Below are 72,089 nucleotides of genomic sequence, written 5' to 3'. Positions count from 1 at the left end.
CCTCTGGCTTTACCAGGCTCCTGTTTGCTTCCCCTGGGTGCCTTGGAGAAAAGGCTGGCTCCCTAAGTGATGAAAGCAAGAGCATCTTCCTCTGGTTCTTTACCTGTAAAATAAATTCAGAGCACTGCTTGCAGAGTAGCACTGAACTGGTAAGGTAATGAGAAGACTGTGACTGTTTGCTTGAGGGTGGGATTTGCTTTTGTATTTCTCTTGCTATCATTTAGCTATAAAACACAGGAAGAATTTTATCCTATGTCACAAGGATACAGGCAGATCAATTATAGTTTATGAAGCGTGATGTGAGATCCTTGCAGCCAGAGCATTATGGATATGCAAAGCAAGACTTTAAGTTCTTCATTACTGTTTATGATACTTTGCATCTTTTTTTTTCAAGCAGAACAGTAGGTTGATCAATGAACATGATTTTGAGGAGAGAAATGTGTTAATTATTAATTATATAAATGTAGCTTCCTTAGCACACTGTTTCATCCACATACCTGGAATATATGATGTGGACTGGATGGTAGGACTTTACGCAAGGATTTATCTGTTTTGAAAAACGTGATGTTCATGTACACTTGTCTGTTGAAATATGTTTGAAAGTATTTTGTGATGTAACATCTAATTTTTCTGTTGACAGTGATCTGCTTGTGGTCACATAAAATACCTCCTGTCTTAGATCTGACAATGAACACTGAAGATTTGTTTGTGAATGATTTAGAAAAGGAGATTTACTTTGCTTTACGGGCAGCTGGGAAGACTCATTTGATTGGATTACAGAAAGTGAGAGCACTAAATAAAACCTGATCCCTAATATTTAATATGTCAGTATCATGAAAGAAGAAAAAAATTAACTGTCATGTCAGGATGCTGTAAAGTCTACTGGGTTGTCTATTTAATTGGTAGAATTAAAGCAGAAGCAAAGAGAACACATCTGCCCACCCTTTGTATTTCAGAAAACCCTGAACTGGAAGCTTTGAATTTTGATATGCGAAATGTTTTGTAATTATTTGCCAGCTCCTTCTCATCTCACTGATTTGAGTGGTCCTGCCAAGTTTCATGAAAACAGTATCTTTAAACTGTCTCCACACTCCACTAGTTCATTGTAGCTCCATTATTTCAACAGAGCAGTGTAATTTTGCATCATCAGAGCACTGGTCCTCTTTATTTATGCTCACCATTAAACCAGGAAATTCTTATCTAACGTGTCTCCAGCCTACTCTCAACCTCCAAATTGAATCTGAGTTTTCTGGTTTGTACTTTGTACAGTTTGTAATGCTAATGCTCTTTTTCTAACTTGATTTGAGCTTCTATCAGAGCCCTGAATCAGTTGTGGAGCCCCTGTAGCAATGAATAAGGTAAATCATATACATGAGCTAAAAATAACACGGTAATACACTATGACCTGTAACAGATTCTTTCTGCGTTTATAAGAACTGACATACATTAGTAGTGAATGACCTCCTGCCACAGGACTCTTAGAAGTGTTATAAAACAAGTTTTGTTAGCCTGTCACAGGAAGAACTGGGATCGCGACAACCTATTTGATAGCATAGCAGATACGGTGGAAAAGTTCAACGTTCTGCTTCAGAAACTGCTGTGGTTTTCCTGAGACCTCCTAGCATCTGTGGCTTGAAAAAAACCAACAATTCAATCTGCTTTTGGCTTGCATCAGTAAGTCCTGGTAATGAATTAATATTTGTTAATTTGATTATTCATCAGGCATTTACAGAAATGTAGGATCATGGTCATAATTACATTATAATGACATTTTTCTATCATCTTTTCTTCTGTGTCAACAGACTCCATACAAAAGAACTCCTAAAGGCACTTTGGTTGTAGGCTCAGAACTGCCACTTCAGCTTTCTGGCTTTTGAGCTAAGATTTAATGCACTAGTTGAACTTCCTGCCTGTGTATTTAAAAGATGATCAGGCACCTTTAAATCAGTTCAGCCCACTTGCCCACAAGAGAGACAAGTCAGCTCCAGAGTGCACAGAGATGCACTGAAGCTTTTTCATCCACATGTGGATAAGCTTCTATGCTGAAGCTATATTAAATTGCTAAAGGCAAACAAAGCTACTTTGTGAGGTAGTCTTTCAGGTAGTCTTAAAGTTTATTTTTACCTGATGATGACATTTGCATTGGGAGTGAGGTACAGCAGTAGAAAGCCCACAAGGGCAGAATCAATGGAACAGATATTGAAAAGAACAAAAAAACTCCTGCTCTTCTTAAGTCCTTTATACTCGTAAATGTGAGACCTATTGCTGCAATAAAGGAAAGGGTCGTGAACAACTGCACTGGAGGATGCTGAAACAGCATAGGGGAATGAAATACAAGCATGACTTGCTAATGTTTGTTAAAAATGGTGCAGTCTGCCCAGCCTAGCCTGACTTCACCCAAATTTTACCTGGGGAAAGGGTGCCTAGCACACTGCCCTGAGTGCCCTACCCTGGGGCCTGCAGCCTCAGGGTCTGCAACCCTGGCTCCTCACCCCTTCCCATCCTTTCCTACTCCTTCCCATTGCCATGGGAAGTGCAGCAGGTTCTCCTTCCCTCTCTCCAGCCCAGATGGCCTGTTCACAAGCAACTGTAAGACACAAGTGTGGATTCCACCCTGTGGGCTGCGGGGAACGTGCAGGGGCGCTGCTGCAGGAGAGGTGCTGGAAAAGCCGTGAGCAACAAAGGAAGCTGCACATACAGGGCTGCTGCCAAAGTACCTGAAAAGCTTGTTTATAAAACATAATCTTGATTGCATGGAGGAGTAATTTCAGTGGCCTGCACTTCTTAGCTCTTATTTTGTGCATTGCAGCATGTGTCAGTAAGCAGAAGTAATACTTCACCTGTTTGAACCTCGGTGATTGCACACAGTTTCAGCAGAATAACGAAGTTAATTCTCTTATGACTTCACAGTAGTTTTTTGGGCATAATAAGGTGAACTTCTGCATGTATTTAGTACATGGAAAACAGCACTAATTCATTAAGCCAGGGATCTGTATATTAACATTCTAAGTGCTGTTGCAAACAACAAATTTTGTTATTTATAAAGATTTAAAATGTTACCTACTTGAACCTGTTGGTGCACAAAATTGAAAACACAAGGATAAAAATGTCATATAAGATTCACATATTATAGGCTTCTAAAATTTACATGCTATGAAGAGCAACTACAAATATCAGTGAAGAATACAGATGATGTGAATTGTTATTGGTTTCTATTCTGATGATAAATCATTCATTAATCACTGTTAGTTTATTGCCTCATTTAAAAATCAGTTACACAGATGAGACGTGCTCAATTTTAGGTCATTCTTTTAATGAATAATTTTGTTTGCATATCAGCACATAATGTCACAATATAGAAATCAATAAAAATAATAAAACAGTAACTTATTTAGCAGCTAAATATAACAAATAGAATTCGAAGTAGATAAAAACTTCATTTCTACCAGAGCTACAGAAAAGCCTTATCCTAAGATTCAATATTGTCTGTCATTTTCACTACTAAAGGATTGGTATAGCTTTAGAGAGGAGTTTCTAGGGATGCAAGTTACATCACTTGTCAAAATCAACTGCACATGCTCATCATTGCCTGCTCTGGGATATTTTGGTCCTCAGAGGGGCATTATGGCCAGTGCATGTAGTATTATCTCAATTGCTTGAATTCTCTGGTATGGTCTTTCTTTCATAAAAATATCCAAGTATGCAAAAGAATAGTGTATTTGTAACTAAAGACAGAAACTAGTTGGGAGGTTTGCTAACAGCAAATTACATTCAGCTAGTTTTACTATAAGCAACTCACTCTATGTCTGTATTTTGCATTCAAATTGTTCTTTATTAGGATCCTTCCCTAATAACATGAAAATGTGTTTATAAAGCCTGTAAGTGCTTTCTATAATAAGATTTTTAATGAGCTGGAATATTAAATTAAGTTTTGTATAAATGCTTGAGGTGTTGTTATAACTAACTTATAAACTGTACACCATTAACTTTATCATAAAGAGTAATTTTATCTTCTCTTCATGCTACAATATACAGCTCAGAAGTAGTATCTATCAGCTACTTTGCACTGCAAATTGTGTTTTGTTGATTATTTAGCAGTAATGTCTGTGGTTGTGATATCTTAGCCCCGCTGCAACCCAGGCAGGTCTTACTGTTGGCAGCCCTGGGCTGGTTTTCCAGGCCCTCTGCTCTGTGCTGATGACACCAGGGAGAGCAGCCCAGTGGCACCACAGCCCACTTGGCTGGGATCAGCTGCCCAGTGCAAGCTTGGGGATTCATGCTCTCTCTCCTCTGCTTGTAGCTAAGATTCGTTGAAAGTAAGAAACTGTGGATGTTTCAGAATGTTTGCTGTCTGAGTGGTCAGTGCACAGCAGCTGAAGTGTGTCTTGACCTTACACAGCTCATGTGTAAATCAAAATGACTAATGTGCTTGCATAGCAAGCAGCAAGTCAAAATTTTACAGAAGTGTTCTTGCATTCTGTAGTTAATATTGAAGTGTCTGACTTTGGATGTATAACTTAGATTGCCCTTTAATTACCCTGTACTAGCAGTATAGGAAACTTATGCTCCTAACTTTTAGAAAGCGGGGAAAATCCTACCTCAGAGTCTGCCAGACCAACTAGTCTCACCTGTGAGTTGCTGCCCTTTTTGCACCTGGAAAAAATGCCCTCTGTTGTTGCATGATGCCTGCGTGCCTGGTCACGTAACTGGGACTCCATGCATGTCCTGTCACATGACCAATGTGTCTTTCCCATAACAGGGAGTATTTTTTGGATAAGAGGCCAACAGTAGATGAGGGGTTAAACAATGTGCCTCACACCTAATTTGGATGTCAGAAGTTGTCTAAAACTGATTTAACTTTCTTAGAAGTCTTCAAATTAATTTGTAAATCTACAGATGCTTTATGTTTCTTATTCAGATTTCACTTTGTGTACTATTCATTTGCTGCCTTCTTCTTCTCTCTGAAGCAAGGTTTGTCATACCTCTGAGTGACAGGCCACTGAAAAACCTCACACCAAATTGGGAAAATAACATACATTTTGCCTTGATTTTGATTTTTACTCCAAGAAGCTTCAGATGTTGTGGGGAAAGCTCTGTTCTTCCAAATCACTGTGCTGTGACAATGGGCCCGTCTCAATAACTTACCCTGTCTCAACTTCTGCAGCTACTGAATGATTGTAATGATATGTAGCTCTGTTAAGTGCTAGGAGAGGGGCAGAATTATAAATAAAACCAAAGCATCACAATGATCTATTACACAGATTTAGCATCTGGCATTAGTTGAAGATTCTACCCCTGGGGAAGCAAGGAGTTGTGAGCTATGCAAGCTTGGAGGTGTAATGCTATGAGTAACTCTGGCAAGGTCCACATCCTAACCAGAAAAAACAATAGATAGAAAAGATGCCTTATGCCACAGGGATGGCAAAGGCTTTCTCATTCCAAATGGAAAAGAAGGCAAAGCATTTTTTTAATTCATAATGTGTAGTTAAGGTATATTGTTAATACTGCTCACTTTTAATTAAAAGATATTAAATGCTGCCAGTAAATTGAGATCTGGCAGTGCTGAGGATTACAAAGCTGCTGCTAAATATTCAGCAATGCTAACTGCAGCTATTGAGGCACCTACCATTGCAGCAAATGGGCTGCATCATCAGATTTTAATATGTATGGGCAATGCTCTTAAACTGTGGCGTAGCTCAGCTGTACTGCCTCTCTTCATGAGATTGATGGGGATTCTGCTGTGCTTGCCACACTCCAGTGCAGAGCACTGGAGGGCATTCAGCATGTTGAGAAAGGTCAAAACAAGACTACATCAGCTTCTGAACCTAAAAACTCTGTACTCTTTGCTACCTATTAGGATGAGTGAAGAAAAGCTGTGTTTTGATGTGTGACATACCAAAGAATTGTTTGAGGCAGATGAGAAACTTACTGCTACTTAAAGGAAGGAGAGCTTGTCTGCAAGCTAGATCTCTCAAAGCAAGTACCACAGCACAGCTCCAGCAAGCTGCTCTTTCAAACAAAAACTATGTCCTCAGTGAACTGGCTGGAAGTTCAGTAATGAAGTGCTCAACAGTCATTAAAATTTTGCCATAATTTAATTTGGTTAAAGGAAAAACGCTCAGTTTATTTTCACATATTATGGAAGCAGAAATAAATAATACGTAAAGAAATACACTGTGGCCTGGCATATGCAACCAGTAAATCACACCTTCTACATTTTAAACGCTTATAATATGCATTGTTCCAGCTTGTTGAGAAATATGAGAATCTCTCTTGGCAGAACATTGAAATAAACCTAACATAAAGACAGCCTGATGTGCAAAAAACCTCAGCCATAGAGCAGAGCCAGCAGCAGTAGAGAAGGCAGCGTATCCTAGACCTGAGCTGGATCCTGCACCAACTGCAGGTTCTCCACTGTTTGGGGAGCATTCAGATACTAATGAAGAAGTTTGTTTACTCCTAGCCAGGGAACCTCTCTTCTCCTGAGAGCTTTGGACACTGTCACCACAGCTGAGCTTTAGTCTCCCTTGTGCTAACACTTGCTGGATAAGTTGCTTCAGCTCTCCAAGCCTGACTGGTTCTCTCTTGTGCCAAAGGCTTTGAAGGGACCCTCTCCTTGACTGTCAGCCTGGACTGTGCCCAGTACTGCCTCTGCAGCTTCAGCTGCTGTCTCTAATTCAATAATGGGTAATACACACTGTTGACCTATGCGTATTGGTAACTATTTTAAGTTTTGCAGGTCACTAACTGCCCTCTTTGACTTTGAAAAAATATTTTTCATGCCTTTGTTCTTTTTTTCCTCCCATAAAAATGGTATTCTAGACCCTGGTTTCTAATAACCTGGCTATTATGTTATCAACACTGATGTGTTTAAAAGTAAGTAGAAAAAAGGTAAAATAAATGTTTATCTATTTGGTGATGTCCTCATCCACGCACACAGTTATGATTCTGATAACTCTGATACAGGATTTATATGGGGTATTTTCTTCTTTTTGTATCATGTTAAATGAAGGGTGCTCAGAGAAAAAGACAGACATTTGCTGGTCTGGAAGGAAGGTGCTGCACAACAAGCCTGGGACTGATCCCCTTAATGTCCTGCTGCTATTGATGATATACCTAAGTACTGCTTCTTTCTTTATAAGGATGTAGACTGGGGCAAGGCAGCAATGTGAAAGACTGCCACAGGGTGTGAGTCAGGGGATAAGTATGTAACTAAAAGCTTGCTGCATGGCAGCTATGGTCAGCAGTACACCCGCCAGGAATTTCTGCTGGCAGCTCTACCAGGTTGTGAAAGGAAAACATTGTGGAAAGTTTCTGTTCCCCAGTTTTCTTTCTCATCTGACCAGAAATCCCATGGCATAAATATCAGAGGTTCACAGCGGAGTTTCTGTAGTCACTTTCCTTCTTAGTCTTTTCAGGAGTGCCATTTTCTAGTTTTTGTTAAAATTTTGATGAAGGGCAAATTAATACATTGTATAATGTTTTTCAGTTACAAGCCATGTTAGAATTTCTAGTAGTCCAATTACATTTAAATTAAATTAATATCTGGACATAAAAGCAACTCTCCCCATCTTCAAACTACATTTACTCTAGTGACATTTAATGAAGGTCCTATGTATCCAGAATTAAGAACAACTTGAACTCTGCAGCCAGATCTGTGGAGCTCTGCTGAAAATTCTCTACCACTTTCAGCTTAATGAAAATCTGCATTCTTTTATTAACAAGGTATAACAATTGCAAATGTAGAGGATAAACCAGAACATAGTTCTCTTTCAGCACTCCTCTCTCTGCATGTTCTGTTGTCTGCATGGCTAATGCAGGTAATCCAAAGGTACTTCTTCCATCCAAACTGTGCAGCTCACCTTACAATACCTAGGGAAATGGAGAGTGGGCACAGCAAAAGGGCTCCAGTAACCTGGATTTATGGATCACTGCAGCTAGTGAGATGGAATGGTGTGATTTTAGCCACTAACCTTGAAATCTTACTCTTAACTGAAGCCATGCTAAAGTAAAAATGAAGTATTTCTTTACAAAATCCAAAATAGACCCAGTTACAAGGACAAATACAGAAAGAAATGTAAACTTATCTGAAAATCAAATACAATAGCTTGTTCTTATTGTCTCTTCCCTATATGCAGCTGATAGGCTGTGAGTGGCTAATGAGGCCATGCTGTTAGGAAATGTCCTCTTTTAGTCTCCAGGCTGCATGATGGTGAGAGCCACAAGCTGAGACACCTGCCAGCTGGCTTCCTTTACTTCCCTCTTCCCTGTCTTGTGGACTGCTTACCGGGTCATTCAAAATCAAATCTTCTCTTCCCTCTGCTTTACCTCATGTATTATTCATTCTTTGCTAATTTAGGAGGCAATTTCAAATTTCTCCTTCTGGATGATTAAGGGCCTCTACTTTTTTGGAGGTGCTTATTTCCCTTTGGAAATCCCCTGTACTTAATGAGAGTACTTAAAAATCATTGACCATTGAGAAGTGATATACTTTCTTAGTAAGACAATGTCGAAATCTGCACTGAATCTATAATGGAGATTAATGCTTGTGGCTTATTATTTGCTCTTGATAGACAATACACATGATAGCAATCAACCATTTTGATAATAGATGTAGGGTGTTTGACTTCATGTTCTACCTGAAGAGATACTCTGATAGTCTCTCAAACAGTTAAAAATCTTGATATGTGTATCATTAAGCTGATGTTTCAGCTTCAGTTTGGTAAGGCATCTCATACACCTCAGACAGCTAGTATGTCAGGCTGCTGTACCTCCAGGAGTGAAATGGTTTAAAAATTACCTTTCTGACCATAACAGCTGGGATCATTATATTTTTCACTGAAAGCTGAGAATGTAGATTGTAATACCACCATAGAGGAGGGAGTCTCGAGCTGATCAGAATCTAGGCATTCTTGGATACTTGGGAATTCAAAATACAATTTCTCTAAGTCCCATAAAATACGCATTTTAATTTGTTTCTTTATGGAGTATTTTATTGTTGCAGATAAGAATTTCAAAGGTACGACTGTACTGTTATGAAAGAATCCTACTGTGAGTATTGCAGTTTTCAAGGTACTGTTGGGGTGCAGTGGAAGGCTTGGGACTCAACCCTGAACCCTTTTTCTTCCTCTGCTACCATGCTCCTGCTCTGTGACTTAAATAGAATCAGTTTGTCCAACAATAAAAACATAGAATAATTATTATATGTCTTACAGAGGACTTGTGGGACTTAATTTATACTGGTACAGCATTTGTGATCTTTGGATGAAAGGGGCTTATGACAGGTAAGCGCACTGTGTTATTAAATCTTCACATCTTGTTGCAAACCTCTCTAGAACAGAGTGCTCCAGTGAAGCTTTCACTGTGTGCGCCTTAGCACCTTTGCTTTAGCTAATACTCAGACTAGTTTGCTTCAAGAATAAGCCATAACACATGAATGCTAATAACTTGTTATTTCTGGGGAACCTAAGCCTGCTTTGTTTTACTTGTGTTCTTAGGAGAAAAACAGAGCAAAACCAACTGAAAGTGAAGAAGGCAAGAGTGTGAAAATTAGTCCTTAAGTTGTTGGCTTTGTATTTTTGTTACTCTCAACCTGCACTGTTAGTGCATTGTCCAATTAAATATGGATTTAACGGAGCACTGCATAGGGTGTCGCATCTAATTCCAAAGTGACAGGCTGAGGAAGTACACTGCAAGGAAGTAGTAGCAAGCTGAGAAGCAGACATACCTTGGATACTATAATGATAGCCTGGTGGTTTATTCTACTGCGTACCAGTAACAAAAATATGTGGTGTCTGAATAAGAATATGTTGTATACTAAAACTTTTCCTTTATGAGCATGTATGAGCTGTTTCTCTATTGCTAAGAACATGCCTTTAGCACTCTTAGACAACCAAAAGCTAGAGTTTTTAGGGTTTAGGTTTGGTGGTCCCTAAGCTTTAAGTCTGGGATGATCTCAGCAACATTTTGAAACATAAATACAACTGAGAATGAAAATCAGTGCAGAGCAATTTGTGTCTGAACTAAAATAATAATACAGAGCTGAAAAAGGAATCTAGAGATACGTAAACAGTCTGTACATCTTTTAAGACTATCTTTGTGCAGAGCCGTATTTTGTTCAGCAGTGCACATCTTTATAGGAGTGAGCTGTGAGATATTTTGTGCTTCCAAACATACAGTTCCTCCAGAGGAGTACTTGTATGTGTCAGTGTCCTTGCCCCCTTCTCACTCACACCAGCAAGTTCCCATGCCCTGAGGCCAAGGCTTAACTCTGCCTGCCCTTGTGCAGAAAGCAAGAGAAACAGGACTTCTTTGACACTCCAATCCCTTTGAAACCCTGCCCCAGGACCATGCAATCCAGTATTTTGGTGACTTCTATTTGGTGATTTCTATTTTAGATGCTCTGTGCCTATAATGGTTGCAAATTATTAGTTTTGCCCTTTTAAAATATTTTGCATCTGCTAAGTCACCACATTAGACAGCAAGCACAATATTGGATTGATAGCTGTACTAAAAATAAGTAAAGAACTATAGACATGTAAATTTGACATAAAGGTGACTGCTACAGTCCAAGTCTTGAAAAGTCAACATATCACTAGACTGTGTCTCACACTGCTGATGATATTTGTAAGAAGTTGCTGCTGTTCATGGGGAGAGTAGAGATGACAGTTGATGTCTATTCTCAAAATGCAGATAGGTTTGTTGGGTTCAGATATTGCAAAAGGTTAATGAGATATTATGTCACACGTGGCCAGAAATTCTCTGAAGTTTGCAAGCAGATGGTTAGCAATGCAGTGTGACAAGCTCCTCTTGCTCTTCAGCTACATCAGCACTCCTAAAGGACAGCAGCTATACAGAAGATTACTCTCAAAATTATAAAGTACATTAGTTTTGGGGATGGCAAACTGAAGTTCAAAAAAACCCAATTAATATCCATTCTGAAAACATAATTACTTTAAGAACAGTATTATTTCTGACTTCTACCTCTAATCTGCTGGTCTTCTATCCAGCACCCATTTTCAGATTTCCAGAGTAAGCTGATGTGCCTTTTACCACATTATATTTCTGAAACTGTTTCTGCTACATAAGAAAAAAACACTATCTGCTTTGTATGGTTGATAGAGCAAATTAAAATTTTCAAATGGAAAATACAATTTAGTCTAGAGAGGAACAATTGTGACTTCAGAAATATTTGGATTTTTCTATTGTTTCCAAGTTGCAAAGACAAAAAGAGTTAGGTTTGACAAGAAAAATTACTGAGGTGCCCCTGATCTGTTGTTCCTACTTTGCCATAAGTGAGATTTCTGTTTGCTGTAGCAGGTCAGCTTTAAATTGCAGCTAACCTAGCATGAAATTCCCATGGAGCACGAGGAATAGAAAAATACCCCAAAACTTCAGTTTATGGATTGCTTTCTGGTGCTTTGTTGCCTAGGGCACAGCAGAGGTTACTAGTTCTACCTGTGATAGAGAAGTCTCGAGCCTGGGAAGGGGCTTTGGTATTTTCTCATGGATTGATGGAAAGCTCTGGGTACAAAGCTGGGAGAGTTTTACATGCAGAAAAGCTTGATAGTGGCTGCAGTAAAGGACCCAGACTGAGGCAGCTCCCGGACTGTGTGTTGGCTGCAGGGGGTGGGAAGAGGCTGCCGGAGCCCACAGCTGCTCTCAGCTTCAGTGCCACGGAGGCAGGGCACTGGGTCTGCACCGGCTTCCTGGGAGGCAGAGGAAGCCTGCAGCCAGGTTCAGGACTTCGGGTGTTCTGAGACGCAGTGCTACAGAAAGGTTTTTATATGCAGTTATTTTGGGCAGATTGGCTGCAATTGGTCTCACAAGTATTTGTAGGTTTTCCTCAAATTCTCTGTGCGTTGCCAGCTGCATTGACTGTGTTTATTCAAGTGCCTGAAAAGACACTAATAGCAACTGAACACCCAAATTGGTCCTCGCAATCTGGATTTTCTTTCTGCTATTAGCAAAAGCTCTACTCACGTCGACCTTCTAGCATGCTAGCTATTTCTACTTTTTGTGGTTGTCTGTTTTTCTAAAGCTCAAAACCAGATCCCAGTTATAAGTAATTATTAAATAACTCTGTCATATAGGGTATGCCATTTGGATCAAAATTGCCTCCTGTGTTTATGTATTGAATCTCCCACTACTGCATGCTATAGGAATCACAGTTCTGTGGACCCAATATGCTGAAAAGTCTTTCAGCTGAGCAGATGTGAAATAATAATTTTATGTAGAACATTTAATACAGAAAGATGTTTGACTGATCCCAGTAAAACTGCTGCTAGACAGACAAGTGGGAGGAGTATGTACAGTAATTAAAAGCCAGAATGCCACAATGCATCACCTTACCAGCATTTTCCTAAGGATGTTTAAATTATCCAAATCCTGAAGTGAGGGGCATGTGAGGACAGCATGAGAAGACAGTAAGGAAGAGTGGGGGAGACTCTGTTGTTTGATATCCACCATAATTTTGAGTGTAGGAACTGTGTGAAGGTGGCTGGCACTTTTGTAGGTTCACAGGGTTAGGAGCAGAAGCTGACTAGAATGCTGCTTCCATGAGCCTCACAGGTAAGAGAGAAAGTGGCCACTCAGGGAGGCAAATATGCATTTTATCTTCCAATTTCTGAGTTTCCCAAATCAAATGAGATTGGCTCTCTCCAGGCTGCTTTAAATTCCACTGTCTTAGCCCAAAATTTGTTTTGGCTTTCCCTTGGCTTTGGGTCAGCTGCAGTCACTCACACACTAATCTAGTGCCCCAGCAGTCAGCCTCTTCAAATGATACTATAGCTTCATCTTGCTTTGCCCAAAGCAGTGCCTCAGCAGCACTCATCATAAAGGCCATGAGGTTTCAGTGCAGCACAATGAACAATTTGTCTTTTCATTGTTTCCCTTCTAACCTATATATAGGCTATTTAATTTGTTGTCACATCCATGCTTGTACATCACTTCCCTGTAAAGCTTTTAACCAGAAATGACTCCATGGAATGTGCTAGTTGGAAAAATTTTGGAAAGGGATTCACATCCCATAAAAATAGTCCAGATTGCAAAATATTCTTCTGAACTGGAAAATACACAGTCAAGTTGCCTTCTTCTGTGAAAAGTCTTATTTTTACAAACATGTATTATTCCACAGGAATGTAATTCACACAGATATTTCCCAAGCTCCATTCCATGAATTTTCTTACTTACGTCTTTAAAATTAAGAAGCTGTTTTCAAGTTAGCAGTGTGCATAACACTGCCTGCCCAGTGATGAAAGAGTAAACTGCCAACAATACTTTTTATTGTTAAAAATACAATAATAATGTCACAAGTTTGTATTATGAGAAAAGGTTTAAAAAAATCATTATTCCTTCTTGTAAGAGAAGTAGGTGTTGGTCACCTCTACAGCTAACAATAGTGCAGCCTTTTCTCCCTTTAAGAACATCCCATAGTCCAACAAGGAAATATGGCCTTCAGTTTTAGGAATGGTTTATTGCTTTCAAAGTTTTCATATCAGTTAAGATATTTCATTTCAAAGATTCTCGCTCTGAAGGAATGTCCCTTTGAGGATTTCCTCACAGAACGAGGTGACTGCTTTGAAGATTCTCATTTTAAAAACCAGCCACATTTCTGGGGTGTCCTCTTTGAAGACATTTTTTCTGTAGTACTTAAAAGGTTTCCCTTTTTAATATCTTCCACTACTATGGACAGCATCCATTTGAAAAATATTCTTCCTTTTTAATATTATTTTTGATAATTTATACAGTCTTGTAGGAATCCATAAAATAATCCCTATTAAAAAGACAAGAAACATAATGCTGTTCCTACCTAAGGTGCAAAAGGATTTGGAAGAACTTCTGTAGGATGGGATATTATGAGAGCACAGTTTTGGGAAAATTGTACAAAAAAGAATTCAGTTTTTTAACACCGAAGAGTAAAGTGGAAAGGTGAGCTCATCTGTCACTTACATAACCTTTTAAAGATTACTGTGAGACACTTTTTACTCCTTTTAAATTATTTGAGTTCAGAGTTCAAGTTCTGGTATTCCTGAAATCAATAGCAGAAGTCCCATTTCAGTCCAGCTGTGAAAAGAACATTCTTAGACACTGCTGTGTGTTTTCTTTCTCTGAGAACATATTGCTTTAATTTACTATGTTATTGGGGATTTGGAGTATTTTCCTTCCTGGTGTTGAGTTTTTTTAAAAAGTGTATTTTCTTAATTTCTTTTTTATCACATTTTTTGTAAGTGTAATCATCATGTCTGTAAAACTAGGCAAACTCAGAAATTGTTCAAGACTAGGCTCACTGTGTATGTCACATAAAGTCTTCTCTCTGATGTTCGTCTGCAAGTTAAACAGAGGGCAAGTCAAAATACATCCAAGCAGCCCCTTAAGCTTACATCTAGGCCTCGTTTTGGGATACTTACTCAGGCTGTGGCTTAAACCTCTGGCCTGAGCTTGCTTAGGTCTGCAGGGTGCAGAGCATGGGGGGGGCTCTCAGACAGCAAATGAGTAGTTGGAGGCAGAAGGATTGGGGTCTTGGGCCCCTCCTTTGATAAAAATGACTGTGAGCCTGTCTAGATAGCTCAGTGCAAAGTCAAACCAGATGAGTTTAGAACACCTGCCATGGTGGATTTTTTTATTTTTTTTTCACTAGAGCAGAAAAAAAGTCATGCCCCCCACCCCTGCCAAAGGAGGCATATCGGATGAGAGGTTAACCATTGCCACCTCTCAGCTACTGGTCATGATCTAGCTGCTGAGATATGATGCCAGACTGGGCACTAACTGCACAAATCAACCGCTTGCCAGGGAGTCACTGGGCTAAACCATAGACTCATAGAATGGTTTGTTTTGGAAGGGAACTTACAGATAATCTAGTTCCAACCCCCTGCATTGGCAGGGACACCTCCCACTAGATCAGGTTGCTCAGGGCCCCATCCAACCCAGTCTTAAACACTTCCGGGGATCGGGCATCCACAACTTCCCTAGGCAACCTGTTCCAGTGTCTCACCACCTTAACACTAAAGACTTTCTTCCTAATGTCTAACCGAAATGTCCTCTCTTCCAGTTTTGAACCATTACCCCTCATCCTCTCACTACAAATGTTTATGGAAGTACAGTATGAGCTATGTCATGTGCTTTGGTGTTTGAGATGGTAGAGAGCAGTAACACTCCCAGCCTGTCCAAGATAATCTGTCTTTCTAGCAAGGATGCTAGAAATAAAACGCTGGAGAACATCCTGTGGGATTCAGACCAGCAAGACAATTTCTGACCTGAACTTGAAAGAGAGACATTTATTGAGGGCACTGTGCTTGTAAGAGCTACTCAATAGCTTCAAAACTTAGTTCAATAAAGCAAAGTAAATCAACACAGACTGCTGGGAAGAAATGTTGATTAAGGATATTGTTTACAGGAGTACAAAAAGATGAATAGCTACTAATAAACATTGGGACTTTGCTCAAAGGCATCTGGGGAATTTATGAAGTTGATAAGAACTGGCTTAAGATAAAATAATGTGGTTTAATATAACAAAGACAGTTAAACTAAGTGATCACCTTTACCTATAATATATAAATATATTAAAAATATATATATAACGACAGAGGATCTGTCATACTAAGCAACACCATTCATTGACACTACTGTTAATAATATAATGAAACAAAAAAGACAGGGCTATATAGTTTGTTGATAGGGACAAATGAAGAGTTGTTACTGTGTTAGTGCGTCTCATAGCAAAATGTATTGTATTCTTGGAAGGAGCCACTAAGTTTGAGTTTCAGCACAGTCGGATCAAAGCAACGTGATGTAATTTCAAAATAAGAATTTGTTGAAATTCCCTGTCCAAAACCCTTGAGAAGAACTAAGCTGGTACAGGATTAACAGGTATATTCCTTGATAAGTCAGAAATTTATTACTATTTTATTGATAATAATTATCAGTGTATTAATGATTACTAATACTAGACAATGAAAAGATTAAAAATGAAGGGGAAGAAAAAATTGTCTATGTTTTGCAGTAGAGGGAGGTCACCGGTGATGTACCACAGGGACCTGGGCTGTTCAGCATATTCTTAAATGATCTGGAAAAAAGAGTGATTATCGAGGCAACCAAGTTTGCTGATGATGCTGAATTATTCATGGTAATAAAAACAAAAGCTGACCGTGAAGAATTGTGGAAAGCTCTCATGATACTGTGTGACTGAATGATAAAACGGTAACTTAAATTCTGTGCTGAAAAATGGAAGTAATATGCAATGAAGAAACAAGTCAATCTATACATGCAAAATCCTGGAATCTAAATGAATTACTTCCAAACAGCAGTGAGTGGTTGAGTTGTGGAGGGTTCTGTGAAAACACCAGCTCCTGGCTTAGCAGCATTCAACTTGCAAATGAGACTGGTTTTATCAGGGAAAAAGGCCAATATAAACCTAGAAACAAACCAGAAAGCATTTATTATGCACCTAAATAAAGCCATTGGATTTGTAACTTGAATAATGAGAACTTAAATTGCATAACTTGTTGCCCTAGAATGCTGTGACATCAAAAAGTGCTCAGGAAAATTCCTGGACAAGATATTCTCTAAGAGTATGAATGCTATTTTTTTCTCCAGCAACTCCAGGGATTCAATTTGGGACAATGTAGTGCAGAAATTATCTTTGTGTGCTTCCTAATTCCTTCAGTCTTTCAATAAGCATACACCACCAACTACTCATGCTGCTGCTGAACTACACAGGCTAATATTTATTAGCTGTTCTTGAATGAAAAGGAAACAAAAAATGAAACTGAAACATCCAAATATATCAATGATCAAAGGAAATTATTTTGGAAACAAAATATTATTGCAGCAATTAGATTACTAAGATTTAAAACATTTTTTCTGATCTTCTAAAACATGAGAAAGACAAAACAAAAAAAATACTCTAGCAACAGAGAAAGCAGATGACAAAATCATTGTTTATATTATCACAATGTCCAAAATATGGCAGACATTTTACAGGCTATCCAAAGGCATACCAAAGGTAATCTAATAGTATAAGAAGGCAAAGCTACATGAAGAGGAAAGTGCAATACCATGCTGAACAAACAAATGAGCAAGAGGATGCTCTGGCATTTTATGAGTAACACCCTGATTGTTGGTATGTTTTGGGTTTTTTTCCCTTTTAAAATGAAATGCTCCTGATTGACTACTTATCACTTTTACTGAGGGCTTCAGGTTGACAGTTTTGCTCTATAAAGTCAGATCCATTATGTCACTCAGTTCCAGCATCTTTTCTGCTATAAACACTCAATATGCGCTCCTCTGTCTCCCTTATATGGAAGAGCATCTAATTCGGAGGTTAAACTGAATGAGTATTAGCTCACTTAAGCAGATGGATTCTGGTAGGTGTCACAGAAAGAGAAAACATGAATATTACAAAAGAGATGAGAAACACAGGTTCAAAGACAGCATTACTAGAAAGGCAAGGGGGATAAGCAAGACAGGCAGTGAGGTACAGTAATTCAGATGGAAAGATAGATTTTCTACAAAATGCTAAAAAGTGTAGAAGGATCAGTACTTCAACCAATACAAAGGCAGACAAGTTGTATCATAAGGTGGGGGAAAAGACAAAAAATCCTCAATACAGTGTGGCATCAAGAGGCAGTTTCAATGAGAGAAACCAACTATAACCCTAACCTCCAATGGTGCAAAGCCTACCAAACATGCCAGAATCTACAGAACTGACATATATATATATATATATGGAGTAAATATATAAAAACACACTGGATTTATAGAGATGGTTATACACCATTCTAAATCTCTCAAGTCCTTGATGTTACTTTCAAGTATAGTACTTCTTTAACATAGGCAATCAGTACAGAATGCTACAACCAGCAAAAAAAGTAAATAATAGCATTTGGCCTGATGAACATTATATGCAACTCAAGCAAATGAAAGGCGTAAGAGGGATTTCATAAGAATGAGAAAAATAAATCATTTAGTCTAGTGGTCAGTGATGGGTGCAGAAGAGAGCTGCTGAAAGAGAAGGCAGTTGCAGATATGCAAATGATACTGGCATTTAAGAGAAGCAGTATTAGTTATTTTCCATGTAGTAAATTGATTGCTGCAGATAACCAGAGCAACTTTTCCAGAACGGAACAATGAAAAGTCACAGAGTAGAATGAGAATTAGCATGTGCTCCTAATTGTTAAGTTAGTTACTGGGCTACTCATGGGGTCAGCTAGAGAAGAGGGAGACACGGGTAGTAAAGCACAGTGAACATTTTGTAGTTATGGAAATATGAATAGTTTTTTGGCTCTCAGATTCTTTATCAGACTTCACTGCAATAGTTTCAGTGACAGACTCCAAAGGACATAAACTAATCTGAAAAAATTAAAGTGCAGTCAAGTACCAGGCTTCCTTCTCAAAATGTATTTTTTAAAAGCTGTTGAACCATAGAATCGTTTTGGTTGGAAAAGACCTCTAAGATCATCAAGTCCAACCGTTAACCCAGCACTCCCAAGTTCATGAATACACCATGTCCCTAAGCACCAGTGCTGCCAGATCACAATACAGAAAATCCAGATGATGTTTTGCATAGTTTTTAGTATCTTTCTGGGTTTGGAATCCTTTGGGAACATTTGGATCACATTTTCAAATATTCCTTCATAGGCATAAAATCTTTAGTTTGACTTTTTTGTTTGAATGCAATCCAGGTTTGTCCCATGGACTGCTCTTTCTGACTCTCTGACAAACATTGTTAAGGTTTGTGATGAAATATTGAGACTGGGGGAAAATATTGGTGGGAAAAAAGTGTATTTCCTGATGGCCATGTAACGTAAGTAGTTTGTGCTTAGGAGTTTGAAGAGAAATACGACTACATCGATTTATGTGAAGAAACAGCCTAACTCACTGCAACAGTTAATCTGTAAATTCATCTGAATTATTTTTTTAATAGTGGTCAGCTAAGCAGTCAACAGGTTGTCTCCTTGTAACTGATTGCGTAGTCGAAGGCACAAAGCAATTGTCAGGTATTAACTTTCGGGACAAGACTTAGGAGGACAGGGCCCGGCCCTCCGAGGGGACGCGGTGCCCCGACCTGGCGCTGCCTCTCCGGACGTTTTCCACGCCGAGCAGAGACAGGCTCCCGGCGCTGAGAAGTGCTGGCGCCAGGTGCGGAAAGTGTCCCCGCGCAACAAGTACGGCCCGGCGGGTCGGTCGAGACCCCTGGCGAGGCGGCAGGGCCCACCGCTGGACTACGGAGCCCCCGGAGCGGGCCAGCCCCCGGAGCGGGCCTGCCCCCGGGCGCTCTCCCCTGGCAGGACCGTGACCCGACCTCCCGTGGTGAGCTCTTTCCCTGGCACACACGCGGCCGCTCCTGGAGCGCTACGCGCCGGGAGCAGAACCCAGACCCCTCCCGCCCGGCGGCTCCCGGGGCTGTGAGGGACCCGCTTCCCGCTTCCCGCCCCGGGCGGGGCAGGCTCGCGCCGCCCCACGAGCCGGCGCGGCGCGGGAGGCAACGGCTTCAGTGGGACCGACAGCGCGTGCCCGGCGGCTGGCGCATGCGCTGTGGCGCCAGGGACGCGGAGCGGAATCCGGCACTCGGCAGCGCTCGGCGGTTTTCGTGCAGGCCGGGCCGCCATTTTCTCAAAGCCTCCCCGTACGCGTTGCCAGCGCGGCTGTCTGTCCCGCTTGTCCGCGCTTTGTCCTGCTCGGCGATGGACGGGTGAGCAATGACCGGGGCGGTGGGGGCGAAGGCACTGCTGCGGTTGTGCTGCCGGTCGGTGGTGGGACCTGCCCCAGGGCTGGGGGCTCGCTCGCCGCCGGGGCTGGCGTCTCCGAGGGTCTGGGGAGCGGCCGCTGCACCGTGGCGGTGGGAACAGGCGGGCTTCCCGCCGAGGGACGGGTGGAGTTAGGCCCAGTACGGGGTGAAGAGGGAGGAGGGGGCTCAGCCTATTCGTAACGCGGGCGCCTCGGTAGGGTCTTCCGTTTAAACTGGCGAGAGTTTGGGGCCGCCCCATACTTAGTGTAGTGCTCGAGTCGTAGGATTTCGCTGTAAAGAGGGAGCGCGATCTACTGCCATCCCTCCCCTCCGGAGCCTCCCGCTCTCCTCCCGCACCTTGCCTTCACCCCTCCCCCCGCCCTCCCGCCGGTGGGTGAGCAGGAGCTCGCTGTAGGGCCAGGGTGTGTTTTGGGGCTGTCTGGAGAGGAGGAGCAATACCAGCAGGCGCCAGAAGTCGAGCTCTTTTGTTTTCAGAAACTGCCTAATAAGCCCTGTGGCTTCCCCCACTCCCTAGGTAGAAAGATGCCGCTGTGTATGTTGCAGACTGGCTGTAACAGCCAAAGAAGGGAAGGTTTTGAAGAATTCAGCCATATGGGACAACAAGGGCCCGCCCTCGGTCCTGGCCGGGATCTGGGGTGGGCAGGCACTATACACAAGGCCGTCTTTTCCTTGGAAAATGAGGCTGGTGGTTGTAAATACAGCATCTTCCAGCTTCTATATTTCCTCTCAAGTTGTTTACTCCAAACACAGAAACAAGCTCTTTGGTATGCTATAAGCATATAACCTTTCAACTGTGAGAGTTTTAAAGGCTTTTTATGGTTAGTTGTGATTATAATGTTGGCAGTTAAAAATCCCCTATGAGAAGTGTTGTCATTAACGAGTATTACATTATGGAATACTTTAGCATATTCATGTTTTGTTTTCATTTTTTAAATTCTGGACTTCAGTTTCTTTTGGGACTTAAATGAAAAGTAAAATTACTTAAACATAATTGGTTCTCTCCTGACTCAAACCAGGACAGCTACACACTGAGTTATGATTTCACAGCCCCTAAGAAGAAGATTTACCTTGACATATCTGCTGCAGTTTCTTATAGATGTACCTGATAAAAATTCATATAGGTATACTTGCAAATGCATTATTTTTTTCAAGCTACTTACAAAAAATCTTCATTGTTTTCTCCTCTAAGAAGATCTGTAGGGTAATCTATGTTGCTCAACTAGCTGTCTAGTTAATAAGAGTGTGTGAGAAAAGTCCTCTCTTTACCTTTAAATTCTTTTATTTTCAACCTCTGATTTCCTGCAGTCCAGAAATCTAAGTTTCCTAAGTAAATTTCCTGGCAGTGCGGCTTTGGAGTAATGTTTACTTGAAACTTTGGACTCTTCTGGAGAAGCCTGTAAGCTGCGGGAGCTCAGTGGCTTTGTACTTCCCCTCGGTTCTGCTGTGTTCTTTGAACATACCTTCTTGATTGGGGAAGTTGTTGGTTATTTCAAGTCCTCATTATTTTTTACATTATGATACATTGAAAAGTTGGTTTTATGAGGATAAATTGGTTGACTTGTGTTCTTGTTTTTTTCTTTTTTTACAGCATTGTCACTGATGTTGCAGTTGGTGTGAAGGTAGGATGTACACTTAGCAAATAAGGGGGCAAATTGTTGATACAAAATTAACTACTTTGCTCATCAGTACTTGCAAGTTGTATGATTTTTAACTAGTCATTGTCAGCTGATATTTAGTCAGCAGTATATGCTTTATTAACCAAAAATCCTTAGAGGTAAATTGGAGGCTCCACACAAAAGACTTTTTTAGGCACTCAACCATAAACAGTGGTTCTACGTTAATGTAGTGGTGTCAGCTTCTTATTTTAAAGCTTAATTTTCCAGATTTTTTTGTAAAACACTTTCTCATTGTTGCATGGTGACTGTGAAGGACATGTTTTCTTCCCCTCTCCCCATTCCTCTTCCAGAATAGTTACCACTGAAGTTTGAAAAGAATTGATTGTAGTATGATACAAAAATATGGGAGGTAGAACTTCTTACGTAGGCAGAGAAGTGGGCATTTGCTTTGCTTCACATTTTATTGCCTAAGTCTAGTTAGGAGTTTATCATATTTGTTATAACAAGAAAACAGATCCAAATGGTTGATTTATTTCACTTTTGGATTCAAGTCTGTTGCAAGAATTAGATCATTACTTCATAGAAGCAGACTGAGATATAATGAGACTGTATCAGAGAGGGGAACTTCAGGTTATGTTAATGAATGTGTGTAAGCGAGTGTTTCAGTGGTAGAAACGTAGTTTTCTGGTATATATGGTTAAGTCTCCACCTTTGTCCATGGACCTTGTGGCTATACTACATAGCTGCCTTTTCACCTGAAGCTTATCTGTCTTAACTACTTGGTAAGCCAGGTTTTGTCTAGCAAAGCTCTTTGGCTCATATTCAGTATTGGTCCTACTAGTTCTTACGTAATACAGCTAGCCTGTTGGTACAGCAGCTATTATGTCAGATGTACCTGTGTTATGTTTCTGAGCAAGCTTGCTTCTAGGAGGAGCTGTAAGAAGTCAGTCACATAGATTCTGGTCCCATCTGGCTCCACATGTTTGTGCAGTATTGGCAACAAGCTTAAAATCACTCTCTGAGTCAAGAGGAAAGTGTAGTTATTAAAATACTTCTGTGGAAACTAATCCGAGTGAGAAAGCTGAACTGGCATGATTGTTTCTCTGTTGCCTGGGAGGACAAAGTATTAACACGGTAGAACTTCAGGAAGTGTCCTGTTGCTACTTGTCCTTTTATAAAGCCATGTAGCAATAGGATGAGGGGTAATGGCTTTAAACTAGAAGCGGGTAGGTTTCTGTCAGACGTTAGGAAGAAATTCTTCACTCTGAGGGTGATGAGATACTGGAACAGGTTACCCAGGGAAACTGTGGATGCCCCACCCCCGGAAGTGTTGAGTTGTTGAGCAGCCTGTTCAAGTGGGAAGTGTCCCAGCCCATGCAGGGTGGTTGAAACTAGTTGGTCTTTAAGGTCCCATTCAACTCAAACCATTTTATGAATGGATTAGTTTTGAGGAATACCTAAGGAAGTTTAAGCCTTTCAGAAGTAAACTGCCCCATGTGCATAGCTTTGGGGCAAAACAATTTAAAAATTGTCATTAATCATTTCTAATAAAGAAGCAATTTGAAGTAAACCATGTATTACTTGAACCTTATATGCTAGCATTCTTAGTTTGGGAGAAGTAAATTGATTCAATATCCCCTGCATTCTTAACTGAGAGTGACTTAAAATCTCATGAGAATTTGAACATTCATGAAATGTGTTGTGTGTCATGTGATTTTGGCACCATATTTTCAGATACTAGTTAGACAACGAAATAATTCTTGCTGTTAATTGTAGAAGTTGCATTATGAATGTGATAGAAGAAAGAAGGTAATATTGGAGGTAGGGTTTAAAATAAATACAAGGAGAGACACAGGAGGTCAAAAAGGTGTGCTCTTTGCCTTGTAAAAGTGGATTTATTCTCTCAATTTTAAAAGGAAACAATCCATTTGTGCGTGGAAGTAATATGAATAAATAAAAAGATTATGGTTTTCTGAAGAAAGCTGATTAATGTGGGAAGAGTAAACTGGATTGTATTCTGGATCTTCTGTAATTACCTCAAGATACTATTAAGGATGGAAAGTTGAATTTCTTGCTAATTGATACATGCAGTTTGGGTAGTAGTCTAATGCTGGCTTTAGTTATATTTTGGTGAAGGCCATGTGAAATATTTGTCCTTTGTGTTCTCTGATAACTTGTAATTGCTCTTGATGAACTGATGTTTTAATGTTGAGGAACGCTTTAGCTGTAGGTGGTATATAAACACCTGTGAACATTCATCTGACCTTTCCTTGGCTGTTATCTTTTTTTTGGTGGGGGGGGGGGGGGTGGCTTGGGAGTGTGTAAGGAGCAAGTTTTTTGAGTCCAGGGAGTTGCATTAGCAGTTTTAATGGTCTTTTGACACTGCTTTTCTTGTGACTGGATAGCCTTTGGAAGTGGGCAGGGATTTACCTGTGTTAAATCAATTTATACAGGGTATTTGTTTGACCAGATTCTTTATCTTTTTGCACCTACTGTATATTTGCTGGTCTGTTATACAGCATGTTTATGATATATTCAATTGTATTTGGAGAACAGGATTGTGACATACAACCAGAATTGTGACATCTGACCCTTCTGTTTGCTTTATGTTATCATCAGTCATGTCAATTCAGATTTGAAAATTATATTAACTATTGTCTGGCTGGTTTCTCTTAAACAGAAAAGCAAGCATGTTATATTTTTAAACCCATTTATAGAAGACTAATAGTAGAAGCTAACTAATGTAGTCTGGGAACTATCTTTGAATTAAAAAAGGGCTTTTGAGCTTTGGGGTCTGTAGGTGGGCAAGGCAAGTATAAAGTAAAAGGAATACTTGCTTTAAAAGTTTTAGTAACAGTTTTATAGTCTGAGTTACCTGCTAATGAGCCTGCTAAATTTGAAGCTATTACCATTTATTTGTGCTGTATGCTTTGATTTAAAACATTTTATGTTCATCAAACTGTCAAATATTCAATCTTGATTTTATGTACATGTTGAATTAACAGAAATTAACTCCAAAAGCCGAGGAAAACATAAAACTTGAAATTGAGGTGGAAAAAAATGACAAATACTTTTTGAAAACTTGGTTTACGTAGAGTAAATGTGGGTATTTGCACAACTCAAAATATGCAGTGGGAGCAGCTTCCCAGCTAAAATCTGTCAGAGGAGCAGTGTGCTTTAGTTTCTGAAAGTGTTAGAACATATCAAAACCCAATTGTTTTGTAAGTACATAAGAAGTAATTAATATTTGATTTGGTCTGCATTCTTGTTTTGCTTTCTTAAAATGCATGGAGGCAAGGAAATGTCACTCTGCACACAGTTCACCCCTTACATTACGTTTACAAAACAATACAAAAAGAATGAGCTTCAGCTCTGTGTCTGATGTTACTTTGTGAACTCCTATTGTACATAAGGGGTTTTTGTAAAGTCTTCTAATAGAACAGAGCTAAGGATTCTGGTAATGACAGTATATTACATAGTTAATACATTTTTTTATACTCAGTTTCTTGAAGAAATTATGTACATTTCAAATTTATAGAATTATTCATGCATAGCTTTTAAAATTACCATTATATACAATTTTTGCTTTTTTAAGTTGCAGTGTTTTTATTGCATGAGGTCCTTGATCACTAAAAATTAAATAACTTCTAGTCTCAAACTTCTCATTGCTCACTGGCTGTATAGGTTTGAGCATCAGAATCTAATAACTGTAGTTGGAATTACTGTCTTGTGTTCTCTTTACAGTTATGATGCTTTAATCTTGATAAATAAACTGATTTGGCACTTGGAGAGAGAGTATTTTTGAACTATTTGAGTGAATGTATGAAGTGTATAATATATCATTTCTTTGGAGTAATTAAAAGAATCTTCAGAGTTGTATAAAATGTGATGTAAAGAATATACATCACACAGGTGCAGGGAATAACTGGTGCTTACTGAGAATGGTACCTCTTTTCCTGTATTTCAGTGTGCCACTTTAGTCTAATGTATCATCTTTCTCCTCGATGGCATGCATAGCTGTGTAGTACATGGGGCCTGAACAATTGAGTGACTCATTTTTTATACATGCATTGCACATTTCAGATTGTCTGAGGTGTACTTCTACCTGATGGAGAAAAGAAGCAGTCATTCCTTCATAGATATGTTATTTGGTACATAGCATACGAGAATCTGTGACATAGTTGATATTCCTTTGGGCAACGGTGGCCAAAAATATGAGCTTCAGCTGTCAAGTGTGGACAGCCCTGGTTATACCTAGGAAGGAAGAGTCATGTATTCTTGTAAACATAGTTTTGTAATGTTCAGAGATGCAGGAATGGCCTTTTCCCCCAAAAGTCAGAGCTTCAGCCTTTGCAGTATGCTGAAGAAAAGAGGGAATTCTTTGTATATATTTAGTTGGTTGTGTTAGAATTGGGTGGAAGATGGAAGAAGCATCCTAGTACTTTATAATAATTTTCCAAACAGTTGTGTCACAAAGTCCTGCTTTTTCCTGGTTGCTGAGATTTGACCTGGGGGGACTATAATAGTACAGGGAAGGGCAGTAGCTGAAATCAGAAGAGATTATGAGCTGAGGAAGAAAAGGAAGAAGTGTTGTCAGTTTTCTTTAACTCAGGTTCTGATGGATAATCTCTTTTCACAAAATTACAGAACATTGACTCTTTTTGCTACTAATAACTAAGAGTTTCCTTGTGGTAGAAACAAATATTGTAGATAACTTGTGACTTTTTATTTGAACTGTACACTGTAAAATGAAAATATGTGTAGTAAAAAGTCAGTTTAAAATTTTAGCAAAGAATCTAAATAGCTTTTAAATAGCTTTTCCTTTCAGTTTCTTCATTTCCTGAAATCTCTTTTGCCTTCATCGTCATCATTTTAGATACTTGAATAAAATGCTGTTTGACTCATTCATACAGATGAATGCAATGTGATGGTCTTTTTTACTGTACTTAAAATATTAGAATGATGGTTCTGAACTATCTTTGCATATATGATATAATTAGTAGTAGATTGCTAGTAAATTAGACAAAGAGTCTCCTAAGGACATTGATATGTGAAAAATGGGTTGAGAAAAAAAATTGGAGGAACTTCTAACTTTACGTTAACTGGGATAATGTTTTTCAATCAACTTTTGTGTTTAATAGTACTTGGCTGTAGCAACTGTAGACAGCAAAAAAATGTGCACAACATTCTAGCAGTGAAGTATGAAGCGTGACCATCTTCAGAAGTTTAGAACTGGTGTCTGATTTTGTCTTTTCAGTAGTGGTATGGGGAAAATATCCTTGCTGACAATAAATAACTTGAAATTACTTCGGTATTTATTCCCGGAATGGTCTACTCCAATTCTTTCTTCATTGTAACTTTTTTTTTTTAATGTTTATTCTTCCACCATACTACATGTGGAAAAATGAGAGCTGAAAATGGAAAGAAAGTATGCTGAAAAATGAGTTTATGCTCTGTCGCAAGTAGGCATCAATGTAAGGAAGGCTATTTGATACGTTTTTATGTCTGTCACTAATTGGAAAACACCTATTTTTCATTTGTAATGGAGCACCTATATTTGCATCTTAATTGAGGGAGTTGTAGGAAGAGAAATGTCATCACCTGCATAGTCTGAAAATACGAACCAATACCAACATGAACCTTGCCCATTTCTTGGATGTTTGGGCCATGTTATCACAAGCAAATTGACCTGCTTTCCAGTTTTCTCTGTCACTGTAATACTTGTGCAACAAATGTTTGGGTAGCAACTTTACAAGTCACTTTTTATCTTGACCAGGATAAAGACAAGCTGACACAGCAATGTTGCATCTTTTTAGTCAGATTCATAGCAAAACCTGGTTGCATAAATGCAGAATTGAGTAGGACAGAATAGGACCAAGTTGCTGAGGCTAGGACAAAGGTAGGACTGTTGCTTTTGGTAGCAGCTGGCTCAAATGAGAGTGGTTTCACAGGTTGTTAATGGGACTATGAGGTTTGATTTAGGGCTTTGGATGGTTTTTTAGCTGCAAGTTATACACAGCTGTTTTCAGCTTCTTATAACCTCAGTTTTTCTACGAATGTGTAGCATAAGTTATTAGCAAAATAGCACTAGCACTTTTAATTTATTCAAAATAGCAGAGAGAAAATCAATTAGAAAATACCTTCCTTGTGGATTTTATTTTGAGATTTTGGAACTACTGCTGAAGGACCAAATCTGTACAGGTAGGTGCTATCGTTCTCTAACCAGAAAGCTAAGAACACATCCAGGTGGTAGCTCTAGTGAGTTATTCTCACCTAACTTATTAGCATTTTCATACAGCTTCTTCAGACTAATACCTCTTTTCCCAGTAAAAGTGGAATGGAAAGTCTGAAATGCTGGAATAAATTATCTTGTGTACTTCCTACTGAATGTTTGCCTCCAGTCTTTCTTTACTCTTCAGCTTTCTGGTGTAATAGTCCATCTTGGTCTTCAGATGATTTGAGAAATTTGTCTATTTTTCATTGTATTTTGAGAATCTGGAGGCTTTTCTCAGGAATTGAATCACAGAATCACAGAATCTTAGGGGTTGGAAGGGACCTCGAAAGATCATCTAGTCCAACCCCCCTGCCAGAGCAGGATCACCCCAAGAGCATCACACAGGAATGTGTCCAGGCGGGTTTTGAATGTCTCCAGCGAAGGAGACACCACAACCTCTGGGCAGCCTGTTCCAGTGCTCTGTCACTCTCAGAGTAAAGAGGTTTTTTCTGATGTTTACGTGAAACCTCCTGTGTTCCAGTTTGCACCCATTGCCCCTTGTCCTATCATGACTGGAAAAAGCCTGGCTTTTGAGACTTGTCTCCTTCCATTCTTAAATACTCATCAGTTTCCCTTGATTGCTCTCTATCCATTTCTACAAACTTCTTTTTGGATTGTATTTTTGGACTTGGCTTGTCGTGAATGAGTCTTCTATGATCCTGTACATATGGGAAGTATAATAGTCTATTCATTAGGTAATTTGGATTGTGTGTTTTAATGGTAGTGGGTATAGTCAGAGCATAACGCAGATCAAGTATTTCTTCTTTGCTAGAGTGTGTGAGGGTGTATTTATGCAGTGTTTCGTTAAAAATGAATTCTGTTAAAAGTTAAACATGCATTAAATTCTGATCTGTTGCATGTAAACTGAACAAAGTTTAGAAGTACTGTGTTTGGGGGTTTAAAGTGTGTTGTCCTGTTGTTCCTAACATCCCAACACTCCCCAAAGTTAGTTCAGACATGGAATTTTGAAAGCAGTGTGTTTGCAAGTGCCTGTCTGTTAGAGAGGAATGTTTAATGTCTGGGTTTGAATTCTTGTATCCTTTTGTTCCTTTCCCATACCATCAGGTCTCTGCCTTTTTCTTTCAAATTGCTCCCAGATGTTGTTAGAAATGAAGTGTTTTACAATGCTGTTAGATTTCTTTAAATCGTGAGATCTGTCTCCTGGCTTGTCATACCCCTTGGGAAATTCATGCCTGTAGGCTGAGAATGACTGAGGTAAATGCACAATGCAGCTGAAGTTTCCTTTTTTCTTTCATCTGGTGGGAGAGAGGGAAGTGAAGGGAGCAAAAACATCCTGTTCTTGAGACAGAGTTTGTAATATCAACAAATTTGAATATCACAAATGAGAAGATTTACCAGAAAACATATTTTTTGATGTCTTTGAGTGTATTCTTTCTTTTCTAGTGGGAATTTAAGAAAATATTTTAGATTATTCTGTTGACTTCAGCAGAGTGCAGTTTTGTCACTTGTTTACTGTTCATAGTAGTATTGGTTTAGAGTTCTTTGTAGTATTGTATTGCATCTACATGTGCTTCTGATAAGCCTTCTGTAATATATGCAGTTTGTTATGTTAGGTTCAGCCATAACTTCTGATCAGAGTCTCCCTAGCCCTGAACTATAGTTAAAAGAGCTGGTAATGTCTCTCTTTCATAAAGAGTTGTCAAAAAGTACTTTGATGTCTAAAAGACTAAACCTTTTTGGTAACTCTCAAACCAAAGTTGTTACTCTTTGGGTTTGTTTTTTTTTTTTTTACCTTGGATGTCATAAAATCTGGGGACTGTTTCAAATATTTAAAGCCATATCTGGAATGTGAGAAAAATAGTTGGCAAATCCGAATAGTATATTTTTATTAGCTTTGAAGGATAGTATAGTATGACTGTAATGACTTCCTGAAATTACATAGCTACTTAATATAACCTGTGGTAGCATGAAGCTTTATAATAGTCTGTTATGGAGGGGGTGGCATGTGAAATCCTGCTAGATGAATCCAGCTTGTGTAGTGAGGGATCCTGAGTTAGCTATGACTGTTAAAAGCAAGGAGGTGGGACGTTATCTGCTAAGCTAGCAGCTTTTTCTTTCCCCTCATATCATTAATTTTGTGAACTGTAGAAGAAACAGTATATACAATAACTGTATTCACTTACTCAAATTAACTGAGATATTAAAGTGGTGTCTTCAATTTACAATATATAAAATAATTTTTGTATATATAGTTTTTAAGTTTCTCTGAAGTATGTAGTCAGAATCTGAGTAGTTAAATTTTTTGTCTCTTTCTGAAAGTGATCCTACATGCCAGTTTTACATTATTCCGTTGGCTTAAGCCATACATTAATTTGCTTTTTTCACATCATGTATGGAAGTGCTCTCATGGGGGTAAGGGTGGGATGAGGTGGACTTCATTGAAAGGACAGTATTGACTCTGCAGTGGATTTAAGGTTCACTCACTGAAAGAAGTTACGTCGGCAATTATCTTATTTTGTGTAATAGTATTTTTGCAAATGCTGGTTTCATGAAGAAATGTTAATATCTCTGATATGAAAAGCTAGTGGTTTAGCTTTTATGGAAGATTAATATAGGCTAATGTTATTGACATTGGTAGGTGTAGAAGTGTGGGATCGAAAACTCGTGCTTTTGAGTGCTAGTTGTCAGAATAGTATAATAGCAGTTCGTACTTCTTATTTTGTACTTCGTAATCCCTTTCCCTTGTGCTAAAAATATATTAACTTCCTTTAGTAGCAACTTGGTAGAGACTTTCCTTTGCAGTCTGCAAAATAAAATGTGGGGTTTTTTTGTTTTTTTATTTTAGTGGATGTTTGGACATTTCTGTGTTCTGTGTATTTGTGAGAGTCTTGTTGTACAATCTCAAACTTGCTTTGATTCTGTAGAAGACAGCAGTTTGCACAGATGGGAGAAAGAGTTCATTGAACATTGCTCTTGGATCTTCCATTCTTCATTGAATCTGATTTGCTGTTTTCCTCAAAGATGAGTTTAGTTTCCTTATCTCTGAAAAACTTGATAGAATTTACCAAAGTTAAAGATTTCTTTGTTTTGCATGATTTTGTAAGAAAACTGGCATGCTTGAGAATAAGACTAGCAAGTGTTCATGATGCTTGGGAAACAGGTTATAATCATGAAGTCTGTATGTGGGATAGTGAAGTGATGAAGAGCTTTCCTTGGAGCAAGATGCCAGTCCTTTTTGGGTTAGCACGCTCTAAAAGAAGACGCACATAAAAACAAAGTCAAGCATCCCAAAGCACAATTCAAATAAAGTCTTGTCTCTGCTGAACAGATGTAAGTAAAATAAGTATTTGTCTGTGCTGCAATTCAGGAGATGCTTATGTTACATACTAGTGCCAGTTTTTAAGAGTATGCATTGGCTTACTTGAAATGCTTACATTAACTTGATTTACTAGATGACTGTCATCTTAAGATAACCCTTTGAAGTAAATGACAATTAGCAGCCTGTTACTGCTTTGGATTTTGTAATTAACTGCTTTGTATCCAAGTACATTGTGTCTTTGCTGCATAGCTGTTTTAAAAGTTGAATGCTTGAATGAAATGCAGAGGTGTCTAGGCTGCTGAAGAACAGATAAGGAAGAATAACCATGTATATCTAAGAAGGTGATTGATTACTCAAGCAGTAAGAGATCTTCACATTTTACCAAGAGCTTGGCAAGCATGTATTGGGGTGAATTAGTAGAGGTTTGCTATACTTTTATGATTTCGTGGTTAAATGAAGAACATTGCACATATGAGCCTGTTCATCTGTGAATGAGACCCGTGAATACGGATTTATGTGAGTAAAATAAATGTGGTATTTATGATGCCACCAATATAAGGAATTCAAGTTTACTTTTTCTCCTGACGCAAAACTGTTAAAACTTTTTCAAGTGTAATGACAAAATCTTGTTATCACCTCTGAATGTATTCATGAAATGCAAAATGTTATGTTTCAAAGTAAAAACCCTTCAACCGTTCCCAAAACACAAATGCAGTAACTGAATATCCACTCTGTAGAGTAATTTGTGCTCCTTTTGGGTTTTTCGGCTGTTGGTTAAGAAATTAACAACTTTTTGAAAGCCTGATTTACTAGAAGCCAAAAATTCATGTAATCACTCGTGTTCTGCTAGACAGCAGTTGCTAATGTAGGGAACTTCTTTAATCTGAAGACAACTCAAATTTGAGGTATTTCAGAGGAAGAGCATTAATTTGGTGCTGGGGATGCTTCAGCTGTTTATGTAGTAACTACTGTACCATTACAAATTAATGCCTGGCATTTTAAGGAAAAAAAAAAAAAAAAGAAAAATGCTACTTATTATCTGAATATGCCTGACTGTGAACTGATTCAGTCTCTGCTGCTATTTCTGCCCGTTAGGTTGAGTTGTCCAGACTACGGACAAGGACTTAAAAGCAAGGCTGGGTGGAGAGGTGTGAGCAGAGATAGCTGCAGTTGCCACTAAGTGAGCTAATACTGCTAGTAGTCTTGAACTATGCAATATTTTATAATGAAAATATTATGTTAGAAAAAAAGATAAAAAAATATTTTAGTGCCTTCAGTAGTGTACTATATACATATAAACACAGCAATGTAGTTTGAATAAGAGTTTCTGTAAATTCTCTAACTTGTTTCTGAGTTTTGTTCAGCTAAATTTTTCCTTAGTTACATTTGATTAGAGATCTCTTTCTACATTGAGAAGAGCAAGATGTGGTCCTTCTCATGGTCCTACCTAATTGTGGTATTAGGCATTACTAGTTTAAAGTACATTTGTTGTTGATTTGATAGGCAGAGTTCTTGTTTCCAGAGCATGAGAAGTTCAGCAGAACCGAGCAGTGGCCTTGGTTCTGTCTACCATTCTGTACCAGTAACTATCAACATCAAGTGTTCTCAGTCCTAGAAGCAAACATTAACTGGAAAACATGCTGTTAATTTTAGCAAGTGGAGTTTCTTAAAAGAGACTTAACTGAAAAGTAAAATTACTAAAATAGAATTGGTTATGTCCTCGTTCAAACCAGGACAGCTGTGTGTGCTCACTTAAAAGCTTAGAGTATGCAATAAACTGTATAGATTCTTCAGAGCTGATGTTGAAAACTAAGTAAACTTCAATAGCTCAATATAACTTCAATATTTTTAAGAACTTCTGGATTTCAGATGTAAATTTAACACATTGTTCTTTATATGGACACACAGTTCACTATTAGAAAATGGTAAAGATTTGGTTTTATGCATCTTGCAAGCATGCTGCCTAGAGAGGTGATGTTTTCAGGTTTACTATGCACTGTTGAGGTGCCCTGTAAAACATGTTAGCTAACTATTCTTGAGGTTGTATGGTAGTGTCTACAACAAAATTTAAACATTTTATTTTTATACAGATGGATGGTAATTCTTTTATTTCCTCATTTCCATTTTATCAGTGACCTGGATTAGTGTCGAAGGTGCTGGAGAAATACTTTTGAAGTGGGAAAAGAACTAAAAAGAAATTAAATATAATCTTCAAAATATTTAATTTTTTAATGAAAGATCACCTAAATATTTTGTGGATCTCTCTTTTGAGAGATGAAGTTTTGGGATGGAGAAGTTTGGGAGGCAGAAGAAAAAAGAAAAAGAGAAGAAGCATGAGAGGAAGCAAAAGCCTCTTCAACTCAATTGTCCATCTTGCAAGTAATTTGAGAGGAAAGGACTATTTTGTACATTTCCAATATAAAACCTCCTCTGATTTTTACAGCTCACTTTTGAGTGATTTTCAAAAAGATCCATTGATTGATATGTCATGTTTTAAGAATTACAATGAAGATGCAATTCCCTGCCCTAAATTGTGTTTTGGGGGACAAATGGATGTCTCTAAAGTAAAAACAGATAATTTCCCATGAAGACAAGTATATATATATTTTTTAAATAGGAGTGTTAGAATTGAACTAAACTCCATATTTCTATTTGTATAGATTTCCCTTGTAGTTCAACTAGATATATATGTATATTAAAATATAAAAACATTAAGTTAATTGAAATGTTATTGAAATAGACTAATTATATTTTAATTTTAAATGCTGGACAAAAGTATTGTTCAGCAGTTCGCATTGTTGTCTGGAAGTGGCTACATTTAAGTGGTGGATGAAATAACTGTACTTAAGCTGCTCTCATTTCAAAAATTGCCATGTAAATATACTGCTTTACTTAGATTTCAAGTTGTTGCTCTTATCTGAAAAGAGGAAGTTTGCCAAATCTGAATAGGTTTGGTTATGCTTGCTTGAGTTCTTCTAAAGGTTTTCCCTGTCAAACTGACATTTTTAATATCATTAAAAATCACAAAACAGAGGAAAAAAAATCTCTTACTGTCTCTTTCTTTTTAGAGAGGATCTGACGAACTTCTTTCAGGCAGTGTACTCAATAGCCCGAACTCTAACATGAGCAGCATGGTAGTTACTGGTAAGTGATGCCCTTTCAAAGGAGAAATCTATCATTTATACTTGGACTCATTTCCTGTTTGCAAGGGGAGAACACTGGATTAAGAATCCGGTGTGCTATAGAGGGATAAACTGTTGGCATGTATTAGACTGGAGTGACCTTGTAAATAACAAACCTTGGGTGTCTGAGAAGAATAATCCCATAAAGCAAGAGGCAACTTTTGGATATCAGTACACTAAATGGTTGGAGGGTGATGGGATGAAAAATTCAACTTGTCATGTACAGCTGCCTTCAAAGTAAAGAATCACAACTGCCAAGCAAAGGTAAATAGCTTAACAACTTCTGTATGACATCAGTTTCTTCACACTTAGACATCTGCGAGTCTGGGCATTACAGGGGAGGACACTGCTGGTTTCATAATACAGTATGGCTTCAACTGAGTTTTGCTCAGTTCTGGTTTAGACTGCTGAAGTGGGAAACTTCACTTTGCTACTTCTGTCTGAGAGCACACTGGTAGAATCTCAATGTCAGTGCAAAGTGAGCGTGGTTCTTCTTTGGTCATATTTCTGGCGATGCTAGAGAAAAAGTCTTTTCATTAATTGGGACATACTAAAAATGCCTTCTATTGCAGTTAATTCTTCTGTATGTTAAACAAGCATTGAGTTCCCTTGGAGGGCTCACTTCAAAGGTCTCACTTTTTATCTTTTTTTTCTTTTCCTTCATGCATCTTTCCCTTTCTCAAGAGATGTGCAAGAATTGGTTCCTGGCATCAGAATGTTGCTGGGCTTTCCAGATAGTTGCCTGGTTCACTGCCTTAGTGTGCCTGAACAATTTTTCTTATTTATGTGCTGAGCAGTAGAGTTGCTGATACAGCAGCACAGACTCTTTCCTTTTAATTTAGTAGTAAAAGATTGGGGTTTAGGGTGCTGTGGTGGCAACTGTCGCCAGAATGGGCACTTCTGTGCTTTCTCATCCTACATCCTTAGCACGAGCAGAAAAAAACCCCACCTCAACTCCACTTGTTTCTGCTACACTCTCTGTGTTAGAGTGCTCATATGCTTGCAGTACGAGCTAGTCTAGAATTAAACTGTACTGCCAAAAAGTGTAATTTTTCCTTGGAGGAATTTACTGGTAAGTCACATGACTGCGTAATTGCTAGATCCAGTGCAATGTGGGGTGAAGGAGTGTGGTGGCAGAAGAGAGAATCACTTCCTTTGGCAATAATACAATGAAATTGAAGAGAGAAGAGGCTTTTTTGAAGTAGAGAAAAAATGCAGTATAGTGTGTTCATAGCCATTTTAGAGCCCCAGAGCACTTGTTTATTTCCCCTGTTTTTCTTCTTTCTAGTTCTGATAGAGGTCAGTCTTCTCATTTTCTTGATGTTCTCTGCAGTTCTGAATATTAGAGCTTCAGCAGTTTGATTTATGTATATGAGTAAATAGAACTGGGTTGTGTGTGTGAGAGTTTGGATTTGGACAGCAGGACAGGGAGAGAGCACAGTTACCAGGACAAAGTCTTAAATGTTACCAATGTTTTCATACATTTTCAGAGAAGCTTTGTTCAGGAACACTAAGTGCAATTTAATTTATCTACGTAAAAAAAAAAAAAGTTAAATGAAAAAAATTTAAATAAAATTATTATAATTTAGAGTTATTTGAAGAAAAAGCACAGAAGCTTGTCTAAGAAGCCTCAGACTTCAAATAGGAAATTATTTTCTCCTCTCTATAGAGGTCAGTGGAAAGGGGTTTAATTTGGTTTGGGGTTTTTTTGTTATTAAGCAGTTTCTTGGGATTGTGTCCAAGTATCTCTTCTGCCTGTTTGCCTCTGTTAAATAGCATAGAAAAACCCAGTAGGGTAGGCTAAATCCACAGTTCGATGTTGCTTCTGAATGTATCCTCTCATAGCTGTCTTGTTTATCGTGATCCTGGAAGTATTTTTTCCAGAGTTGCACAGTTTGCAAATTCAGATTGTAGACTAAGAACCAATTAGATTTGAAATGGAAACCCCTATGTTAATTTTTCTGTATTCATGTTCTAAAGGCAAATGAGTTCAGGTATTCTGTATTTCCAAATTAAAGTCCTCCTTTTGCTTCAGCTCTGTTGTTAATTTTCTCTTTAGAAGATTTAAAAACTTTTCTGAACACAGATTGTGTCTTTTTTTTTTTTGTGTAGCTAGGGCATGGTAGTAGTGAATCTTTCGCAGATTTTTTAGGGCTGCAGGTAATCTGTAATAATTGATTAGGTTCTTTTTAAATGAGGCATTGTAGCAATTGGCCTAATCTGTAACTCCTAAAACTAGTACTTGTTCTTGTGCTTTCATTTTTTGTTTGGAAGTCTCATGATTTTGAGATTTGGTCATTAGTTTTCTGGAGTATGTAGAAACCTTTTCTGGTTTTGACCTTGATATTTTCAATGTATAATCTCATAATATTTTTCCAAACAGATACCTAGATGAAGAGAAGAGTCAATTTGTAATGTTCTGACCCTTATTGCTAAAAGTAAAGTTACAGTAACTAAGAGTGCCCTAGCAGATTTAGGCTTAGAGGAAAAACTTGTGAATTACAGCCTCATTTCTTTCTAAATCTCTGCTAAAGAAATATTAACCTAAGACAAATTGCCTAAGTTGTCAAAAAATGACCTTTTCATGGGAGTGAGGATTTTTGGGACTGTATCTTTAGGGGTGAGACTGGAAATGAGGTTTTAAAAATGTATAATCCTACCCTTGTATTGTGGTAACAGTTCCTTTAGGTGTTTTTTTTGTATTCAGCTGCCATTCATTTAGAATACTTCAGTACTTTAATGCTTTTTTGAATGTGGTTTTTTTCCAATTTTTAGTCAGAGAAAGGCATGAAAAATGCATTATTCCTCTGCCCTGTTGTCACCGTTTGACTCAGGTCTGACAACAATGCTCTGGATCCCCTCCCCCTCCCACCCAGGTAGGGAAGGAGAGAGAGAAAAAGAGAGAGACTTGGCTGGATTGAAAACTAAACTACACAGCTTTAATTAAACACTAATGATTTAAGAAAACATATACAATTATATACAGACATGTTCAGGTATGTGCAAGAAAACATATACAATTATATACAGACATGTTCAGGTATGTGCAAGAGCCTCTCGCCTCCCCACAGCCCCAGCAACTCCCACCACACTCCCCTGAGCTGTAACAGTTCCGAGAAATCCTAGAGCTGCTGCTGGAGAAAGCAGAGAGTTACGAGGGTCAGGAGAGCTTGAGCCTAAGGGTCGACGATGCTGGATGGATGGAGTCCTCCCCAGATGTCGGCCATGGACGGAAGAGAAGGGAAAGAAGAAGGAAGGAAGTTGTCTGCTGTGATCTCTGACCTTCCTCTGAGCTTCTGTAGATATATGGAATGGAATATCTCTGGCCAATTTTTCTGTCTAACTCAGCCTCCTATGGGGAGTCATAGATCTCCCCGTAGTCTCTGAGCTGGCAGAGTGAAGGTGTGACCTTGAAGACCCAGCAGTTAGAAAAACATTCCAATGTCTTATCAGCCTAGCTAGAACAGAGTGTTGCTAGTTAAAAGAAAGCTTACTGAAGGAAAAAAAATCAGTAAAAAGGAAAATTGGCTTCATCCTGGCTCAAACCAGGACACCTGTAGAAACTCTTACATATTAATATCTCCTTTTTTTTTGTGAAAGAAACTTGCAAAAGTGGTGGACAAATGTTTAGTTTGCATTCTTACTGATTATTTGAACCACTGGTAATTTGATGAACAATATGGAATTAAGGAAAATGCTAGTATGTTGGAGTGTTATCCAAAGGACGTTGCTCACAATACATGACCTGATACGCATGCGTTTTCTAAACAGCTTTGTCATCACTACCCATCAAGACTGTATAGATGAAAGGAAATTGATGGTATGTAATATCAACATTCATTACAGGTCAAGTTAAAAGACACTTAATGTGTCTTTTAAAAGAACAGCCAAAAAAAATAAGTTAGACTTGTGTAGTGGAGGATTAATTCTTTGTGAGTTCTTTTACCACTTAATTCTGAACTCTTGCTTCTCCTGTTTTGGATGTAATTTTATTACTGTCTTTATTGTTGTGGAATTTTGTTTTATTTAAGCATTTATATTTAAATATACAAGATTTATATTTTTTTTGTCCTTGAATTAGTTGATGTGCAGTATATCAGAACATCATTCTGTAAACCTTGAGGGAAGAATCCCATTTACTAGATCAGAATTTGTTGCAAGGGAGGACAGTTGGTAAGGTTTCAGGTCAGCAAATACCTGAGCTTTTCTAAGAACTTCTGGTTTTGATGTTAGATGTTTTAAGTTTCTGAGCTTTTTGGTACCAACTGACATATGTTGAAGTTGTATTTTCAGAACCACAGGCATTTGACTACTGCTTGAACTATTACTCCTGTTTTCCTTCATCTTTTCTGAAAATATGGTCAAAGTCTATTTTTACTTTGTCATAGTATTGCTAGGTTCTGATGTCTTTGGAGAGCGTAACCCTCTCAGAAAGATCTGTGAATTCACTTTTTTTTTTCATGTTGATGCAGAGCAGACAATGGCTACAAAGGCAGTTTAAGTAAACCAAAATATGCTTTGGTAACAGGTTTATGAGAAAACAGAGCTGAAGCAGGATATTAAAAATATTTTTTACTCCGTGTATTTTAAAAAACATTAGTTGTGCATATTGTAAATAATTGTACATGAAGAACTTTTTCTCCTGTTCAGTAAATATGTAACTGCAGTTTCTTATTCTGTAGCTTTTAAGTCCAAGAAAAAAAACAAAACAAAACACAAAAAAGACCCTCCTTTATAGTAACTAGAAAAGGTGCTTCCTCTGTGTTGGGTTACTATTATACTGAACAACTTGTGGGGCTTTTTTCTTTTCAGGTGGAAGGCTGCTTAATAGAAGTTTCAGGAATGGTTATATGGATGATGATTCTTGTGCTGTGAACAGTATTGCTGAAATCTGCAGACAAAAAAATTTAAGGGATGTGGATAAAAAGTGAAAGATCTTGATGAAAGTTTAATGAAAATTGGGTTGTCAAAGACAAGGGATTGAAGCAGAATAATTGGCTAGGGTTTTTTACTATAGCTGCCACAAATTTAATTGTTCACATTTGTGTGTTTAAGTTCAATTAGTAAAAACATAAGCAATTATTTTGGAACTGAGCTTACCAAACTCCTAGAGCTTTAAATAATGTTACTAATCTCAATCTTGTTTTTACTTCATTAACAGAGAATGTTCACGGTGACTTTGGTAGGTAGTTCATTCCATTAACAGAACACTTAGCACCAAGGCATACAACCTAATAATATTTCAAGTACCGTGTTTAACTTGGGGAATAAACAAAGATATGTTGTTCTTGATGGCACATTAAGTAAAATGGGTTATTACTTAACATAAGTGATTCCTAAACACAAGTAATTTACTTCTGAAGTTTGCAAATTTATTTCAATTAATAGCAATTGAAAGGACTTGAAGAAGTACAGCACATGTGATTGGAAAGTATAATAATTTAATAATGGACTAGAATTTACATTTTTCTACAGATATACATGGGCATGTGCATGTGAGTGAGCTAAATTTTAAGGCTCTGAATGCCTAAACACTACATCTTTTAGTAACATAAGAAATGGAAAAAAAAAAAAAAAATCCCCAAACCAACCCCCTCAAAAAACCTTAGGATGGGAGAAATAAAATGTGGCTATTATTTATTTATTTAATTTTTGTCAGTATCACTATGCCACGGTAATTAATTTTTGTTCCACTTCAGTTGCATTTCATTCTAGCCATAGGATTTTTACATATTTTGAGGGCCAAATGGGGGGTTATTAGTTTTAGACTGTGCAGCATTGGACAGCCGCTATAGCATGTTGAAAGTGTTACCATAGTTGCTTAGAAAACACTCAGTGCACAGTGGATTTTGAAACAGATATGCAGCCTATGTGCAAATGTGCCAGTTGAAAGCTGTGTAGTTACTTTTTAGTTTGCTTGACCATGATCATTTACTTAAGCTCAAATTCCTGATAGGCAGAACTCTTTGTACCACAAAATATTTTATTATTGATTGATCAAGATTTTCCTTTGCCCATGGATCTTGGTAAAAATCCCCCTACAACCACTGATTAATGCTTTAGTTCAAGTGGTAAGACTTCCACAATGTAGTAGGAAGGCAAGGATAATGGGGTGTGAAGTACTTCAAAGTAAAAAGCCTTGTAGAACTATCCCCCCCCAAGCCCCAAAAGAGCAACAGAAAACCCCCACAAACATAATTACCACCGAACATGTAACATTTAGTTTTATGGTTAACATATGCAGACTTCAGAGAATTTTCCTCAAACATAATTTTCAGATTTTACCTTTAGCTTCAACTTTTTAAGTTGTCAGTACTAAAACAAAGATCCCACTTTTATTGTTTTAGGAACCTGTTGTCACTTGTGGAAAAGTTTGTCAGTGGACCTGACTAAAGTCTCCTCTTCCTACATTCTGGCTGTGGTGTGAGGCTGGGTATATATGTTTAAGGAAAGACCCTCAGAAGCAAAACCACAATGATTTAAAGCCTCCCAGTTTGTGGTTGTCTGCAGTTTCCTTAGCTGTTTGTTTTAATGCAGTTGATTGTATTCAGTAGCCACTGCAGTATTTCACCTTTCTGTCAGGTCATGGTCCACAGTTGTGAACTAGATACCTTCATAGCTCCTTTGCCTTTATTTTGGTTAGATATTTCCTGTGTGGAAATGTGTCCTCTGTTCTAGTTGTTAAATTTCATGTATTTAAATGAAATGTAAATTTCAGATATTTAACTAATGTGAAACAAAAAGTAATTTGTAATTAGTGGCAAGAAGAAATACTGTGATTAAGCTTCTTGTGTTTAATGTGTAAACTACTTGTATTGCAGGATGAAGGAAGTGTTCCAGGAAAGCCTAAGTATTTAATTGTTTTTGTAGTTTTTTGTTGTGTACTCATAGTTGTGAAATAGAGATTGCTGCAGAAAGGACATTTATTTATCAATTACTTCAGTACTGCACATATGCAGGGATTTATAATAAATGTCTTGTGTTGAATTTTGCACGTTTTTCCACTTCTTTCCAGGAAATAATAGGTGGAAGTGACATTTTATTGTATGCAGAAATCTTTGCCTGTAGCCACATAGTTACATTTCTGTATTAGGATACTGTGTGAATAGGAAAAAACCATTATCATAAAGGAAAATTACAAATCGAAAATAAAGAGTTTACTTCATTTGCCTTGAAAAATAGACATTTTGGGCCTCAGAAGACCTGATATCTGACCTTTAGGTCTTATCTATGTATTTATCAAAAAATGTTTAAAAAAATGTCTGTGCAGAGAAAAGCTCTAAGATGAAATATTAAAATATGTTTTCAGAAACACCTATCAGCAGAAAATCGGTGTTATTCACTGTTTGTTAGGAGTTATGCTGAACTTTAGCATGAGTTTTTCTGCAAAAACTACTTGGGAGCATTTAATTTTATTAACTTGAATGATTGAATGCTACAGGCTTGCAGTATAACTTGCATACATTGCACTTAACACTGTTGCTTAAATTTAGGTTTATGTGTTCATGTTTAATAAAACTGGAGATTCCAGCTAAAAATGCCAAGGATGCAAGTTGTTTAGATAATGGCCATTTATAAGCTTTGTCAGCTCCTAAGCATGAAATGTCAACAACTTGATTTATGCTAAACTGAAGGAGCTCTCTAAGATGTGGCTTATGTATCAATTATGTTTAGACGTTAGTATCTTATTTGGACAGAAGAAGAATGTACTGAATCCAGTTGACAACTGATGCCATATGGAAACTGGATTTTTCTCCTTGCTGGAGAGCCAGAAAGGGCTTACACCAGTGCAGTGGCTGTTACAGAACAGAGGTTTTTTTGTTACTCTGAATTGAATATTGCAGGTATTCAAGGTTTGATTTCTAATTCCATTTTTCTTTTTAATTTTTGAAACTTTATTTAAGGCCATAGCTTGACAATTAAGTGAACTAATACACTATATTTTAGTGATGCTATTTTCACAGTCACTTATTATTTAATTTTTTTTTTCCTCCTAGTGTAGATAGGATTATGCTCTCCAGTGCATCTTTGTATTTGTTAAAGTTTTAGTGGCAAGAGCTTTGATGTGGATCTGGTGAAAGCCAAACTCTCTGAAGAAATAACTACTTGCCAATAAGCTTCCAGTTTAATAGCAGTTCCTCCCCAATAGTTTTTAGTTGGCTTGTGAGATGTGTCCCCAGCCTTTGGCTTTCAAGAAAAGCAGGCATAACAGATGTTAATTTCTTCTGTCTTCTTGAATCCAGTGTTAAATGTTTGGGGATAAATTTTACTTCAATAAGGTGCAGTTTTTTGAATGTTACCATTGTTCAAGGCATGCTTCTGCCAATGAGCAGGTTGTTTGCCCTACTGCTGAAAGCTTTCTCGGGGCATTTACATAGCATTGAGAAGGCTTGTTGCCAGTCCCCCCCCATGTCATGTGTGTTGCGTTCCCACTCCCCTCCCCCCAGTTTTTCTGATGGTTGTACATTCTTCGGTGCATAATTCTGTACCTTTTTGTATATATTATTTTAATATATACAAATATATACAAATATATATTTGTATATATACAATAATCTATCTATCTGCCTTTTCATGTAAACGTTTTAGGGCAGGCATTTGTTTCTATAGTTCTTTTTTACAGGGAGTAAAAACATTTGAATAAAGTTTAGTAGATGTTTAGTTTAAGATAGTTTAGAAAATAAAATTGTGTGAGACTTGTATGCATGAGTTAAACCTTTTAAGTGCTCTTTAGGAAAATATTTATATTTAGTACACAAAATACTTCTTTCAAATTTGTTCTTTAAACCTACTGCAGCACAAGCTGAATAACTATAGAATGCAAATATTATATATCAATGCTAATAGAGGGAACGTTTCTTTGCAAATGTGTATGTGAATGATTGTATACTGGCCAGTGATACTTTTACTAGTTACATGGGGATTACCTAAAACCTAATCCAAATACAAGTTTAGTTTAAAATAAAAAATATTATTGGACATTATGTTATGCAAAAGTTAGTATGTCAAAGTTATATGTTGAAAACCACACAAAAAGACAAAAAAGCTCTGTAGTTACTGATCTGAGCATTCATGGGATAAACGTTTCTGGTAATGTAACAAAAATGGAGGTTTCTTACCAGATTTCTTCCAGAAAATCTTTTAAGTTTAAAAACGTAATTTTCACATTCTCATTTCTCATTGTTAATGTTTCATGTGTAATTTTTGCAACTGGTGATGACTTCAAATTATTGAGAAAGCTTAAGTATGAAATGCTTTGGAAATCTAGTTACAGTATCACTGTAATTTTTTATTCTATGCAAGTTTGTAAGGTATTAGTTGTAATACATTGTTAAACCTATCACACTTTACAATGTTTTGTTATAGTTTTTTTGGTAGAGATTTAAATGGAGAACTAGGGAAGACTATTGTGTAATGAGCTTCAGGTGAAAAATTAAAAATACTTTTTTCATAAACTTTGGCTCTTGGTCACTTTAAGGATAAATTGTGCAGTTTTGTACAGATTAAATCTGGCTACCTGGAAGCCCAGTCTTGCAACATTTTCCAAAAATGATACAGGTTAGAGCCTTGTGTAGACACAGGATGGACTTCAGATCCTAGTTCAATGTGTATTTTTTAAGTTTTACTCTTCTATATTCCATCAAAATTTGACCTTCTGTGCCAGAATAAAATACATACTAAGGGAATCAACCCCTTCTAGCATTGTCAGTTGGACGTGCTGCTAGCTGAATTTTTATCAGTTCCAGTGTCATTAGTTTTGTGTTATTTTGGGTGCTGTTGTAAGTTGGAGCAGACTTAGAAAGTGGTCTGCAGTGAAATAACTTTAAAAAGTGCAGTCCTGGAGTTGTTGTGGGGAGTGGGACAGGGAGCGACCTACTATTTTTAATTGAGGGAGTATCTTGAATTAGGTAGCTGAAATGGAAGGTAAAAAATACTGAAATTAGAATTAAGAGGCTTAGCTATTAGAAGATATAAGGGGGTGATGGGAACAATTCCTGATGCATAGATTTATCCTTTTTCCATCAGTTCCTCCAACTGAAGTATGGAGAATGACCTTTTTCTTGAACAAGTACAAAGAATGTTCATAGATTTGGTCAGTGACCCGAGTTTGCCAGTTTTCCTGATAGCATTCAAAAGGTAGTTAAATGTTGTACCTGCTTTGGCTTTTCAGATCCAAATCTTGAGTGTGTATGTTCTTGACTTGTAAAAGTAGGAGCCCATTTCATTCTGTGTTTTTATTCTTGACTATGCTGGATTGGCTTAGCAAATTTAATTAAGTACTTTAATTCTTTTTTATGATTTAGGTATAACTTCAGCAAAACTTCCTGTGCTGAAGTTGATGATAAATGAATGCAGAATTTTTATGCAGGGAATCAGATTAGGTGTAAATTACTTTACTGGCACAAATTCAAAATTATATTCTGTAGTTAAAGCTGAGTGATAATTGAGGACTTCTTTATTCTCTTTGCTCTGGAAATTGCAGCCATCAGTTTTCTTCCTAAGACAAGGCTTTTGGAGGGTTTAATACATATAAATGCTTCCTATTGATTCTCCCCACTCCATTTATTGTTTCTAATTTCTTAGTAAGTAAATAAAAGTAGTCTTGTTCATAATTATTTTTAAAATAATCTTTAGTATGAGTCCTTAACCCATTCATTTGAACCCTAATAATTACAAAACTTTTTCTACTAGTAATAATTTGTGTGGTTTTTTTAGAATTATTGAACTGCTCTTCTAACATGGAATCAGAAGTTGAATAACTCATGCACTGACTTGTGTGTTTTATAGCCAAAACAAGAGAACAGAAGGTCTTAACACTTAGATACTCTTGTATCTAAATGCATTCTTATTTCCAGGATTAATTAATTCATCCATCAATATTTTTCTATCTTGTCTATTACAGTCTTGTTCTTAGCTCTTGAATCTTTCTTCTGTTTACTCCATTTATGTATTTGTATGTAGCATTTGTATTACCTTTTAGCCATAATTTTTTTCTCACCTTTCCAAAGCAAGACTTCTTACATCCAACTGCCTAGGTCTTTATTGCATATGTTCAAGAAAAAGGAGCTCAAGTTGGAATTTTGCTGTAATTCTGCAGAAATTCTGGACAGTATACAACTAGTATTTTCCTGGTGCTTTGTACAGTGATGTTAAAGCTTTCCTGCTTCTGCTAGGAAAATCTTGTGTGGTTGTTTTGTGTTTTTTTTTAATTCTACCCATGTTGTCTGTGTCATGTTTTTTAGTTGGTTTTTCCTTTCCTATGGATAAGCCTGTACTTCATGATTGACATTTGTCTCTCTAGAATTTGTTCTGAACAAATTGAGTTGTATTTAGATCAAAGTAAGAGACAGCTGACTTAAAAATTATCTCATGTTTATAATTAAAAAAAACCTTTTTAATAAAGCACTAATAATGTCAGTAAACTTTTCAAATAGAGTCTGAATATGTCTTTCAGCCAATGGTAATGACAACAAGAAATTCAAAGGTGACGATAAAATGGATGGGGCTCCTTCTCGTGTTCTTCATATCAGGAAATTGCCTGGGGAAGTGTCAGAAACAGAAGTTATTGCTTTAGGTTTACCTTTTGGTAAGGTAACCAACATCCTGATGCTGAAAGGGAAAAATCAGGTAATTTATTGCTTTCCATTTCTTAGTATGCCTACTGTCTAACTTAAAAATCTGCTGTTAAATGCTATAAAAATAAGTCACAAATGAGTAAGTATTTAATAAAAGAACACAAAAAGCTTTTGTTCCTTTATTTTTATGAAGTTATGTTGTCTTCTAGTAATTTTTTTTTGAGAACGGGTTGGTTGGCAGCTACCTAAAATTAGCTGTAAGATACTACTGCATCTTTACATACATATTTTTGGAGATTATGTAGTTTAGCAGGTAGAATGTAGACTGTCATCTTCTGAAGACTGGTTATCAAACCTTTAAAGTGTTTTTTATATGCTACTAACAAGATTATCTGCTTTGTGAATACTGAAAATTAACTGTTTAATTACAGGCATTTCTGGAACTTGCTACAGAAGAAGCAGCTATCACTATGGTTAATTACTACTCTGCTGTAACGCCTCATCTTCGTAACCAACCTATCTATATTCAATATTCCAACCATAAAGAACTAAAGACTGATAACACACTTAACCAGGTATGTTTACTGTTATGTAGTATTACACCTGCGGACAGTAGATGAGGCATGGCATGTATTGTTGTTTCACGTGGAATATGTTTAAATAATTTGATTTTGTCCACTTTCTAACACTGTAGTCTTATTTGTGATCATTCCGCTTTCTGACATGGATGGGAATTTGCTCTCAGTGTGATCTTTCCATTATGATGAATTTTCTTCGTGTTTCCTTAACATAAGAAAAAAGATTCTGAGGTGTATTTTAACTTTATTTTTCTTTTTACAAACTAAGTTTGCATCTTAGTTTAGAGACACCTGAGATTCTAATACCAATTTTAATTTCCCTAGTGATGACTAATGCCAATGCCTACGTTTTGATGCTTTGAGCGATCGCACTGGTAACCTCACCACTTAGGGGATCTGCTGTTCCTGGAGAAGAATGCCTTAAGGATCACTGCAGAGACTAATACACTTAATAACAAAAAATGTTCTGGTCTTGCGTTTGCAGAACCTGTTTCACAATAAATACAGGTGCTTATGTCTGTTTTTAGTAGAACAGGAAAACCAGCAAAAGTAATGTGGTGGCCACTTTGTACAAATTATACGGGGAGAAGAGCAGCATCAACTTGCCACAAGTCAGATGATTATTTTAAGGTTAATTTCATATGTTTTCATTTTGTTGTTATGAAAGACAGTGTAAGTACCAAGTTACAGTTTTTGTTACTTGTGTTCTGACTTAGGTAAGGTACGTGAGCAGTTTAATGTTTAAAAACCATTTCAGGGTAATCAGTTGGGAGATGTTTTGATTCAGATCAAGTACAGCGTTAATTTCCCAGTTAATCCTTCTAAACATTCCATTTCCTTAGTCTTTTGGTGGCTTCTTTGTTGAAGGTACTTTTTAAAATTGGAGGGTTTTCTTTTTCCCAAAAAATGTCAGTTATAGAGAAAAATACCTCAATTTAGTGTTGAGGAAGGAGAATAGAGGATGGATTATGTCTGCACAATATAGTGGGTGGACACAATGCCTTAAGAAGCTTTCTCTTACCTTGTCCTCTGACTTCTGTGATGATACAGTTTTTGTACTTCTCATCTCCAACTTTTCAATATGTTGCACATGCTGACTTTCAGCAACTTTTATGCCATTATACACATGTAATACCCTGTTTTAACATATTTCCAGTCTTTCAGGTCTCTCTTTCAGTTTTGAACTAAGTAATATACATAAGCACTTGGCACTATGTATTCGGTAACTACTATCTCGTGAGGCGTTATGTAAAACACAAGATGGTTAGATATTATTTTTTTCTGCAAGAAAAAAAAACGGTGGTACAGATATTGCTTGTAGTCTGGCTTTTGATGCTTTAGGTTTTTTTCATACTCAAAACTTACATTTTAAGTCTGTATTTAAAAGCTTACTTGTGCAGCTGAATTGATTTTGAAATTATTTTTCTGGATTTTCAAGCAGGAAGTTAACGGAGAAGTCAGGATGTAGGTATGTGTAACTGGAAAGATGGGATAAAAAAAAAATTGAAGAAGGTGCAGGTATCTTAGTCATAAACAAGATAGGAACAAAAAGTATTTAACAAAAGTATACTTCAAACAGCCAGGTCTTTAGGAATAATGAAAGTAGGAGAAGTTCCATTAATCGCAGAATAGTCATGGTTGTAAAGGACCTCTGAGATTAGAGTCCAATCATCAACAAAATAAGCCCCCAAACAAACCAACAAACAAAACCCCAACAAAACCAACACCACCCCCCCCACAAAAATGTAAGTTGTGAGACATGAAATTGTTTAGTAGCTCCAATACCTTTAAAATATGCAGTATGCGTTAATATGGTGGTTATTACTTGTCAGGTAATAATTACTGGCATGCTCACTTTTCTCTCTGTTTTGTATCGTTTCGCTTCATAAGGCTACTGTAATTAAAGTATTAAATGGAAACCCTTTTCACTGCACTTTTTCCTTCTCAGAAAAAGACATGAATCTTTCTGATACTGTCGGATCTGGCAGTGGAAGTAGTTACATAGGTTTGTGTTCTTGTGGTGTCATCATGTGGTTACCTTTGAATTTCTAAAATTCTGCTTGCATTTAAAACACAAAAATTCCCAACATGGAGAAAAATAGGGTCGATACTTCTGGTTTCTGTAGGCTTGGAGATTTTTTGGTTGGTTGGTTTTGTTTTGGTTTTGGTTTTTCTTTAAAAGAAAGGAGAAAAGCCTGTAAAGAGTCTTGAAACCTACAAAACCCTCCCTTTCTCTATCCTTACTACTTGCTTAAGCTTGCTACTAGGAAGATTGATCTCGGTGCCATTTCAAGCCCCTCCATCCTGTGACATAAGGATTAATTTGTTTTCATTTTTATTGTCTCTTCTCACAGAGAACTGCATTGCACTTGTGTTATGTCTGTAGCTCGGAATTTTAAATAAGTTGACTGTTTTATGTTTTTGAAGTTAACTGTCTTAATATTGATAACTAATTTCTAGCTATGATTTTTTTCTTTCTTTTCTTTTTCAGCGGGCTCAAGCTGTTCTTCAGGCAGTGACAGCTGTGCAGGCAACAAATGCTCCCATTAGCGGGACCACTGTTAGTGAGAGTGCAGTGACTCCAGCTCAGAGCCCAGTACTTAGAATAATTATTGACAATATGTATTATCCAGTAACCCTGGATGTTCTTCATCAGGTAAGCCAGATCACATTTTAAGTTGAGCTGTGGTTGGAAGGAAGTCGTGTGTAAACCTTTACAACGTTTTTTTGGCAGATATTCTCTAAATTTGGTGCTGTATTGAAGATAATCACATTCACAAAGAATAACCAGTTTCAAGCTTTACTGCAGTATGGTGACCCAGTAAATGCACAGCAAGCAAAACTAGTAAGTATAGTTCTCTTTTAAGGCTGAAGACATACCTGTACTGTAAGGAACTGTAAAATGTAAATATAATAGAGTACTGACCATAATGATGTGTCATATTGGTCCACTACCTTTGTGCATTTTTTGAGATTAAAAAAATAACCGGGGGATATTCTATAATGCTATATTTTGTAAAATCAATGTTTAAAAAAAATACTGTGTTTAAGGATACTACGTGTAAATAATTGCATACATCTATAATTATGAAAAAATACTTTAATAAGACTGCACAGAGATGAAATAATATGCAAGACTGCAGTAATGAAACTGTCAACCGAAGTAAAAATGTAGTATGTAATGTTGATGCATCATCAGTTCACTGCAAGGAGCAAATTTAGTAAGCCTTTTGTATTATTGTTGGTAGATACATTCTAAGCTTCAAAACAAAGATGTGATTTGTGGGATGAATCTAAGTTAGTGAAAGTAATTATAATAACCTAAAAATAAAATATCTAGACTTCATTGTGACTCTGAATGCCCAGAAGAGAAAGTGCAGTAGTCTTAGTCATGGAACTAGACTATGAAGAAGCTTTGCAGCACTGACAGATGAGAGCAGGGTCTTAATGTTTTTGGTGGAAACTCCTGTCCTTGGTAGGAGAGGCAAGAACAGGTAGCTGGTTATACTCAGTGTAGCAGGAAACAGCCTGTGAGTATATTTTTACAAAGATCAACAACATGTCATCTAGACCAGATATTTTAAATTGTATGAATGGGATGTGTTGCCATTTGTGGCAGTAGGAAAGCTGAACCAAAGGGGAAGGCTAGACTTTTTAAAAATACTTTTGTTTAAGAGGTAAATTGAATGAACCTTCACATGCGTCTGGGTTTGTGGAAGGCTGATTAAAATTGATGTACTGGTTAAGTGTTTCTTGGCAGCATAGAAAGTGCTTATTACCCATAGATGACAGAATAGCTGAGAACTTGAGGAAAAAGTGAAAAGCTCACACATCAGACTAGGTTGGCAATGAGCATCTTTTATTAGAAGAAAAAAAAAAGCCATTGTAAAGAATGATGACTATATTGAAATTAAGACCTTTGTAAAATGGTGGAGGGTAATTTTGATCTTCATCAGCAAATGAAGTAGCAGATATTGATGAAAAATCTGCCAATGGTGTTGTCAAGACAGGGAATCAAAAAATACAAGACATTGTCTAAAAGCAGAGTTTAAGATTTCATTATATTGAGAAAAATAAAGTTAGCCAGAGACAAGAAGATTTGCAACTTGATTTATGATACCTATTTTAAATACTCTACTCTTAAAAAGCAGTCTGGAAAGATTTGTTGTTTTGGAGTACGATATAAATTAGGGATAACCTTTTCATAGATTAATAGTATCAAATAGTAGATCATGTCTCAGAGTAGTATGAGAGGCAGATATGTCACTGTAAGACAAAAAATTTGCTTGGATGGGATATACCTTTCGGGTTCTAAGTAGGTTTAAAATAGTTATAATGAAACTAGATCTTCAACATTACTGCAGAAATGGATGGTAGTCATTTAGATTCATATTTGAAATACCTGATAAACAGTTGGCTGCTAATGTGTTTGTTGCAGAACGTTGTAATTCAGTCTTGTTTTGTTTTTGGAAAGTTGTTTTTCAGAAATAGATGCTAATGATGCTTTTAAAGTGCATTTTTTGAATCAATATATGACATCAAGAGATAAAACTCCTGACTTTTTTTTTTTTGAGCCTTACATATATTATCATAAGGTTTAATGGAATTATGACATCTATGAAATTGACTGTAGTAATTTGAAAATTATCAGTGTAATAGTAAGAATATGTTACAAAATGACAAAATAACAAAAGGATGAGGTATGTAAAAGTCTTAAAGCAAACTAAGAATCTCTTGCTGTTGTTGACTTCTGACAAACTAATACTAGCTCATGGGATAATGTATGTCATAATTGAAAAAAAAAATAAAGGCAAAAAAGTGCATTTATTAATTTCTCCAGTTTTGCATGTTGTGATTAGGGTAGCTGTTCCCTAGTGGTAGGTCATGTGTGAATGACTGAACTTCATTGAATAACAGTGACTCCTGCATGTACAGTCATTGTGAGAGTGATCTTGGAGCCTATCTTAGTGACAAATTGAAATGGTTGTAGGTTTATAGTTTCATATTTTAACCAATCTATATATGGATGAAATAGTAGGATTATTACCAATGGCAAGTATTGAAGAATGGTACATTTGAAGGAAGATGTGATTTCCCCACTACTCTCCCAAACAAAATGGAGTAAAATAAGTAGTTCTTCTGTTAGAGCTACTGTTGTAAATCGTGAAGTGCCATCAAACCAAAAATGCCTAAAGGAAAGAAACAGTCAGATGATGGGAGAAAACCACGAGTTTAAATACATCTGGAAATGGAATACAAGCAAGAGGATGTTGTTGCTACACTGAAGTTGCATGGGATTCAAAATAAACGCATGGTAAAAGAGTAAAGAAGTTTTCAATTTATTTTCCATCAGTTGTTACTATAGAAGATAATGGGGAAATTTAATTTTCCAGTGGCACTCTTCACAGGAAATCAGAATGTGGGCATAATAGAAATTGAAGACTTACTAAGGAAGTTAAAAGAGCAATTTGCAAAACTCAAATGATGTAAGTACCAAGGAGAGATGCTATTCATTTGAAGGTTCTGAGAAAAGAGTGACACTGACAAGAGTGTACAATACAAAGCCTCTAGCCTTGTGGGACCACTTTTGCTATTTGAATAGGCAAGTAGTGAAAAATTGCATTCCTGCTCCACTTGTTTTGTGAGAAACTCATTTCCTGTAGAAGTAGATTATGGCTACACTGGTTCATGTTTCATCACCACCCTCAGATTGAATCATTATAGTTTGTTATACTGGCAGGTAAAGGTGAAGATGACAAATTTCAGGTTCTGTGCAATGTAACAGCCTAGCCGTGGATTGGAGGAAATACTGAGAATGTGTAACAGTAGAGCAGATGGGACTACAGTGCTGCTTCTAATGAAACAAAGTGATGTCCTGAAGATACGTGTATGCATAAGGAGATATTCTAAGCACCAAAAATGGCTGGGATTCTGTGATTTTTCAAAGTAAAAGATCAGTATGCTCAGCATAAGTAGCAAGCTTAAATATTTGAATACCAGTAATCTGATACACCATAGAAAGAATAGAGTGCCAGTGTTTCTGCCTGGACAGCTGGCTAATCCATAATCCAGAGTGTTATCTTTGGGTAAATGCTCCAAAAGTACTCTTGCCAAATCTTGGATGTTGACAGTTACTGATACCTCATCTATGGAGGATTAACTGAGATTCGTACATAGTGCGTGACAGCCGTCTTGACCCAGCATGGGTTAAAAATATCAGATGTCTAATTGAGAGTTTCTTACAGGTGGCCGTTTGGTCCTTACTGGGTCTGTAGGTGATTTGCTTTACATTCAAGCTATCTTTCTAGTTGTTTTGAGTGACATCTTCAGGGTGGCTCTGCAGTGGAAGCAGTTTTCAAAGTTTCTCTGCTAAAGTTCTCTGCTAGGCTAGATTTTCCTAGAATCTGGAATAGGAATTTCAGGTTGTCAGAATGAAAAGCAAGGACATCTCCAGATAAGATATTTAGCTTCAGGACAGTTAGCTGTGATTATTGCATTTTTGGGCACCTGGAATGCTGAAGATCACAGTTTTTTCTTGGAAATGACAAGTAGTAGTCAGGTAAAGAGAAGAGTGCTGGACTGTATACATTTCATCAGAAAGCCTAGGAAATGCAGCAACAGTGTTTGTGTCCTGGATTTTCAACTTCAGTAAAAAAAGAGTAAGATAATGCAACTGGTACTTCAGTCAAGGGACTGCACATTATTTTTGGAGAGCGGAATGTGTTTTACATATGCCTTTTAGTCACAGAAACTTCTCGCCTCTGAGACACTTGTCTCAAAACAAATTAATTTCATTCAAATGCATATTGCAAGATGCACTTGGGACACATCTCTCCCAAGAGGGTTGCCATATAACCTTCTGTTACTTTTAGGGACTTGGAGCTGAAATATATTTTGTAAGGATTACTTCTTAAACTGTTGCATCCTTCTGAGGTTCTTGTTTCTAGTTTCTCTTGCTTCATCTGCTTTGGGAAGTGAGAGAGTAGGGACTAAATTTCTCTTTTTTTCTCCTTAGGAATTTGGAGAGAAGGCCATGGTTTTGTTGTGTTGCCCCTCTCTGCCACTTTTTTCTTTCCACTCAAATTTGATTTATTTATTTTAATCAAACCTTGGTACGTGCTTTCAAGCTGTCCTCATTCTATAAGAGATCTGTTGCCTGTCTTGGATCATCAGCTTAGGTGCCTACAATACTTGACAGAGAGGCAGAAATGCTATTTGTTGTGGCTTGAAGCCATGTGTCTCCAGAAATATCTACTAGCTGAAATGTCTGGGCTCTATTTCTGAACTGGGAAATGAGAATATCAAAATGTCAGATCATTTTCTGTCTCCCAAACTGTGTTCTTGTCTGTCTTCTAGGTACCTTATGGCAATTAGCTCAAGAATATTGTAAGTGACATATTTCTTCCTGAGTTTTGAGGGCTACTTTGACTATCTCCTGTAGGGGGGGTTCATTCTACAGATTCATGGTATATACAGGCTTTAGGAGAAGCTCATCAAAGCATAGTGCTATGAATATAGAACCTTTCAAGAAGCTTTTGTTTCATTAAGATTTTCAGCCGTCTTTTAACCCTGATAGTACAAAGAAGAGCAGTGAATTCTACCTACTATATCAAAAAGCCCTTCATTTGGGTGAGAAAAGCCTGAGAGAAGAAATTATTCTAGTAATATTCTTCCTCCACTTTGGAGCCTAACAATAGATGTGACTCTTCCCTGTGTCGAGCCGCATCAAGAGAGCAGTCATTCAGGATGTTAAAATGTTTTGTGACTTCGTAGAGTACTTTTTGCCAGCTGAGATCACCTTTGCTGCTGTTATCACTTCTGTCAACATCCACAATAACATCAGGAAATGACCCTAGTGTCATGAGTCTCTGTTGACTAAATGAAATTCTTATTGTCGTTTTGCAGAAAGCTTGTGTGTCATTTATTACATCAGCAGAGGGAGAAAATAATACTTAATTTTTTTTCCTTCCCTGTCTGTCCTTCCCTGTCTGTCCTTCCTTTTCTCAGTCAGCACTTCTTACCTCTTTATCTACCTGGCTACTGTGAGCAAAAAGAGAAGAGTGGTTTGACAGTATTTTTCAGAAATTGAAGAGAATTGTGTTCTGTGGTGCAGACCTCCATTTAATCATTATTCCCTTCATGGTTGTTTTTACTGTCCATGACAGTCAGTCATAGCTCTATGTTCTGGATCCATATGATTTTCCAGGCTATTTTGGCTATGTTCTGTGGTGTTAGGCCTTGCTTGCTTTATTCTTGCCTTTCATGAAAGGTGCTGCCTTTAGACATGAGCAGATTTTGGATTCTTTGTGAATATAACACCAGTTGCTACAACTGTTTCTAAATATTTTAAATTGTTTCTACTGTAGAAGTTGTCTAGTAATATGAGCCTCTTTCCAGCCAACTCCTTTGTTTTGGAACTTTATCTAGTATTGGGGATTGTGATTGTCTTTATTTCTGGGTTGCTCACTGTCTTAACTGCCATAGCTGATGTAGAACCATGCTGCATACTTAGCTATTAGGAGTCATCTTTTTTCTTTGTTTGCTTGGTGTATGTAGGGTTTAGTTTGTGGCTTGGGATTTTTTGTGTGCTGGTGATTTTACCCAAAACAATCTTAAGTGGCCATAGAGAACCCTGTACTGTGTGCACTGTGGAGTTGAGATCATGTGCAGGAGTATACATTGTGGAGTTGAGGTCATTCTGTCAGTTCAGGCATGTGTATCTCTACTTGGGTTATGCATCAAACTGAATTGAAAAAAGGATTATCTTTTTTTTTTTTTCTTTTACCAGTGTTTTCTATTGGTCTTCTGCATGTTCTTTCTGCCTGTTTTGTTTGTGTGCTCTTAAATACCACAATGTTTTTTTTCAGGAATCTGGCTGCTGACAAGCTCTTGGCAGGAGTTGAGCCAGTCATCAGAATAATTTTCCTCTTTGGAAAAGTCCCAAGAGGAGGGTACTTTTTAGTAACAAGGGGGGAAGGAGAGAATGCAGGAGCCTGTAAATTATTCATTATCATTGCTCTCATAGTATTGTACGATGACATAAGTTGATACCTCTGTTGTTGAGGCTTAAATAACGGGTTTGCTGGAACAGGCAAGATGAAGAATGATTCCTAAATTTTGTATAAGGATCTCATGGTATTTTATCTCCTTGGTTTGGTATATGTGTGCTGTGTTACAGTACTGTCATGTGTATGTATGTATGTATAGATAACATGCTCAAAGAAAAGAGTTATTTGAGATGATGTCTATATGTACATGCACTAATAGTGTGGCTACAATAATTTTTTTTTTAGGTTGTGTGTTAGAGAAGAGCAGGGTTTGAGGGTTTGTTTCACATTCTTTTGTTGCTATGTAAGAAGGAGCTCAAGACACACACATTCACAGTTGTGACTTCACATGTGAACAGTTAATCTTAGAAAAACCCTAGTTGCTGGTAATCTTTCCTGCATTTTTGTTGGAGGTGTATGATACTGCTGGTAGGGGTGTGTGGGGTGAGGTGGATTTTTTGTTTTGATTTGTTGCAAGGAGCCTTTCCCAGAGTGTGACTGCAGTGTTCACTGGGTATGTATCTTCTGTTTAGGATGTAATTTCAGACTGCATCCCAGCTACAAGGGATTTCTCTTGTGCAGTGTTCTTTTGTATGTACTTTTAGTCATTTTGAATTTGTCAGAGACGGGTTTCTGCTGTTTCGGTAAAAGTTTTGGTTACTTATGTGACTCCCTTTAAACATTGGCTATTCTGGAAACTACCAACACAGGTATATGTTGGTTTGCTACTTTTTAAGGCTAGAAGATTTTCATCAATTTCACAGCCTTCTGCCAGCCATAAATCAGTGTGTCTGCTGGCTCCACACAGAAGTATAATACGAATCTTGATAGTGTTTTAAAGAGTTAGAGCTTTGTGTCATGGTCCTGTGATTTGGACAAAGCTAAAAGATACTGTATTTTGTTTTCATTCATACCTAGTTTCTTAATTGTGTGAAGGGTTATTTCCTTGATGGCTCTGGCTTTCTAAACTGGACCTATCTTTAATCCATATCTTAGTGGATTTTATAGAAGGTAAGAAGTCTTCTAAAAGTGATGAGAGATTCTCAGTGTATACTTCTTTAGATATAAATTGTTCAAGTGAGTTTCTTTTCCCAAATACCAGTACTAGGAATCTTGGATTCTGCATTGCCAGTGGTATAAAAGCACTAGCAAATTCTGTATTCTGTACTGGTGATGCCCAGCACCATCCCAGCATTAATCTCCAGCTTTTGTTCTGTGAAATGAGGACAATATGGTTTAAGCTGAGTTTCAAGCACAAGAGTTCATTGTCAATTGCTAAGCATTTGTTGAGATAATGTCTAGATTGTCAGGTTTCTATACTTTTTTATTACTTTATTTTCCCATTACTTGGAAGTTTGAATAATACTCACTTATCGTTGGCATTGACTGCTAATAGTGCTAGTTGTTTTAAGTGATTTTGTGAGTCCTGGGGATGTCAGCTGTGGTAATTAATTTTGTAGGAAGGCCAGCCTTGCTGGCCCATGCGTAACAGGGGGGGTGTTTGCAGGATGCTCAATTTCCAGATGCATCACTGTATGGAAATAGCCATGTTGCTGCCATACTCAGCAAGCACTCTAGGTTCTTGCAGTGCTTGGCTCAAAATAGTCGTGCTAGAACTTGATTGTGTTGGAAAGTGCATTGCAGAGGTAACTGAGGTAGCTGTGCAAGAGCTAGCTCAGGTCTAGAAGTGATAGGTTTCAGTCCAGCATTAACGAGGAAAACAAAAGATGTGATCTTTGTATTTGAAAGTGTGATTATTTTTTTTTTCACCATGTGTGTATATAAGGTAGTTTTATATTTAACATAATGACTTGAATGAATCTATTAATTTTTAAGATGAGCTGTATCTTCAGTTCCTAGCATTTCTTAAGAATATAAGCCAATTTTATGCCCATAATGTAAATGAAATAGAATCCAGATATATGAATATACCTGGTACTTAATGGAAATGGACTAAACATGTATAATTAGGCCTTTTTGGAGAGTTTTTTCATAGAGCTCCAAGTGGTGTCATGCTAACAGTTCATGTAGATTTCACTGTTTGTAGGCATCCTTTCAGAAGTACCAGTTAATTGTGAAAACATGTTTTTCTTAAAGTGTTGCTAACATTAGACTAGCAGATAAAGTTGTTTTCTTTCAATTTTGGCACTGATTAAGAGGAGAAGGAGGACAGGCAGGAGCAATTAAAAATATTCTGCTTTAACAGATAGCTTTCTAACATGGCATATAAGTCTAGATTTTTTTTTTTTCCTCAGGTCACCTTTCCATGTAAAAAAGTACTTGTGTGACTTATGATTATTTTTTTTTATTTGAGAAATTTACTTGGCATTATGTCTGAATTAAAGCTATACTGTGGAATACAGGTTAGTAAACTGTATTCAACAGGCTAACTTTTATGTTTTCATTAAAATGTTTCTTGTCACTTTGATGCATAAACAGTTTCTAGGTAAGAGGAGTAAACATCGAGCTTCCTCGAATCACGCTAAGGGAGTTTAATTTCAATCTTAGTTTTAAGCTACATGATAAGATGGATAAATATCTATATACGCTGACTTTTTATTTTTTAAATAATAAAAAAAAACCACGTTGTGCAATTAACCAGTATTATGTACCTGTATTGTGTATTTTTTAAAATAAATTAACTCCTTTTTCCAGGCCCTAGATGGTCAAAATATTTATAATGCTTGCTGTACCCTACGGATTGATTTTTCCAAATTGGTGAATTTGAATGTCAAGTACAACAACGATAAAAGCAGGGACTACACTCGTCCTGATCTTCCATCTGGTGATGGGCAGCCAGCGCTGGACCCAGCTATTGCTGCAGCATTTGCAAAGGAGACTTCTCTTCTAGGTATGATTCTGACATTGTTATTTTGTATTGCAGAGTGACTTGATTAAAAAAATGTATTAATCCTTCTAAAAATTGAATATGTTAAATTGCAATAGTACCCAGGCGCTCATTCAGGGTTCCGTCTATACTGTGATCTGAATTGTCGGAACACAATGATACTGTCTTTAGAAGTCTGTTTAAATGAATGAGAAGATGCATGACAAAATGAGAAACGCACAAAGTACAAGAAAAAGTCAAGTTAGTTCTACTTTTATTCCTAAATCTGTCCTCTCCTCCTTTATATGTCCTGTCAGCCACTACTGCCTACCCTCTCACCCAAGTTTGTAAGAGACTTACCATGGTTTACATGTTTCATTCATGCTAATGATTATTTGTAATATCAGACTATGAAAGTAACATTTTGTTGGTTTCCCTCATTGAGGAAAGATTGTGTTATTTGCTTAAAGAAAAAAAAGGTGATAGTCTGTGGTTGCAGTTCTAGTACAATTCTGGTATATGAGTTCTGATAGTCAGCTTTTGGGTTCCTCATAAAAGGTACGTGAAATGCTCTGCAAAAGATAAATCTGACTGTTAATAAAGTAATGAATGTCGTGGTTTGGGCCCAACAGGACAACAAAGGAACAGGTACATGGCCACTCACTCAACTCCCTCCCCTCCCACACACACTGGGATGAGGAGGACAAAGCTCATAGGTCGAGACAAAGCACAAGGAGCTTTCTTCACTGATTAAGGTCCCGGGCAAAACAGACTCAACTTGGGATAAAAATAATATTTTAATTTCACACTAATCAAACACACACAGGACACAGACACACACAGAGCAATGTTTGCATATGTTACCCCCACCCTCCCTTCTTTCCGTGCCCAAATAACTTTGTTCCCCATTTCTCTCCTTCCCCCCAGCAGCACAGGGGGATGGGGCTTAGAGTTAGTTCAGTCTGGTGGTTCTTGCTGCTCCATCCTCCTCAGGAAGAAGGATTCCTCACAGTCCTCCCCTGCTTCCCTGCGGGGCTCCTCCCATGGGAGAGAGTCCTCCACGAACCTCTCCTCCATGAGTCTTTCCCACAAGGTCCAGAGCTGCTCTAGCACAGGCTGCCCACAGAGTCATGGCTGCTTCAGGAACAGTCACGTCCTCTGGCCTGGGGGCTTCCACAGCTGCATCATCCGAGTCCACTGGCAGCAAATCTGAGTCCACTGGCCACAAAATCCAAGCCCACTGGCCAAGTTCACCCCTGTTGGTGCCTTCAGGGAATGTTCCACCACATTCCTCCATGAATGCAGGGGGACAGTTGCCATCTCACCATGGGTTGCAAGGAAACTTCTGCTTGGGCACTTTATTCCCCTTCCTCACCAACCACCAGCACTGCTCTGCCTCTCCAGCATAGCTCTTCTTTTTTAAGTACTCCTCTGCTCAGGTGTTTTATCAGTTCTTTCATATGTTAATTGCAGAGGCACATCTGTTGTCCCTCTTATGGCTCCTTTGCTGCTTTTGGAGCAGGGGGAGCATCTCAGCTTCTTACTGGAGCCAAAACCCACTAAACCAGAACAGCATGCTTTGGAAGAAATCTGTGATTTGGGTTTTTTTGTTGAGCTTTTTTTTTTTTTTTAATTAAAACAATTAATTGCCTAAGTTTCATTCCTACTTCTGTCAAGTTGCTGTCCTTTGATGAGAACACCTCCCCTTCAAACAGTAATAGTACTCAGATGTAATCACATGATCTCTATGAAACGTGATTTATTATGTCGTGATAATTGTTCTTCCCACTTAGTCTTTTTTCTCTTTTATTTTGTCATTTTTCATTTTTCTGTAGAAAGCTTAAGAAAAACATAGATTTCATGCCTTGATTTTTGTACAGGATGGGCCAATTCGGAGTAAGTCAGAGTTAATGTAGTAAAGAGGGGCCTCTTCCCTCTGTGTGTTACAGAAGTTAGAAAGCACTTAGTGAATGATGTGAGCACAACAAAAGGGTGAATTTTTTCGTTAAGGTTACTGAATGCTGCATTATATGCCCTTTGCCAAAATCAGATTGCTTGAAGGATGCATTTCATATCTAATTATAAAATAAACACGCCCAGACACACTCCCCCCCCAAATTTTAGAGTGCTATGGTTTAAATTCTCCAGTATGACTTGCCGAATGGTTTGTCATTTGTAGCTACAGCAAAAGTTTTGGAAAGTAAAAAACCACTGTAAGCATCTAAAAGTCTCTGAAGAACCCATAGCTAAAGTTTAATTTTATTTTTCTTTTAGCTTCACATTGTTTAAAACTTGGTATCTCCCATTTCATGGATTGATATTAGGAAGATGGATGAGTGTTTATGAAAAAGGTTGACTTTTAGGGATGAGTGCTGTAGTCATGCCATTGAGGCTGTTAGTAATTCTTTTGTCAGCATGTAATGACTAGAATGTAGATGTAGGGTTGCAGTATCAGTAGTAAGGAGAAAAACAAATTAAAGAAGCTGCTTTTTAATATGAGACCCGTTATATTAGGCATTGAAAGGCAGATATTTAGGAGATGAGACAATGAAAGGTTCGTGATCTATAAAACAATGCTAAATGCAGCTTTACTTATGTAACCCTAATTCTAATGTTTTCCAGGATCCTGAGAAGTGTCTTTCCAGTCTCAGGCTTATTAACATATTTCTTTGTATATAATGTTTATAGTATGCATCAAATAGTATGCATCAAATTAAGAGGTTTAATTAGCTTGACATAGCGGGATCTCACTCTGAGGATGCTTGGATCATTGCATCACTTTGGATATGTTTAATAATTGAGTTTACTATACTTGCTGTAATTATCCAAGTGACTTTAGCTTTAGCCAACTTGATGTTCTAGGGTTAGACTTTAAAGTAACTTACATGCTTTTGTAATTTTTGTCTGCAAACCTCCAAAGTTCTCTAGCCTTTTGATTTTAATCAGACTCATTCCTTTGTGTATATTGAAAGTTTTTGCTAGTAATATTATGAAGATGACAGTCATATTAGCTATTTAAATATTTTCATTCTCCCAGAGTGGACTTCTTTAAATGCACTGTTTTTCAAGCAGTGAGAAAACAAAAGGTACACATGAGTAACTTTCATTGCAACTGTGAAACAGTTCAGAGCATCAGTGAAGTCATAGAATCATAGAATCCTAGGGGTTGGAAGGGACCTCAAAAGATGATCTAGCCCAACCCCCCTGCCAGAGCAGGGTCATCTAAAGCACATCACACAGGAACGCATCCAAGTCAGTCATGTTTGTTTGGATGAGTAGTGATTGTATATTGTGTGGGTTTTTTTTTCTGCTGTAAAAGCATTCACTGTTTTGAAAGAGACTTAAGGAAGCTGCTCACCTGCTCTGGCCAGTTGGGTGAGCTTGGTATATGATAACTGCATCATTTGTCAAACAGAGATGATTATACAGTGATTTTTTGTTGTTATTGGTTGGGTTCTAGGGTGTTTTCCTAGTTGCCTTTTTGTTTGTTTTCATGGAATTTGAGGTCTACAGTTGAAAAACTTTACAAAAAGGCTACATAGTACCGTTGGTGCCTTAGCCATTTGGATAATTGGGAAAACAGGAGTGGTACTTGTTTGAATATGGAAGATCAGGGCTCTCATTCTAGGCTGCTTACTGTGCAAAAAAGCACAAAATAAGTGACATAAGTAAGAAGGGACAAAGGATAGTAAAAAACCCTCAAAAGCCTAAATGGATGCTTGTGTGTGTAATTTATAATTATTAAATAAGTATTAATTTTGATTCAGATACTCAAAAGGAGAAGGGTGAGAGCAATTAAGTTCAGAGAGCTGTAAGATGAAGGTTAGCAAATTAAGGTGTATGAGATATGGCAGAATGATAGCAGCAACCTTTCTTTTGCTTCTTTTATTTGCTTTAGCGATCTTATTTCTGTAATGTCGATAAAGATATATTTAGAGTGCACTCAGTCAGGGTGTGTGCCATGCCCTATTCATGATGGTTCCCAGAGGGTACGTTTCTCCATGAAAGAGTGAAACTCCATTTTGAGTTTAATGTGACGCTTGTCAGGTTCTTACGTGTGCTCAAAAAAGTGCTCAAAAAGAATGCCATAAGGTGAACCTGTTTCAGTCTTGATGAAATTCTTGCTGTAGCTTTGCTCTTTACGTAGTGAGATCACTAACAACATGGTAAGGACCTAGTTCTGACTTCTGCTTACATTATGCTATTGTGTGCTGGTTAGTTGTACAAACAGAGTGCCTTTTTGTTGTTGGCTTTTTAACAGTATAATCATGTGTCAGAAGTGAGGTTTAGGTTGAATATAGTCCTGTAAGTTAAGTTTTAGTGACCAGATTCGTGTCTTGTTAGTCTTGATTTTTAAATCTGTGTTAATTCTAAACCATTACATATCTTGCTTTCCTTCTGGATGGAATTAACCCTCCGCTTCAGTAAATCTAACTTTATGATGTAGTGTAACACTTGCAGCTTCATAAGCTGTTACGCAGAGAATTTAAAAGAGCCTCCAAACATTCGGGCTAAGTAGAAGACTCAGGCCAGTAACAAGTACAAAAAGGTGGTGGTTACTTGACATGAAGCCACCAAAAAAGGTGCATAACCTTCATAGACTAGGGACTAAATCCAGTTCTTTGTCGCAGTTATACATATCTGTATTAGATGACTGCTCCTACTGCCTATGGTTTTCACACAAGTTCTTTGTATGCTTTCAGTATAGCTTTAATTTGCCTCTTATTAAAGTGGCATTACTTACTTGCATTTCAGAAGTCATGCAGAAAGCTACACTGAGGGGGAGTAAATAATGTGATATGCTGTGCTTAAAGTTTCTTGAGGAAAAAGACCTTGGAAGGCTAGGATAAAGCTGTAAATTATTTCTGTGTTTTCATTAATAGCCAGAAACAGCATAACCCTGTTATCTGTGATTGTTGGAAGCTAAAATAAAGCTAGTGATAAAGCTTTCTAAAACTGGTTGATCATGTTGACAAAGTAGCTACATTTCTAAATAGTTTCAGGTAAGTCCTTGAATCTTGAAGTGTGTTGTGTGATAACTAATAATCATAATACAAGTTGTTCTTAATTTCATTTATTAAACACTTTTTTGACTTGCTTAAATCAGAAGGTGAATCAGAGTGCAGCAGAGACCTGCAGAGCAAGAATTGTGGTTTTGGTGGGTTTGTAATTTGCCTGACCTTTCCAAGAAATGAAGTCTGTGTGATGTGTAATCGGTTAGAAACATCCATCAAATCTACGTTCCTAGCCCACATAGTATCATTACTCATTTATCTACTACATTCTCAGCTGTGATGAAATAAGGTGTCAGAAATCTTTGAGATTATAAATTGGACATTTTCAATGCGTCTTGTTACATTTTGAAAGGAGAAGAAAATCAGTAACGGACCAAATGGCTAGTTTCGAATGAATTATCAGAAGCAGATGGCTGGTATTTTTCCCTTTATTTCACCTCACATATGAAAAGATACACATATTCTCACTCCTCTCCCCCAAAAAAGTTACAGGAGATCTTACAGAATAAAAACAACCCACAATTTTGAATGAACAGCAACTGTATTATGCAACAAAGTATTTTAAATATGAACTTGTTATAATTGCACATATTAATATGTAATAATACTTTAAACCAAATTGATGTACTTGTTTAATATTACAGGTGGAAATATGTTGTGTTTCCTACAGCTTTATGACTTGCTGTCATCCTTAGCACTTACCGCTAATGCCCTTTCCTGAGATTCTTATTAACTTCATCTGTTTCAAAGGGTAATAATTGACAATATTTGGGTATGAATGCTGTTAAATTGATTTGTGTTTTTATTTTGTTGAATGGGACCAAAGAATATTCTGTAGAGAGTCTGATGGTATGAAGTATTTTTCCTTTAAAAGTATTAATTACTCAGCTATACTCTGCCCAACTATGGAAAGAGCCGTAAAAAACTTCACTAGCCATCTTTAAATTCCTTTATTCCTAAAAATGCTGAACTTGCTTAAAGCTTCTAAGGATAAGGAGAGGTGTATAGTTTTATCTCTTGTGGCATGACAGATGAATAGAATTGTCATTACTTAGAACTTTCCATTCCTCTGGTTTGACCCCTGAATGCTATAATTTTTAATCTTTTAAACTATCAGAAAAGCATTCCATATCTTGAATTTCCTTTCTAAGATCATTTACTGTTTTTTCTTCTGTATGTGCTTTGACAGGAAATGACCAGAAAATATTTTTCAGTGCTTGATCAGTAATATTTTTAAGCACTATCGCAAAGTAGTGGTGGATGTCCAGTTACCTATGAGGTGTCATTTGTCCAGCCCCAAAAAATCTGTCTATCCCTCCACCTTCAGTACCCCTGTGTCTTCCCATTTGATACTAACTCTGGGATTCTTTTAAACAAATGATTGAATTTACTTATCTGCTTAGTATTTGGGCATTGACTGAAACCAAATAATTAATTTTCTCTTACGGCTTCCCTTAAAATAAAACTTAACATGGGAAGAAAAGTAGTCTTAGATAAATAGTATAACAGTTAGACTGTCTACCTGGCACTCTGGAAGATTGGTCAAAAGTTCTGTTAGCTTAGCGTGATCATATAAACATAAGAAATTTTGTGAAAATACTGAACACTGAGAGCCCAATTGTAGTAAAATAAAATTACTGGTTTTCTAAGTGTTTTACTAGGTCAGTGTCCTTTTACTGAACTGTGTAAAATGTGCAAATAAATTTTTGATCGAATATGGTAAACCTGTTGCTGTATAAACTGTGTGTTGTGCATGTGTATCACAAGAACCTTCCACGGTTCCTGGGAGTATTACGCTTGCCTAGTATCCCCAGTGACTTAAGCAAGCAAAACTAGCAGGTCTCTGCAGATTCTGAGTTTCCTTGGAAGGAGAAAAACAAAAGCACAGCTAAAGGGTTAGCTGAGGGTAGCATGCATCTTCAGGGAATGGGATTACAAAAGCCACAGAGAAGGATCAGTGGCGCTACTACCTTGAATCTTGAATTTAGAAGATCGCTTCCTCACCTCATTTATGCTAAAGCTCTGAAAGAGATAGGTAGGACTTTTCACATGACCAACTCCAGTGCTGTATATTCAGTCTGACGCAAGTTGTAATGAGGAGTGCCTCTTAAAGGATGATGGAAAATAAAGATGTAGTGGTGCAGAGAGCACAATTAATGTTTATTCTTGCTGATTTAACATTTACTTTAGACCATTTTGATAAACTAGGCACTAAACATTTTGGAGTACAGTGGAAACAGTTTTGGTGGACAGTAATATTTATTTGAAAAGAAAGTACTTTTTGCACCTCATCCCTTCTCTGAAGACTTCATTGAAACAGAAAAAAACACATTATCATTTATCTTCCTTATGTTTATCTAGCAAACCATTTCAAAACCCTTTGGATGACTTTAACAGTGGAATGGTCTGCTTTGTAGAGTGTTGTATTCAACACTTGTACTGATACAGGTGCTTTTTCTTTAAAGGACTTGTGTGTGTTTCGTAAAATATGCTTTATTTTAAAATTAGGGCTTCCTGTTGCAGCTGTTCCAGGAGCGCTCAGTCCTTTGGCTATTCCAAATGCTGCTGCCGCAGCTGCTGCGGCTGCTGCTGGCCGTGTGGGGATGCCTGGAGTTTCAGGTGGTGGGAATACAGTCCTCCTGGTTAGCAATTTAAATGAAGAGGTCAGTGAAACAATTTTACTTAAATTTTTTTGTCTGTTTTTTTTTTTGTCTTTAGTCACATTTCATTTGTCACTATTTTATAATTTCTTTGCATTTGGCCTCTTACATTTGAGTTTTAAGTTCAAAGTTTTTTTGCTGTTCTTTTTTAAATAATACCCCAAAGTTTATTTTAAAGCCATCATTGTTAAATACTTTTGTTTTCCCAGGTAGCTAACAACTTTAAATGTCCTTTGATAGTCGGCTACCTATTTTTTCTAAGAAAAATGTGGTAACTACTGCATGTTTGACATTTGAATTTTGAAAGCTTTATTTTTACAAAATAGCAACTATGCTTTCTTTTGCAATTATATAAACTAGAACTTCTGTTTTGTTCTAATTGTTTGCCGTTTCATTTCATGCTTGTATCTCACATTGTAAGGTTTTAATTTATGTGAACTACTCTAACACATTTTTCTTTGAAGGTTCTCCCAAAGATCTTGACGAGGCACTCTTCCAGTCTCTCTTAGTAATTTTTTTCTTTGCAGTTACTCATTTGTCTTGAAAAAATAGTAATTAAAAAAAATGGTGGCAAATCATTTTCAACTTAACTGTATCTTTCTTGCTAACTCTGAAATCTCAAGGGGTTTATTTAGTTTTGCATTTTTACTGTTCTTTACATTTATTTTGATGGCTGTGAAAGCTGGTATGAAATGTGGGAAGTTTGTATCAGTCTAGCTGTTCCATTTTTAACTGGCCTCTGTCACTGTAAATCATTAAGCTTTTTTTTATCATCTGGTACTATTTTGTCATCCACAGTCTTGCATGTTAAAACGTTTTAGATCAGAGTGCCATTTTGAAAGATTTTTGCCTGCATTTCATAACCAGCCATGCTTACGCAGTTAAAGTTTAAAGTTTACAATTTCTATTGCATGCTTTTTTTTAATTTATTTTCATGTTCAGATGAAATGCTGTAGTTTACTCTCGATATGAATGTACTTTACCCATATTTGTCTTGGGTGACTACATTTTACTCAGTTTTTCTTGTACAGTACATAAACCAACCATTTTCTGACCAAATTCCTGCATTTCCTATGTACTGACCTATATTTTATTTTTTTTTGTTCCCCACTTCCTTATTTTTTTCTTCTGCATTGCTGTATTCCCTTCCCCATTTCATCCTTTTCCCTCTGTGTTCAACTTCCCTTTCCTTGTCTGTACCCAAATTCCCATACCCTTCCCTGTCTTACCCTTCTCCTCGTCTTCGTCTACGTTCCCTGTCTTCATTCCCTATGTTCATGCTTCTGTGCTTGAACAAAATGTTCCTCGGACCAACTTGCCCCAATTAACCGCCTTGAAACCATGATCCATGACCACCTCACCATTCTGCGGGAACCACCCTTCGTTATGGATGATCTGTTCATCTCCGCTCTTCCTCGACTCTTCTCTCTTCTTGTCTTACGCTGCTTGCTCTTCTCTCCTTCTAAAGATGGTTACGCCCCAAAGTCTGTTTACCCTCTTCGGTATGTTATTGTTAGCACTATACTTTTATTATTGATTTGATTTTGTTTTGGTTTTTTTTTGTTTGTTTGTTTGGTTTGGTTTCACCTTAATTCTTATTTGTAGCTAGCACTTTGGCTTAAAGTTGAATAGTAAACCTTTTGCTATTTTTCTTTTGCTGTTTAAAACTCTCCATAGACACAGATTTTCTTTTAATGCATGCTAATTTATTTTGCATGGTCTTTAATTTAATATCATTCATATAGCTTTGAGGGTTTATCAGAAATTATTCTTTTCAAAATTCACTGTTCAAAATCTTTATCTCCTTTATTCATTTGTGAGAGTGTTGAGTTTGAGTGAGTGATCTTGTTGCTGTCTGAATGTTCCATTGATATGTCAAAATATATTACTTAGGTGACTGGCTTTAAAATGAACTTTTTCTTTTGGGTTACCTTTGACTTTGAAAAGGTGTTTATGGTGATGTGCAGCGTGTGAAGATTTTATTCAATAAGAAAGACAGTGCTCTTATACAGATGGCTGATGGAAACCAGTCTCAGCTGGGTAAGATTAGTTTTCTGCTTATGTTCCCATTAAGTCCTTGAAGTTATGGTGTGTAAAATCAGGAGAACTAAGCACGTTTACATTTGCCAATTGGGTATGCTGGTTACCTGTAAGATCCAAAATCTTACTGCTTGCACTTTTATTCCAGAAGGTTTGCACAACATTCTAAATTAATCAAACAGCTGGATCACATCCAATATAAAATTAAATACTCATGGACTTGGGGCTGGTAGGTTTATGAGAAGCTCGACATGAGCTGGCCATGTTTACTCACAGCCCAGAAAGCCAATGGAGTCCTGGGCTGCCTCAAAAGAGTTATGGTTGGGTCAAGAGAGGTGATTCTCCTCCTCTGCTCTGGGGTGGCTGTGTACAGCTCTGGAGCCCTCAGCACAGGAAAGACTTGGAGCGGTTGGAAAGGGTCCAGAGAAGGGCCACAAAGATGATCAAAGGGCTGGGGCACCTCTGCTATGAAGACAGGCTGAGAGAGTTGAGACTTCAGCCTGGGGAAGAGAAAGCTTTGGGGGGACCATATAGCAGCTTTCCAGTACCTGAAGGGGGCCTAGAGGAAAGATGGGGAGATTTTAACCAGAGAGTGTAGTGATAAGACAAGGGGTAATGTTTTGAAACTGAAAGAGGGTAGATTTAGGTTGGATATTAGGAAGAAACTCTTCACCGTGAGGGTAGTAAGGCTCTGGAATAGGTTGCCCAGGGATGTTGTGGATGCCTCCTTCCTGGAGATGTTAAAGGCCAGGTTGGATGAGGCCTTTTGCGCCTGATCTAGCATGAGGTGTCCCTGCTCATAGCAGGGAGGTTGGAACCTGATGATCTTCAAGATCTCTTCCAACCTTAACCATTCTATGATTTTATGCAGATTCTGCAGACCTAGTTATTGATTCCAGTCTTTTAGCAATTGACCCTTTGGTTTTCCTGGGTGTTTTTCTGGTTTGCTTGTGTGATGTACTATGAGCTTTTGAAAAGGTAACACTCAGTTTAGTAAACTTCTTGTTTTTTCAGCCATGAGCCATCTTAATGGACAAAAAATGTATGGGAAGATCATTCGGGTTACCCTTTCTAAACATCAGACAGTACAACTACCTCGAGAGGGACTTGATGACCAAGGGCTGACTAAAGATTTTGGTAATTCACCTCTGCATCGCTTCAAGAAACCTGGTTCAAAAAACTTTCAAAACATATTCCCTCCTTCTGCAACACTTCATCTCTCCAATATTCCGTAAGTGTAGGCTGCAGTATGCCAGTAGTATTAATGTGAATCACAACACACTGAATTGACTACTAATTTCTTGCTTATGCTAATTTTCTTTCTGTATGCAGACCATCAGTAGCAGAAGAGGATCTGCGCACATTGTTTGCTAACACTGGAGGCACTGTGAAAGCATTTAAATTTTTTCAGTAAGTAACTTTTCTGTACATAGCTCTTAACAAGAGACTGCCTAAGTGTGTATATGCAGCATGTCATAAGGAGGAGTGCATAGAGGATAACAAATATTAGAAGCAACCCCTGTAGTGTTTCAAGTTCCTAATGCCATTATTTTGTTTCAGAAGAGATCACAAGATGGCACTTCTTCAGATGTCAACAGTAGAAGAAGCTATTCAGGCTTTGATTGATCTTCATAATTACAATCTGGGAGAAAGTCACCATCTGAGAGTTTCTTTCTCTAAGTCAACAATTTAAAAAGGCAGATTGAAAATGAGGGTGTTTTGCGTTGTTTGGTGTTGTCACCTATTGACTGTTCAGGAAAGTGGGGACCAGAGTTTGTCTTCTGTTTTTTAATTTTTTTTCATGCTGTTACCATTCCTTGATTGTTAAAAAAGAAAATTTAAAAAAATGTAAAAAGCAGTGATACTAACTGCTGTTGTTCTACTGTTGTTTAGATAAACCATCATTTTGTTTAAAAGATTTCAAGTAAATACCACAGTTTTTCAACTTAGTTGACGTACGTGCCTTAAAAAGGAGAGCTAGTACTGCTGGAATTGCAAACTAGTAAAAAGCAAATTTGGTTGTCTGGGGCACATTGTTATATGATAAGTTAAATATGTTAAGGCAGGGGTGTGTAAAAAGGTTAAGCTTTTGTTTCTCCTGCTTGATAGATTTCTTTATCTGCTGGCTTGTCACTTGTTTTTTTTTTTAATTGGATAAGATGCATTATACTGAAAGAGTAAAATGACGTTATTTGATTTCTGCTACCTTTTGCTTTGTGCTCTTTGTTTAAAAAGGCCTTTTGTATCTCATGGTTCTGGTCTAGATTCAGTTATGAATGTAGGCATTAGTTAAAATTAACAAGGTACAGAATCTTAATTTCTTAAAGGACAAAAAGTGACTTCTGTGACTTTGAGCCCTACGTGAAAAGCATTGTGGAATCTTAACCTTTTTGTACACACTCTTGTGGGATGTATCATATAAATGTCAGCACTAAGTAATGTCTTGTTTGTGGCTGAATATTTTTCGTAGATGTTTTTGAAGTTGACATGACTTATGTGCATTTCAATATATATTGCCATCTTTAGTTTGTAATTAAGATATGGAATATGGTTGTGGATTTCTGAGCATGTACAGACCGGTCAAGCTAGTTCAGGAAATGGTGCATGTATTTTTCAGTGATGAGGAGAGTTTGCTGCAAATGCCTGCAGGAAATTTTGTGGCAGTTTTTGAAAACTGACAACCAGGTGGGACCAAAGTTTATGTGCCTTTAGTCTTAATTTACCTTGCATTGTAATATTCAGTTTTAATAAATCTCTTCAAAATATTTTGTATTTAGAAATTGATCTGACTTTACTATAAACATGGCTCAGAATCTACAGATCCACTTAATTTGAAAGCAGTTCTCTTGTCAGTCTGAACTGTTACCTTGATTCTGTTTAAATGACCAATACTTTTTGAAATTGATGTACTTAGTTTAAAGATTCATAGATTCTGTTACCTATGTAGAAGAAAAAAAAAGGTCATGTATATTTTCTATTAGTTGAGTTTTTACATCTTTAGAATTGTAAAATCCAGTATAGTTTGAAAGTGGCACAATTAAAAATTAATTTTCTAACAAAGTTGGGAGGTTTGATGGTTGTTTAATTTCATTTTGTGTGTATTCTGCTTACCTCTGTAGCATGCTCAATAAACACTTCTGTAGCTCTGTATTCACCTTTTCTGTCTTTCTCTGCTGCTTTCTATCTCTCCTTTTCTTTGTTTTTCACTTCTACTGTGCTTCTGAATTCATGTTTGTTCTCTGCCAGGGTGGGAAAAGCGTAATATTAAAAAATACAATTTATGGCTTTTTACCATAAATCTGATGCTGTGAAAAATACCAGCTCTTTGTTTTCAGAAAGATAGTGACCCCTTTGCAGGCTTATGTGCGTATTAAACATTTCCCACCCTGTTACAACTTACTGCTTTAAAGACATAACTTTTATTGTAGTTTGTTAGCTCTCTCTTTCTATCTTTTTAGTTTTTAAGCAGATTTATGCACTAATAGATCTCTCAGGTTTGCCATGCTCTCTTGCTGCAGTTTCATCTTTCATTTTTTTTGTGTCTGCTGAAGATTTCTACTAATCATACAGTATACTCATGGTTTAGAGTAATGAATATTTTAACATCAGATTGGTTAGTGGACCATACATATTCCAGATCAGGGTAGTTCATCTTTTCAAAGGCATGAGTTCAAATGAATGTAAAAACAGTTTGGGCACTTTTGTGGTGTTTCATCATATTACTTTGAACTGATTGTGCGGGGTTTTTTTCTCCTCAATTAAAAATAGGATTGAAGTTTCTACCCAGTCCCCTTTTAAGAGTAACTGTATGATCCTGAAGCATTACACTGGTAAAAGCTGTGAGTGTTCAAGCATTTTTCTGTCACTTTTCCTCCAGTACAACTACTGTAGATTTATTGATGTCAGATTGCTTTGTGATCTGATGTCTGTTCTTTGGGTTGGCTTTCAAATCAATAAATAGCCATCAGCTTTTTAAAGGTCATGGTATAACACAGGGGGCTTGCATTAGTCTTCACTACATTAAATAAAATGCATTAGCTTCTTCCCAGCTTTATCAGAAATACACTCAATATATGACTTGAGTTATACTCCAGGTATGACAGTGATCACCCAATCTAAAATGCTGGTAGAATCAGATTCATCCGTACATGAAACCTGTGAATCAACATATTTTTACAGCTTGGGCACTCAAATGCATTTATATGACTATCTCCTGATTGACTTGAAGTAGGTAAGGATCTGACTGA

General features: G+C 37.4%; 1 protein-coding gene across 5 annotated transcripts; it reads left to right on the top strand.

Moving 5' to 3' along the window:
• The first annotated feature begins 19,534 nt into the window (after nt 1-19,534).
• Nucleotides 19,535-70,902, top strand: PTBP2 (polypyrimidine tract binding protein 2). 5 transcript variants are annotated; one of them, XM_051624592.1, is made up of 14 exons: nt 19,535-19,690; nt 21,336-21,366; nt 33,986-34,061; nt 45,555-45,727; nt 46,107-46,250; nt 48,745-48,909; nt 48,988-49,098; nt 57,956-58,151; nt 65,666-65,805; nt 67,271-67,304; nt 67,750-67,842; nt 68,857-69,073; nt 69,175-69,252; nt 69,406-70,902. In XM_051624592.1, the coding sequence occupies exons 1-14, from the start codon at nt 19,683-19,685 to the stop codon at nt 69,533-69,535; spliced, it is 1,596 nt and encodes a 531-aa protein (XP_051480552.1). In that variant the 5' UTR covers nt 19,535-19,682; the 3' UTR covers nt 69,536-70,902. The 5 variants fall into 5 exon arrangements, with proteins under 5 accessions (XP_051480552.1, XP_051480551.1, XP_051480550.1 ...); XM_051624591.1 differs by having other exon boundaries at nt 69,403-70,902; XM_051624590.1 differs by having other exon boundaries at nt 65,651-65,805.
• Nucleotides 70,903-72,089: the final 1,187 nt, after the last annotated feature.

This window comes from Apus apus, chromosome 7 (assembly GCF_020740795.1).
Source record: "Apus apus isolate bApuApu2 chromosome 7, bApuApu2.pri.cur, whole genome shotgun sequence".
In the NCBI taxonomy this organism is placed as follows: Eukaryota; Metazoa; Chordata; class Aves; order Apodiformes; family Apodidae; genus Apus; species Apus apus.
This window is presented reverse-complemented; position numbering and strand designations above follow the sequence as displayed.

Excerpts from the sequence above, each read along its gene's own strand:
- PTBP2 (XM_051624589.1), top strand. Across the intron at positions 67,843-68,856 it reads TGGAAACCAGTCTCAGCTGG|CCATGAGCCATCTTAATGGA; the intron begins GTAAGATTAGTT and ends TTGTTTTTTCAG. Across the intron at positions 69,253-69,402 it reads AAAGCATTTAAATTTTTTCA|AAGAGATCACAAGATGGCAC; the intron begins GTAAGTAACTTT and ends ATTTTGTTTCAG.